Source organism: Ipomoea nil, unplaced genomic scaffold, assembly GCF_001879475.1.
Source record: "Ipomoea nil cultivar Tokyo-kokei standard unplaced genomic scaffold, Asagao_1.1 scaffold0191, whole genome shotgun sequence".
Lineage (NCBI taxonomy): Eukaryota > Viridiplantae > Streptophyta > Magnoliopsida > Solanales > Convolvulaceae > Ipomoea > Ipomoea nil.
The window spans coordinates 694,868-766,956 of NW_017616619.1; the positions used below are offsets into that span (position 1 = coordinate 694,868).

Here is a 72,089-nt window from a genome sequence, read left to right on the forward strand (position 1 = left end):
GAGGCTGGAAAAGGGGAATGTGATCGGGGCCATTAGCGAATCGTAATGCAGCCCGATCCATTTCCCTTGGTGCCGCTCGATGATATTTCCGAGTTGTCTGCTGGTGTCGAACTCGACCCGACCAGCAAGAGTTGCCGCAATTTTGTTTGCTTCTCCTTTTGTCAGCAAGCTCTTCTGACCTTCAACGCTCTCGCTGTTGAGGAACTCGAACCCGTCCTCGCCTGGCGGCGTCGGCCCGGTCGGGTCCTCTTCGTCCCCTTCGGCCTCGTTGGCCCGGTCTCTGCCCTCAGGCTCGGTTCGAGGGTAATCCCCTATTACCCTCATAGGCGTTTCCCTAACGCCTTCTTCCGGGAGGTTTCGTCCGCTCGTGGACGTTTCTTCGCTCCCCGACCCGCTGGAGCTCGACCCCGAGGTCCCTGACGAGCTTGATGACCCTGCTGGCTCGGGGGCTTGGTCGGGAGTGGGCTGTGGTCGTTGTTCGACCTCTGGGGAGTAGGACATGATGTCCACCTCCTCGCTGCTGTGCTCGATTGCGTCGTCGTAGTCTGCGATCGAGGCGTTCTGGCTATCCGTATCCGACATGTTTTCTACCTAAAGGTCGGTCGGGGTTAGTACAGGATCGGGAGGTTAGCTCAAAGTTAGTCCTATCCCATTCCTACGCAAAGCTAAAAACAAAGTAAAAAGCTGAGGGATTAAGAGCTTACCGATTGCTGGTACTTTGCACGGGGGAGAGAGCTTGAAGCTTGGCTTTGCTCGACTGGTTCGTTGAACTGATGCTCGGGACTCTCTGAGGGTGCCGGTTGCTTCAGAAGATTGAGGAAAGTTTAAATGAAGGCCTCAGGGGCCTATTTATAGGAGGGCGTTTGGGCGGGAAAATCATCCACTTGCGTGACACGACCAGCGCTGACTCCGAGGTGACGGTTGCAGTCGCAGAGGCCGGCAGTGGCCGACACGTGGCAAGGAGGGGAATGACAGCTGGCCGGTCGGTTTACTGGCCGACGGTTAGGCTTCTTCATCCCGGCCCATTTTTTCCCGGTCGATCAAAAAGGCCCGGGCTGGGGGGCTCTTGGTAGGGAATATCCCGACCGGCATAGTTTCACCACGACCGAGAAGCCTTTGTCCTTTTCTCTTTGTCTTTGCAGGTAACAGGTCGGGCTCCTTGTGAAGAACCCGGTCGGGGTCCGACCGGGAGTTGCCCGAACGATGATGTTAACCACCGAGCGGGAGCCCTTTGGCGAGAGAGCTGATGAAGGGCACGTGGCGGCTCTCTACATCGACAGGCAGGGCACCCGGAAGGATGACACGTGGTGGCTACGTGGAGGACATGCCGAACGGCTGGAATCCTGTCCCCGGCAAAGCGGCTATAAATACCCACAGTAGCTACAGTGTAGGGGACTTTTGGACGATCGATAGGTTGTTGTTAGAGAATCCCGACCGCAGTCAGTCGGCACTCAGAGCAACCAAGTAGATTGTACTTAGGGCATTTACTGTGATCAATAAAGACATTTACTTGCTTTAGTTGGTCTCGAGTTACTTCATATCGCTTACGTAATTAGCAGTATCATATATATATATATATATATATATATATATATATATATATATATATATATATATATATATATATATATATATATATATATATATATATAATTCGAACAATTGTTGCTTCACAGAGGAAACTTACATATATTATTACACCTTTATAATTTATAATAATATATAATATAATTATATAATTATATTAATATATACGGACCAGGACTATGTGGTCCAATGGTACCCGGGTTGGACTTCCATTTGGAAGGTTGTAAGTTCGAGCCTCAGTGGAGGCGTTATTAGCTCTTTGTGTTTCAGTAAGTTGAGAAAGTATATGAACAGATACTACAATGTAATAGAGCTAGTAGCATTTAAAAAAAAAAAAATATTAATATATACGGAGTAGTACATTTAGAAACCCAGCATGAAGTATGCCAGAAGTTTCTTCCTTCTCTTTGAGATGAGAAGACTTTCTTATTTCTCGACAACGATTCCATTTCTCTTGCTCAATTTCTTCCTTCTACAGATTTATTGCTCTCTTGCGTAAGTATTGTCCTCAAATTTTACTCAAGGATGGCGATTGTTCATTGTACTTTCCTAATTCCAAGCTTGGAGTTCTATGATCTTCAACCACAATGCATGCCTCTGTATCCTACCGTTTCACAGAGATCTTCAACCACACACGGCTTAAACTTATAAATTGAATCTGATTGGCTTATAAAAAAATCTTGGGCGTAAAATAAGTAGAAACAAAATATTTAGTTTAAATATTTTTGGTAACCGATGAGTTTACACGTTCTTTTAAGCAAAATGATATAAATATTTGATACTCCTCAAAACGACGTAGTATTGTTTGGGCGGGAATTTTTTGCTCCTATTATTTTGCTTTAATATATATAGAGAAGAGATATATAGAATATACAGTATAATATAATAAGACAAAAAATATAAAGTATGAAAATCTAGAAATTTTGAAACAATAACCAAAATATATAATTATAATTTTGTATATATGATAGTTTTGATACTTTTTTCTTTCATTTGTGATCAAAGTTTTATTTTTGAAAGTTTAGCCACTCACAAAGTACAAAATGACAAGTTTATAACTCCATTTCATATGTTTTTCAATTTAATTTATGCTTCAGAGCATTAATACATTACAAAATCAGTTTGTGATATTTCAAATGTGATCTCTATCACTATATTATATTTTCAATTTTATAATATATTATTTTCAAAATTACTTTCTCAAAGCCAATGAATAAATACATGAATTGATGGTCTTAGCAAATGCTCTTCTAGGTAAATCCATTGTTTACTTTGAATCGTATATAAAATACAGTAATTTAATTTTGATTAAGATTTAGCCATTCATACAACTAAAATAAATGAACAACTAAAATAAATGAAGAGATGAAGAAAATATGCATTATTAAGCTCTACAAAAAAAAAAAAAAAAAAAAATTAATAATTATTAAGATCATCATACAAATTAGAGAAATGAATATACAGTTTTCAGCCCATTTATATTTTATATTATGATCCAATCCAAAACATATAATTCTTATTAACCTTACATACTGTAAGCCCAACTTAAAGAGAGTAAAGCCTAGCCCACACTAATCCTAAGTATAATTTGGACAAAACGTTTCGCCTTCTTCATTTTGCAGTCCACGGCTTCAGCTCACCTCTCCGTCTCCCGTCTCTCGCTTCCTCCGTCGATACAGACTCGGCTTACTCATATCTTCACTTTCGTCATCACCGATGCCAGTCCTCAGGCCAAGCTCACATTCTCTCGTGCTCTCCTACTCAAGTTAGTTTCTTCGCTGTAGGTTAGGGTTTTCATCTATATCGTATTTCCAAATCCCATCTCCAAATCGCCGGTCAATTGATCCAAAATTCCATCTCCAAAACACTAACCTTCTCGTCACCGGACCAGAGACCAGTCCTCCATCTCCTGCATCCCTTGCTGCCGGCTGCCCTGCTCCGCCGCCTCCAAACGTACCAAATCGTCGTATTCCCTAACCCGCATTTTCCGGTAGCAGACCGAGACGCACATCTTCTCTGGTGCGATTCTTTCTGATATCTCACTTCATCTTTCGTTATGTTTCGATTCGTTCTGATATTCTCCCTTCATCTCCAATTCTTTTGGGTTCTCCGGTGTTTGCTTAGTAGGTATGACTGTACAGAATTAAGCATCTCCAAAGAAATGCAGATCTACAAAAAGATAAGTTTATTCTCTATTCTTAATTTTTGTATTGAATCAGTAATTTATATAAACATTGCAGAATGTGTGTTTATTCTTCGTTTTTATTTGACAGACGAAGTTCTGCAACAATTAGGGTTTTTCTGCTAGGCATTTTATGAATATATATAGCTGTGAACTTGGAATTTTATGAATATATATAGTTGTGAACTTGAAAGGAGTTGTAATTGATGTGGAGTTGTGAACTTGGAATTTTATGAATATATATAGCTAATAAAATCACACATATAAGAGTACAAATTAGTGTTTAAGCTAGAGTTCTATAACTTTGAGTAAATAGGCAACTTATCTTTACCAGATCATTCTTGCACCTTTGAAAGAAGCTTTCAGACTTCATAATCTCTCTACATGCGAACCTTGATTTTCTCCCTGTGTTTATGTTCAGATGTAGGTAGCTCTGTAAACAAATTAAATTAGGTTTCTAGCTAATGAGGTAAAACTATGTTTGTTAGTAGATTGTAAGTAAAACATACCTGATACTGTAGAATCTTTACCCAATTTTGTCTGTCCACATGCATAATCTAGAAAAAATATCAATACAGTTGTCAAAAAAATAAAAATAGAAGTGCAGGTGTATAGAGCTTTAGCAGATATGTAGGTGTATAGAGCAATTTTTTCCACTATGCTATAGGAAATCATAAATTCATATGCTTTTGTACTGTGTGTAATATTGTTATGCAATTCTTTGGGCTTATTTTAATAGCATTTTTAATGGATTCTATTATTTTTCAAGAAAAAGTGAAAAAGGATGCAAAGCTTTACCAAATCTGCAGCCCAGATTTTGCAGCAACAACTACTGCTTCCCCTGCACATCCCCGTTCGTGAAGCTTCCCCTGCACATCCTTGTTGATGCCATTCATTTCAGCCTCTCTCCTCTAAATACACGAACATCCTCGTCCAGACTTTGCTTCAACCCCTCCGAATCTATCTCCAATTGGCTGTGATATGAGACTTATTTATAATGTTGAAGTAGGTATAGATTTAATGTAACAGATTTTGAATTTCAAATTTATCTCTAAACAATTAATGTTATTCTAGTAGATTGTAATAGTCTTATTGGAATTTGTAAGCATGCTTTGTTTGTTGCAATAATCTGAACACAATAAATACATTAAAATAGAGCTGGTACATTAAAATAGAGCTAGAGATATATATTTATTACGGAGTATTTTGAACACAATAAATGTCTTGCAGTAATAATATTACAAAGGAAATTCTATTCACACCCCTCTTTTTACTATTTGCACCACCTACATAATAGGTCAAACTACTTTATAGGTGGTGCTAACTACAAAATGCTATTTACACCACATTATTTAATGTGGTCAAAAGACTAATATTTATTTTATATTTTTTTTACAATTAAATTATTAATATAAAAAAAAAAAAAAAGAAAAAAAAAAAACAAAAAAAAAAAAACAACTTAGCGTCACCTTCTCCGGTGAGAAGGCAACCCACAGTGGGTTGCCTTCTCACCGGAGAAGGCAACCCAGGTAGTTTCTACCTGGGTCACCTTGGTGAGAAGGCAACCCAGGTAGTTTCTACCTGGGTCACCTTCTCCGGTGAGAAGGCGACCCACTGGGCTGCCTTCTCACCGGAGAAGGTGACCGGGGAGGTTTTGTTTTTTTTTTTTTTTGTTTTTGTTTTTTTTTTTTTGTTTTTTTTAATGAATTAAATTTTGAATTAATTAATTATTATTTAAATCTAATAAATGTGGTTTGAATAAGGGGGTGCAAATAGCATTTTGACCACCCATTAGACTATTTGCACCACCTATGTATTTATTATAATTTTTCACTTTTTTAGATTTTCAATGTACTTTATACCCCATTTTAGTCAAAGGGGGGTGCAAATAGCAACACCCTATTACAAATCTCTATGTACCAAAATGCATTCACACACTTAGGCGGGAAAAATTTGTGGCTACTTCATTTTGCTTTAATATATATAGAGATGGGCTAGGCTAGGTAGAAAATACATCTCATTTTGGACATGGAATAAACTTATGGGTTCAAGACCAACTTTAGCCTATAAAATACTTATATACATATACTTTGAGCTTACAATAAATAAGTAGATTTTAGATAATTAAAATCTCTTTTGGGCTTAAGGCATTTGGGTACAAAATTAATAGTTCATATAATAAATATGCCCGAGCCCGTTTTAAATTAAATAGCTATATAAATATTTTTAATAAAAATATTTAATATCGGGACTATAGTTTATTTTAGGAAAATACGGGGTGTCACAGGAGAGAAGTGAAGCCATATACATTACCACTTTACCAGACACCATTCATCATTCAGGTGTCAAATGCTCAATGGCAGCAACATTTAAAATGTCACCAAGCCATTGAACACTTTCCATTTCCCAGCAAAGGAATGAGGGCCTGAGGGACATTGATATTTGATACACATACACTGTAACACTGATGCAGTCATACAAACATATCATATAATAATCATTGATCAAATATCAAAATAAATACAGAAATGCTTTATGGAATATAAGTTATAAGTATATAAACATACAGGTATTGTAGGCAATGATCCAACTCCAGTGGTGGATGTGCTGCACAACTCTGCAAAAAAAACAAAACAAAAAAAAAAAAAAAAAAACACAAGTATAAGTTAAAAGAAGTATTAATTTATACTACATAGTTATAACTTCTAAGTTAAAAAATGTAAATTTTAGAGATTTACCTTTCTCAATCCTTTCAACATCTTCAATATTTTCTTCAACAGAGAATGGTTGATTGGCTAACCTCAAACAATCCTATGCACACACAAGTGCCTCAACAATCTTAGGAGTTAGGGAACTCCTAAAGGCATCTAGTATCCTGCCACTGGTACTGAATGTTGATTCAGATGCAACAGTAGAGATTGGAACAGCAAGTACATCCCTTGCCATTTTAGATAACACAGGGAACCTATCAGAATTCAGCTTCCACCATCTTAGAAGGTCAAAAGAATCCTAATCATCCACAATGACCTCAGACAAATACACCTCCAACTCAGTTTTTTCATTGACAAATCACCACTACCCAATTTTTGTTTCTTAATCTGGGATTTCAATAATGCTTGAGATTTCCCAATAGAAACACAATCAGAAATTATAACTGAAGGGGCTGATTTGTCAGAATTTTCAGGAACAGACTGGACAGGAAAATAGGACACATAATCTTGAAATAACTCCTTAAGGCCAACAACAACCTTATCAAACATTGTTTTACCTTTGTCCTCACCATATAACTGGGTAAACTGAATGGGCATATATTCTATTTTGTCACTGGGGTCTAAGATATTTGCATAGAATATGAGAAAGTTCATTTTTTCATACTCACCCCAATACTTATCAAACTTTGCCCTCATATTTGTACCCATCAGTTTAACACTACCATCAGCTTCCACCATATTACTTAACAAGCAAGACAGATCAGAAATCTCAGAGAAAAAGGTATTAGAAGTCACATACAGTGAACCAGAAATTCTAACAGTCATTTCATAAAAAGATTTTAGAATCTTTACCAAACCAGAAATGGTTTCCCAATCCATGAAGTTAGGCATATTCTCACCCAAATCATATTTAAATCCACAGTCTAAGCTTGCATAATCTTCAAAGACTTTATCATGCAACAAAGCAGCACTCAGCATCATATAGGTGGAGTTCCACCTTGTAGGAACATCAAGACACAAAGAATTCTTGGCTTCCACCCCCATTACATCAGCTAGCTCCCTAAACCTTTGAAGCCTAGCAGGTGAGCTTCTCACATACCTAATAGCATCCCTCACTTTTTTAGCAGCACTATCAGATTCTTTCAACCCATCTTGTACCACCAAGTTAAGGATGTGAGCAATGCACCTCATGTGCAAGTACTTACTCCTAACAACAGTACAACCCCATGACACGAACTTCTTCTTTAAGAATCCTAAGGCAGTATCATTGCTAGAAGCATTATCAACTGTGCCCACTGAAAACTGATTTTAGACCCCAGTCCATAAGACAACTTTCTAAAGTACTTACTCCTAACAACAGTACAACCCCATGACACGAACTTCTTCTTTAAGAATCCTAAGGCAGTATCATTGCTAGAAACATTATCAACTGTGCCCACTGAAAACTGATTTTAGACCCCAGTCCATAAGACAACTTTCTAAAGCCTTTGCAATACTTTCACCCTTGTGGGAATAAATAGGAACAAATTAAATGATTTTCTTTTGGAGCTTCCACTCACTGTCAATGAAATGTGCAGTTATGCACATGTAGTTTATTCTCTGGACTGAGGTCCATGTATCAGTTGTGATACTAACCCTCTGACTACTAGTCCTAAAGAACTTCTTCAAGTTGAGCCTCTCATCAGAAAAAATCTTAAAAATGTCCCTACTGATAGTCCATCTTGAAGGGATTTTAAACCTAGGACAGCAAACAAACACAAACTTTCTAAACCCCTGTCCCTCAACTATCCTAAAAGGCAATTCATCCAGAATAATCATCTTAGCTAAGGCTTTCCTTATCAAGTCTTAATCAAATACCCAAGTACCTAACACCCCTTCAAATCCTTCACTACTTTCAGTTCCAGCAGAAGAATGTGCAGGTTGGAAAGTAAGCAAGGACTGCCTTGTATCCTTAGAGAGTGAGGATTTTTAAGGCAATTTACCACATGATGTCTGAGAGAAGAAGTCCCATGTTTCTTGGACTCACAACAAAACACCCTAGCATAGTATAAACATTTTCCCTTGATAACAATGCCCTCAGAGTTTTTGATCTTATCAAAGTGATCCCATACAGGAGATCTGGTCTCAACCACTTTTCTTTTCTTAGGAATAGGTGGAGGAAAAGGCTGCTGAGACAGGGATGTATTTGTCTCTACAGCTGTGGCTTCCACCTCAGGTTGACTTCCAGATAAACCACTAATACTTTCCATCTAAAAAAAGGAAAGTATCAGTGAATGGGAAATCACTCATGGAAAATCATCAACAACTATGGACAAAGGCATCAAGCATGCACATTACCACATATATTCATATAATTACTTAAAAAGGCAGAATTCAGTTAATTTCACATGTCACCATGTATGCAGAATTGCACATAAACGATTTAAGGGTCACATATCCATAAACTTAATACAATTTACAATTTACAAAAAAATCCATAATCAGGCATTCAAGCTAAGTAGATGTATGCCACTTTATAATGCTCATCATCTATATGGATTTCACACACAGGGACTAGGGCTTCCACCAGATTAGGGACAATTAATTAACCCTTTAAGCCTTTAACTCCTTTAAGGGACAACACAGATTTACAGTTATAAATTATAAATTTATAATGCTCATCAATCATCATTTATATGGAATATGGATTTCCAGGGGCAAAGGGACACAGGGGCTAGAGCTTCCACCAACAGATCACAAATTAGAGACAAGTGACATGCAATTGATGCAAATATGCAATCTGGAACTTCTCAAGTCTCAACAGATCACATTATCACAGTCCACAACCTTATCAAACATTATCACAGTCCACACATATTAGTTAATCACAATCACATAAACCCTAATCAAACTATCAAAGTATCACAAATTAGAGACAAGTGACATGTAATCTAGAACTTCTCAACAGATCACATTATCACAGTCCACACAAATCAGTGAATCACAATCATAGAAACCTTAATCAAACTATCAAAGATTCAAAGTATCACAAATTAGAGACAAGTGACATGCAATTTGGAACTTCTCAACAGATCACATTATCACAGTCCAAACAAATCACAATCTATAAGAGTATAAGACTATAATCTAAGCAGGGTTGTAAAACTCGGTCTAGGCGCCCGCCGAAGCGCTAGGCACCTCTAGACCGTGGCAATTTCCCCCCTAGGCGCCCGCCTAGGTTACCGGCTGCTTAGGCGTCCGCCTAGCGCCTAACTCGGCCGATTTGGCCGCCTAGCGTCTAAGTTAGTCGAGTTAACTCGTCCCTTTCGGTCGAGTTAACCTGATCGGCTCGACCTAATTTTTTATTATATATGTGTGTGTGTGCGCGCGCATACATACATATATATATATATATATATATATATATATATATATATATATATATATATATATATATATATATATATATATATATATATATATATATAATATGACATATATACACTCATAGACTAGTTTGATACTTTGAATCTTTGGATGATTGAAGTATTTGAGTATTTCATATTTGAGTATTTTTAATTTTTAATATTGTTTTAATGTTTTTTTTTGAAAATCATTGTTTTGATGTTATGACTTATGAATTATCATTAATTCATTTATTTTGGATGTGTTATTTGATTAAATGTTGAAAACAACCTCATTAAAATTGTCAAACTTCAAGTCCACCACTGTTTTTAATTTTTGGCGCCCGCCTAGATTCCGCCTAGGCGCTAGGCGCTGTCCGGGTGCCCGATTAGTGCCTAGCGCCTACTGCAACCATGAATCTAAGTATCTAACAATCTATAAGATTAGGGTTTAGAGAATAGAGATTACTTCGTTTCTCTAAATTAAACCCCCGAGAACAAAGGGCTTCGATTCCTAGCCAGTGAACTGCAATCCACCGGAGTATCGCACGTCCGCGCCGATCAAAGACTCAGACTCTCAGAGGTCAGGGGCTACCAGAAAGGAATGGGGCTTGAGGGCTTCCACCGGAGAATAATAGCTTCCACACAGTCACACTCTCAGAGAGTTAGAGTCTCAGAGATTGAGAGAAGCTGAGATTCTGAGAAGGGCTGAGAGAGAACGAGAGACTTTGAGAGAACTAGGGTAGAGAGAAGAGAGAAGTCAGAGAGTTCTCTGGAAGAAGGGAAGAGCAAGAGCTGCGCAAATGAGACTAGGTTTCCGAGTTCTCCGTTGATCTTCTATATATACTAGGCATGAACGACGTCGCATTACTTAGGGGCAAATTATATCCTACACCACGGCGCGCGTTGCACTGTGCGCCCAGATGCAAAACGACGTCGTTTTAATTTTTTTTTTTTTTTTTTTTGAAATTTCCCGCCCCAGTGAATGACAGTAATTTTTTCTTTTAAAAAAAACCCGTTGTTCAAAAATGTACATAATGTTATACTAGAATACACATAATTGTATACATGAATGTACATAATTATATAACAAAATATACATACTCTTTTTAAAAGATAATACACATAATCTAACATAATACATAATAAACATAAACTTTTAACATAATACACATCAACTCTTAACATAATACACACAAATTTTCTGATTCGGATGTACATAATTGTATAAAAAGAATGTACATAATTGTATAAAAAATGTACATAACTGTATGAACAAATACACATAATTGTATGAACAAATACACATAATCACAGCAACTTCCTACCGCGCCTCCCAAAACGACTCCAAAACGACTTCGTTTTGGGAGGCGCGCGGCGCACAGTGCTACGCGCGCCGTGGTGTAGGGTATAACGATTGTTACTTAGGGTATACAAACAAACCCTTACCTAAATCGGGTATTTGGGTGGAAAATATACCCCCCTACCCGAACTCATTAAATCGGCGTCGTTTTAGGCCGCGGTTCGAATTAGGCTAGTCGGGTTCGGTTTTCGCACCACTCTCTTGTGTCGGGTTCGGGTCTACCCAACACAAGATATTTATAGAAAATTAAATTCATTAGCATTCGTGACATTAAAAATTAAATTTAAATTTCAAATTGTAACTCTCAAAATTAACCAGAATAAATATAGTATTACAAACTTAATTCTAAGATAAATTAGAAAATCAATATTAATTACTAAACTAATTAGAATTTACTCACATTTTAATTACGTTATAATATATAGTAAATGAGATACAACAACGAATGATAAGAGCAGTAAGTAATACAATGAGCAACAATGCTTCACAACTTTTATTGCTTAGCAGTAAGGCTTCACGAAGCCTTCGCCCTACAGTAAGCTAAGGCTTCAACGTTTATATCCTTTTATTTCATTACACAATTATCGAAATAATATATTGAAAAAAATATCATTATGTGTGTTATTTAAAAAATTTCTTCGAAATTTTAGCAATTTATTTTTTATACTTTAATTTTATTTATACAAAAAAATATTTAAGTGATGATTGATTAATTTATATCATTTTAATGAACCTACAATATTATTATAATAAATTGAACATGCATTCATATTTGATCTGGCTGTATGTCATAGACCATTATCCACATCTCAATATGAACCAAATTAATTTTTATTTTTTAAAAAAAAAAAAACTTACACATACGCACATAGAGAGGTGGGTTCAAATGAGAACAACCCCTCATATAAAAAGTGCGGACTGGTAGAAGAAAAAAGAGTAATAATAACTGTTGACCACTATTTTTTCTAGATGAAAAATTATATATGGCCTATTCATGGAGGAATAGTCTCGTCAGACATCACATGTCATGATTTTATTGATAGAAGAAAGAGTAATAAAAATTATGGACCACTCTTTTTTCTAGATAAATCAGAACATACATGTAATGTAAGCATGAAGTAGAAATTGAGAGTATGTATAGTATCATCACTCCTATAATAAGTTTGCCGAATAACAACAACAATAGTTTTTTTTTTTTTTTTTTTTTTTTTTTTTTTTTTTTTTTGAAAACAACAACAATAGTAGTTGAAGGTCCATGAAGATACGAGACTTATTTATTTTTGATTTTTGATTATTTGTAGTGTATTGCATAATTCTAGAATGTTTAATAGTTTAAATGTACCTTTTTTTTTAGTTTAATAGTTTAATTACATTTTTCACATATAGTTCAATAGTAGCCTAATTGACACTTTAAAAAAAAAAAATTAAGTAAAATTAAAATTTAAAATTTTGTTCTATTGATGTGGCAAATGACTCACACTCATTTGCTCTCATATTTTATTTGAACTTTTTGATAGTGCAACCACATCGGGAGAAAAGGGAAAAACAAATGGAATCAAATCTTAAATATGTAATAGTTGAATAAATTATCTGAAATATGTAACATATTTTTTTAGCAAAAATGTAACTCTGAGTATTAAGTTGTAGTATTGTGAAACAATGATTGATGGTCATTTTCCTCAAAATTTTTGTTTTTTGAAAAGATAGATGTAGTTTTATTTGTTGCAAATTGATGAAGCCCATTATATTAGAAGTATTATATAGAGAAAATGAATTGTGAAGAAAGAAAAGAATGCAGGGCAAAGATAATGAGAGTTAATTAGAGCATAAATAAGTGTGTAAGTTGTGATGAGAAAGTATGTATCTGTCTAACAGAAGAGGGTGGAGTAAAATGATTGCCACCATGAACATGAACATAAACATAAATAAAGAGGTTACAGAAGAGAAGAGAAGAGATGAGATCATCTGTAGTTATTGCAGATGATGTTATTTAGCTAGCAAGAAAAGCCATCCAGAAAGCAGAAATGGATTGGATTAACCTGTGTTCTGCATTCCAGCAGCAATGCCCTTCATGGTCAAGATAAGGGTGTCCTCCAAGCCTGGTGCATACTCGCTTGTTGGGTTGAGATTCACGAGGTCGGTAGCTGATTTTGACTCAGTGATCCCGAACTCTCTGCTGATGTGAGGCCTCGGGGTGACATGGTAGTTGGGGTCACGTATACGCTTCAGAGTGTACGCTTGGCACACGTTTAAGGTTGTGATGTAGGAATCACGCAGCCTGAGTCGTTGCCTCAAGTAAGGGTCTCCCTCCAGCAGATCCTTGTGCCCAGCAATCTATTGAAAGATTGGAAATTTTCAATTTTCAATAATATAATATAATGCATTCATTTTCAGTTAGCTACCTGGAGCAAAAGGCTCTTTGTCTGCTCGTAGTTAGTCCTCAAACGCTCGCCAAATGGCCATAACTCTTCCAAAACGAGAAGCTTGTCGTACAGTGCAGCAATGCCAGGGTCTCCCTTGGCGAAAACCATCTCCACGAGATCGGCTGTCACTCTAAAGAAAGGCCATTGGTTGTACATCTCTTGGAACATTTTGAGGTTGTTTGCATCCTTTTCGACAGCCTTTGAAAACGCTGCGCCAAAACCAAGCCAAACTGGGAGATGGAACCTCGTCTGTGTCCACGCAAAGATCCACGGAATGGCTCTCAGGGTTTCGATTCCTCCACTTGGTTTGCGCTTTGATGGACGACTCCCGATGTTCATTCTCCCATACTCTAGCTCGGGTGTGGCCTGCAGTTAGGAATAATATATTATATTTGCTAATGCGCGCGTTTACTTTACTAGAAAAAATAAAAAAAAACACTACTTACTAGGCGGAAGTACTCAACGAAGCGAGGTTCTTTGAAAACTATTGAGCGATACTCTTCTGTAGCAATCACGGTTATTTCATCCATGAGTGCCCGCCATTCTGGTTTTGGAGAAATTGGTGGATGCATACCGTGCTCGAGAGTAGCAGCAGTGAAGCGCTGGAGTGTCCTAAAGCACAAGTGCTCCTCCCCGAACGATTGCTCAATCACTTCGCCCTGAACTGTGACACGGAGATTTCCAAGAATCGTGTCGGGTGGCTGTGACAATATAGCGAGATGCGTTGGGCCGCCTCCTCTCCCAACCGTACCACCTCTACCGTGGAACATAGTGAGCTTCACGCCATATTTTTTGGAGACTTTTACTAGCTCCTCCTGAGCCTTGTATAGCTGCCAGGCAGCTGAAAGGCGACCAGCATCCTTGCCAGAGTCGGAGTAGCCAATCATCACTTCTTGCTTACCATTAATTCGGTTTCTGTACCAATCAATGGAGAAAAGGCGTGAGAGTGCAGCAGGAGCAGCCTCGAGATCTGCTAATTTCTCGAAAAGTGGAACCACCCTTAGAGGATGGATGACGCGGCATTCGCGCTGCAGAAGTTCAACCGCAAGCACATCAGATGGTGCTGTGGCCATGGAGATGATGTACGCTCCAAAGCAGTCGTGTGGGAGTTCAGCTATAACGTGCAGCGTTTGCAAAACATCAGCAATTTCTTCTGTTGTTGGAAGATCCGGTCCAAATAAAGGTCGCTTGCCGCCAAGTTCAGAGAGAAGCCACTCCTGTCTGCGCTCTTCGGACCATTCTTTGTACGAACCAATTTCCAAGTGCTTAGTTACAGCATCCAGAACATCGGAGTGCCGATCCGACTCTTGCCTAATATCAAGTCTAACCAGTGAGAGACCAAATGTAGAAACCTGCCTCAGAAAATCCAGTAAACTTCCATCTGCAATGGAACGATCCCCACACGCACATAGAGATCTGTAGCAGAGCTCAAGGGGTAGCAAGAACTGCATTCGAATATATGTGTGTAAGTATGAATGCATTGCATGTGGAACTTCAATTCATAAACACTTGTCTTTTTCATGTCTTCCAAAATGCCTCTAATGGAGAACAACATAAATAAAAAATGGAAAACTATAATAACCTGCTCAACACTCGTGAAAGTTGCTTCTTCTGGGATGTCGGAGTATCCATGGGATAATAATTGGTGAGTACGCTCACGGGTATGGTATAACTTATCCCTCACATCACCAAGAACAACACGATATGGTTCACTTGGTGGAACTTGTTTCCAAAATTCTGCATCGCAAACAACGCTTATTATTTATGTATGCAAGAGATATAAAAATTACAGTGTTGATTCAAATATATATGCATCTACTTACCTATATAGTGTTTTGCATCCCGCCTTGTTGACTGATGAAGTTCATCTGCTCGATCACGAAGTTCATCATTGCAGCGCCACATGGACAACTGGCAAAGGCAGTGGACTAATAAGCGTTTCAAGTATTTCTTCAAATAATTAAGCCCACAGTAGAAATAGAATACCTCAAACATAAGATCCTCTATTTGGGAATAGTACAAGTTTGCGGCCATCATTCTGGCCAGTAAGCAAACGTCCCTTGTGACCTCAGGAGTCACCCTTGGATTACCTGCAATAATGCCATGGAAGAAGAAGTTTAGAAAAGTTTATTTTGGTGATTTTATTTCACCGAATATTCAGCTAGGGTCAGAAGGCAGTTCTATACGGGGAATGTTTCAAATCACACACATTTTTAGTTTGTTTCTTAAATTATATTTATAGGTAAGTGATTATAATCTTTATTTTTTTTATTACTATACAATGACATGCAGATAAAATACACAAGTTGAATATGGACTTAATTGTGAGCAGGAAGCTAAGGGGATTTTACCATCACGATCACCACCCATCCAAGAGGAAAATTGAATAAGAGGGGCATTATAGGGAACGCGTTCTTTAATCCCTATATTTTTAAGTGCTGTGTCAACACGGCGCAGAAATTTTGGAACACCCTTCCAAATGGTTTCGTGGAAGTAACTCATTCCAGCTCTCATTTCATCCTGGGGAGTTGGTGGAGTTCTCCGGATCTCATCAGTGCGAAAAGCAGCTTGAATCTGCAAGGTTTAAGACAGGAAACCGATATAAAAAGCCAAACCGTGCTAACCATGACGTTACTCTGATCTACGGAGCATATCAAATTTCATGATAGTTTTTCCAATTCACACATGAGAAGCACATATAATCCAAGTCCTTAATACAAAGTTCAACTTCATGTTTACTTCTTTGTGAGCAAGAATCAGCGTTTTTGGTTTTATTGGAGTAATAAGAAACATAGCACGCGTTTCATGTTCCAAGACCCACACTGTTCTTTCTAAGGCAAAAGTATAAACATAAGTTTCATGAGGACATTGAGAGGAGGAAATCTAGAAAAAGGTCCAGTTTCATTCACAAAAAAAAAAAAAAAAAAAAAAAAGATACAATTTTGTCAATAATTGATGATCTTAGATAGATAATTACAAGTACAGATTCATTTAACAGTGATACTTACCTCCCTTTGCAAAGCTTCATCTAGCTCCTGTTTGTCATCAGGTGTAATGTCTTTGGCATATAACTGAGCCAAGGAATTTCGGATCCTAGAAACAAGATTCGGTAAGAGAAAGAAAATAGGTGGAATGTTTGTGAATGATGAGTCAAACCTACCTTGCATGCTTTTGAAGCAACGATCTCCGGACAGATTGAGTAGGATGTGCAGTTAAAACGAGATCCACGGTCTGATTTTTAAGTGCATCAAATACTTGTTGAGGGGACTTCTTCATGTCCACCACGAGTTTCTTGATTGTTTCTTCAATGTCAGATTCAGTTGTGGCACTGTTCTCATCAGCAAAATCCCCCTTCTTTAGTTTCTGCCTCCGACGATGAGCAATCTGAACCTCCTCAGCCAAGTTTGCCAAGTTAAGCATGTGAGAGAAAGCTTTGGCAATCACAATTGAATCACCCGGATCCAAATTTGTCAATACACTTCCAAGCTCCTCCAGCTTCTTGGGATCAAGCTTGCCTTCATACTCAGCGGAGAGCTCATAACATTCTTGGACCTGAGATCAGAAAAGGAAACTATAACGCTTCAAACATTGACCGTTATCACACTTCACTCACACCTAACATACAATTATATGAAGCAACCCACTGAAATTTCACATCACCATGAATAACGACTCCAGAGTACATAATTGAATTCCTTCGTGATCCCAATACAAAAGCATTTAATGATCATTCTATGAGGAAATAAACCTAACACCCCACCTCGTCCCAACAGGACAGTGGATATGATGGAGGGGTAAATCAATAGTGGTCCATTAGGTGAGAGGACTAGTGTCTTGTGCCCACATTACATTAGGTGAAACTTCCACACTGCAGCTGTGGAGGCTTGATATTGTATCATTGGCCACAATCTACCGCCCAGGAAGGCAATCAAACCTAACACCTCCTACATCGGGTCACAATCTTATTGGCAGGCATATTACAATTCCAGATAAACAACCTAGTGTATTCAAAATGAAGGAAACTCATTGCTACAATATAATTGATTTTAATTGTAAGATCAGATCTTGATCAGCATATCTTAACCATCATGGAATCAAACATCATTATATTCTACTAAAACATACAAACATTTGAGAAATCACCGTACCGTTTCTCTGAGCTTCTCTCCATGCAAATCCTGAAGAATATCAAGAAACCGATCGAGAAGCAAAACATCATACTCGACAAGCTTGTCGTCCTCAGATACCTTACCGGGCACCAAAGACCGCAATTGCGCATCAATGGATGCCAACTTCTCCATATTACGACCCGCCATGGTTTTTTCCACTCTATCCACCCACTTTCACTGTCAATTTAAGGCTATCATAAAATCATTAATGAATAACAATAACAATAACTGGGCATACCAAAGATCACAACTTTATACCAATCACACGCATGGAGAACGATCAAGACACCGAAAAAATAGAGAACGCAGGTTCAATGGGATGATTCATCTCGAATACACATGAATAAATTGCATCGTTTATTACATGTTTTATATATGTGTATACATATTGTTTAAATGCATGGATCGAGAACTGGAAAGGGGTAAATCAAGAATGCTTACCTGAATCTGGGAACGCCAAAAATGAGAAGAAGAAGATCGAAGAAGACCAGAATTGTTATGGGGAATGGAAGAAGTGGCTGTTTGGCTATTAGCTATATATTTATATATATATATATATATATATATATATATATACAAAATGGACATAGAACTAGGAAGTAGCTTCATTATTAAAAATAAATAAATAATTTGTTTAATCATTAATCTTATGTCTTATGATATAATCTATCAATCAATCAATCAATACTATCAATAAAAGCAAAATAGTATAATACAGTTTCTAATAAAATATATTATTTTCTACTATTTTCCTATTGATACTACAATTCTACATTAATCCCTATTTAGTATTATAAAATATATACTGTAATACAATTCCTAATAGAATATGTCCTACTTCCATATTCGTATTCTACATTAAAATTCTTATTCGTAATACAATACAACAATATTAAAATTCCTATAACTATTCAACAATATTATTATTCAGTCACTACTAATAAAAATAAAATTACTTTTCGCAACTTCCCGCCCAAAGTACCTCTCAAGCTATTATTATATAAAAATCTAATAATTATTATGGTAATTAATTAATAATTGCACAATGTTAATATATTTACCTAATAATTATAATTATTATGATAATTAAGAAATTAATTACATAGATATTAGTATAATTTATTAATAATTATTATGGTAATTAAGCTAATAATTGTTGTAATCTTTACTATCTATAAAAACAAATTCCTCCATTTTAACTTCAATTTCCGCCTAAAAGTACACCTATACTATTAAGGTTTGCGTAATATTGTAAAGTATGGTAATATAATTCTTATTCATTCTACAATTGTCACTAGTATGATACCCGTGCGATGCACGGCCTATAAATTTGTAGTAGTTAATGATAATTTTTTTTAACATTGTTAAAGTATATTATGTATATTGTAAATAATGAAATTGACAGTTACATACGTTCATATGTAAATAATTATTATATAAATAAATATCCTGCCTTTTAATAGACTATTTTTATATATGGTAATTAATTTCATAATTATAAATAAAAATTCTTAATTACAGAGAGACTTTTGCAATATTCTTTAAAATAATTTATTACATCATTTCAACCCTTTTAATAGGTTACTTTTAAATTAATATATATAATTAAATTATTCTACCCAATTATATGTATCATTCCTAAATACGATCTATAATTTATTACATCATTTCAAACCTTTTAATAAGTTACTTTTAAATTAATATATATAATTAAATTATTCTATCCAATTATATGTATCATTCCTAAATACGATCCTAATAACTATATATGATGTACGATATATACATATAATAATATATAAATATAGTATTATCCTATTATACCTATATGCAATTATGAAATTGACAGTTACATACGTTCATATGAAAATCTACTATACTAATAAGTAGAGCCGTCAAAACGGGCTTAGCCCGCCGGCCCGGCCCGCCCCACCCCTACTTAGGTAGGGGGCGGGTTTTGAAAATAGAGGACCGTTTAGGAGCGGGCTTTTTTGGCCCGGCCCGCTTAGGCCCGCGGCCCGCCGGGCCCGCGGGTTGCCCGCCATTATTTTATTTTATTTTATATAAAATATTTTTATATAAAATATGCACTTTAAAATTATTGTTATGTGTAATATTTTTGGACTTTGTAGTTGACTAGTTTGATGTTTGATAAACTATGAACTTTGAAATTTATGTAATATTTAATGTGAGTTATGATTTATATATCAATTTATTTTAATTAGTTAGATGTTTGATGAACAATTTGTTTTTAAAAAAGGGTTTGGGCGGGGGCCCGCCTAGCCCGCGGGCCACTGGCGGGGCGGTCCGGGCCTGTCAAACTCAGGCCCGTTTAGGAGCGGGCTTTTTTAGCCCGCCCCGTTTAGGCCCGCGGCCCGCCCCGCCCCGCCGGCCCGTATTGACAGCACTACTAATAAGAGGTCAAGAGAGTTAGACCTATAATGGGTAGAAAAAATGGCAGTCAAATTTTTTAATCAAATGAATGGCTCAGATTGATCAAATTTTAATTTTTCCTTAAGATTTCCTAATTTATCCTTAATGAATATGATTTTCCGTTAACTTTTCCGTTAAATATTATCTTTTCTGTTAATTCTGTTAGTTCACGGTTAACTTACTCATTGAATTCAATAAGAAAGGTCTTAAGTTCGAACCCCATCCCAATCAAAGTTGACATAATTAGTACTCTATTTTACTCTTTACTATACTAATAAGAGGCCAAGAGAGTTAGATCTATAATGGGTAGAAAAAATGGCGGTCAAATTTTTTAATCAAATGGATGGCTCAGATTGATCAGATTTTAATTTTTCCTTAAAATTTCCTAATTTATCCTTAATGAATATGATTTTCCGTTAACTTTTCCGTTAAATATTATCTTTTCCGTTAATTCTGTTAGTTCACTGTTAATTTACTCATTGAATTCAATAAGAAAGGTCTTAAGTTCAAACCCCATCCAATCAAAGTTGGCATAATTAATACTCTATTTTACTATTATTAAATTATTATAAATAATAATTTAGTAGCTACAACAAAAAATAATACATATGCATTTCTTTAATTTAGAATTATGTGTCTACAATGTCTTTATTCAAAAAAATTATTCATTATCAATAAATTAAATAAGAAAAATAATTCCATTAGTTATATTGTATTTATTTTTCTCCAATATAAAAATTCTTTACGTTCAAATTCATCAATTGATTATATTCGCTACATTGTCCCTACAATGTCTTTATTAAAAAAAAAATTATTCATTATCAATAAATTAGTTAAGAGAAATAATTTTATTAGTTATATTGTCTTTATATTTCTCCAATGTACAAATTCATCAATTGATTATATTCACTACATTGTCTATTATCTTTTTTTGTGCACTATTTTTTAATACTATTGTGCACTAATTAAATATCAAAGTTATAATACAAAATAGTGCTATATATTTATTTACCAAGTATTTTATTAATACGATGAAAAAATTAAAAATATATAATAATAATAATAATAATAATTGTTTTTTAAAAATAAAGAAATAAAAAAATATAATTAAACCAATCATATTAACTACTTTGAAGATTTATTGACAAAATGAGTATTCAAATCACATAACAAATTGAAGTGGAAACTATCTCGCAATGTCCTTGTTTGGCAATCAGAAGTTAGCTCTTCAATATTAGTATATATTTAATATTTTATGCACTAATTTTTATTTTCTCTCATTATGTCCCTATTTGGTTTCAACCATACCTATAGAATTATTTCATTAACAATTATAATCAATCTTGACTATATTATCTTGCATTTGTAAACTTAGAATTGCCTATTTAAATACATAAATTTAACATTCAATTATCTATGCATGAACAATTCCAATATAATCTTGCCTTGATATACATTAAAGTACTTATTTAAAAAAAAAAAAAAACATTGGGCATTATCTCAATCGCGCAATGCGCGTAAAAAACTAGTAATATAAATAAATATCCTGCCTTTTAATAGACTATTTTTGTATATGGTAATTAATTTCATAATTACAAATACAAATTCCTAAATGTAGAGACTTTTGCGACATTCCAATCTGGTAAATAATTTAAAATAATTTATTATAGGAATAAGGGTCAAATAGGCCATCAAACTGCACACAATAATGCAATTAGGCCATTGAACTCAACAAAGCTACAATTGAGTCCTTAAACTAACTCATTTCAAGTAATTTGTCCAATTTGCAGGTTTTTCCCCTTAGTAACAGGTCATCCAAATTTAAAATATTTTTTAAAATTTTAAAATTAATTAATTAAAATAAACTAAACTAAAATAAATAAATAAATAAATAAAAGAAAAACATCATCTGGCGGGCAGTGATGGTCTCCGTCTCCGGCCTCCATCTTCCTCGGTGTATCCGTGAACCAGCGTGAGCTGTGGGTGGCGGCAGTTGGACAACAGCAACAAGTGGCGGCCTTCATTCCCTTCCTCCGGCGGTGAGCAGCGACGGACCTGAGTTCTCCCCCCTTGGTCGACGGCAGTAGCTCCATACCTTTCATCTCCATGGCAGACTGGCTTCTCGACCTTCCCGGCGGCAATGATGAAGGTTGGTTACTCCGACGATTTCGCCGACGATCACCACCCTTTCTTCGGCCATGAAGAAGATGACCTCAGCAGGCCAAGGCAAGATGGGGTTTAGAGAGCAATCCAAGCCGCACAGAAGCAGCTTCCTCAAAATAATGGTGTAAAGCCAGCATTAATTAGGTCATGCGAGTCTTGGAGCTCAATTTTGGTGTCTCAAAACACTATGGATTCTTTTAAGCTTCCTTCCCCTTATGTTCATCCTCTCGTGAAGAGAAGAACGGCTAGCTCTTTGAGCGAGAGAAGCCTCGAGATCTGCACTGAAAGCCTGGGCTCTGAGACTGGCTCCGACGACTTCTCCTCGACTCCTCCCACTCTCCGTCAAAATCCGGCGATGAAGAAGAGGATGACAAAGAAGACCAACAAATAACCAAACTACTCTCATCACTTTTTCTTTATTTTTTTAATTTAGTTTATTTTAATTAATTATTTAAAAAAAATTATTTTTAAAAAATACTTTAAATTGGGTGACCTGTTAGAAAGAGGAAAAATCCGTAAATTGGACAAATTGCTTGAAATGGGTTAGTTTAGGGACTCAATTGTAACTTTTTTGAGTTCAGTGGCCTAATTGCATTATCGTGTGCAATTGGATGACCTATTTGACCCTTATTCCTTTACTAATTTTTCTACGCGCTTTGCGCGAATAGGATAATGCCCAATACTTATTTTTAAATAAGTATTTCAAAGTATATCAATGCAATATTATATAGAAGATGTTCGTGCACAGGTAAATAAATGTTAAATTTGTTTATTTAAATCGGTAATTTAAAGTATATAAATGCAAGATAATATATGAGAGATTGATTATATATAACTGTCGCAAAAATAAATGTTTGCAATTTTGTAATAACGCTAATCTAAGAATCTAAGTACTAAGTCTAAAAGTGATAGTCTAAATAAATACTATTTTTTTGTTTAAATTTTTCTAATTCTCTTTTAGGTAGCATTGTTATTGTTTTCATCTTCAGTACATGTTTTTTTTTTGTTTTTTTTTTTATTTATTTTTTGTTATTGGTAGTGTGTCATGTGCAATTGGGTTATTGGTAGTATCATAAAGAGATTCATCATGCAATGAGATTATGGTGTATGAAGTTTTAGATTTATCTTGTTGTGTATATGACTGAGATCTTAGTTGTGCTATGAACTCTTTATCTTACAAGCACATGTTGATATTTGGTAGCGGTAATTTTTCACTACAAGTTTCATGTGTTGTGAGACATCTAATTCTAAATTAATTAAATGCATGTCTTTTTTTTTTTTTTTTTTTTTTTTTTTTTTTTTTTTTTTTTTTTTTGTAACTACTAATTTATTTTTTAATTTAAGTAATAAGAGCAATAAAATGGGAAAATTATGATGTGGAACCGTGTCCACCTTGCAAGGTGGATAAAGGTGGACACGGTTCCAAAGCTGTTCATAATTATGAATATATAGTTCAAAAATTATGAACATATAGTTCTATAATTATGAACATAGAGTTGTGAACATAATTATGAACATATAGTTTTGTAATTATGAATATAGAGATTCAATAATTGTGAATATGAAGTTAAAAAATTATGAATATATAGCTTTATAATTATGAACATATAGTTCAGTAATTATGAATATAGAGTTCTGTAATTGTGAATATAGAGTTCAATAATTATGAATATGAAGTTCAAAAATTATGAATATATAGCTTTATAATTATGAACATATAGTTCAGTAATTATGAACATAGAATTGTGTCCACATTGCAAGGTGGACACAATTCCACATCATAACGATTGAATAAAGTGGCGTACATACTTTTCATCCATAATAATGAAATCATTAATTTTTTTTTTTAATTTTCATTCATTGTTGAGACAAATTGTTTTGAGAGTTTGTCAATGACAATTGCTGTCAATAGATGATGAAAATAAATAATTCAAAATATAAGGTTACAATAGATATTATTATAATAATATAGTAAAAATTAACTTACAAATTTCTTTAGAAGTTTTCATTCATTGATAAAAGCATAATTGAAACATTAAGTTTGTTCTCAATAATCAAAAGAAAATTAATTAAACGAAAAAAAAAAAAAAACTGAACTCAAATTTAATTTTTTTTTTTAATGAAAGAAAATCAAATGATTATCAAAGTTCCGGATTTATAATCATTGAATGCTATGTATTTAGGAGGGCTAATTATTTGACCAAAGTTTATGTTAAATTTTATATTTTATTTTTTAATACATATTAAAATATTCATAGTATATGTTTAACAATTATGCTAACTCTAATTGGAATGCGGTTCGAACCTAAGACCTTTCTTATAGAAATTAATGAGTAAGTTAAGAATAATAAATAGTTAACGGAATATTCCATTAATAAAGTTTATACTAACGGAATTTAAGGTTATTTAAAGAAAGAAAATAATATAATAAAGGGAAAATAAGGAAAATCATTAAAAATACTAAAATCAAAATACTATGAACCATTCATTTTAAGAAACTAAGTAGTACCGACATTTTTTTTATTCCAGTTAAGGGCCTAACATTATTGGCTCTTATTAGAATTGTAGATGTAGATTATATCATTAAACCTTTTAATAGGTGACGGTAATAATGTCACCGGTAATAATAATACTATAATAACGCTATGTGAAAGAGAGAGTAACAATAGTTGTATTGCCTTTGTCTCAGTATAGAAAGTACAGTGTGTCCTCTGCTTCGGCATAGCGGCTAGCCGTCCTTATCAGATCTTCGTAAGAGCGGGGGTGGTGGGCGTTCAACTGCTTGTGGAAATACCCTGATCTTAAGGCATGAATAAATATCGGGATCACCGCCTTGGAGTCGAAGTCGTAGACATTATTGACTTCCTTTTTCCATTTTATCAGGAAGTCTTTGAGGCTCTCGCCTCTATCTTGCTTCACTACACAGAGGTGAGAGAAGGGTTTCTTACGCTGTATGCTACCGGAGAAGTATGTCAGGAAGCTCTTGGACAACTCCCCAAAGTTTTGGATCGACCCATCAGGGATGGTGTTGAACCAGTCTTGGGCCGCTCCATCCAGGGTGGACAAGAACGCTCGGCACATGATGGCGTCCCCTGCCCCGATCATTACCATAGCAGCCTTGTACCTCGTCATGTGGACGCGTGGGTCAGTGACCCCCGTGTACTCCTTGATGGCGGGCAACCTAAAGTCCCTCGGCAAAGGTATGTCCATGATGCTTGGGGAAAATGGTGCTGTCATCCGTACCTCGGGTTCCGGCGACTGCTCCCGTGCCTCCACTCTTCTTGCTAACTCCTCGATTCTTCTCTGCAGCCTCTCGACCAGGGCCGACTCATCAGGGTGCCGGCGCGGGGCTGGCTGCCGCTCCTTCAAGTGTCGGTGTGGAACCCGCTCATCAACGTGTCGCTTCCCCCGCGGAGTGCCGTCGCGGAGCCGGCTCTTCGACTCGTCGCTCCTCCAAGTCTCGACGTAAGGCCGACTCATCAACGTGTTGGCGTGGGGTCGGCTCCCGGGACTCGCCCACCTCCTTTGTGGGTGATCTCTCGGCTTCTCTGTTTTCGTGTTGGCGAGGGCCTCTGGTAGAGGATCCCTCGGCCCGTGATCCTAATCTTTGCCGCACGGGCGCCCTTTGTCCCAATCGTTCTGGTGCAGATTGGTAAGGGCCTGGTTGTCGTCTGGCCGGTCCACTTCTTTGGGTCTCCACCCTTATTTCCTGGGGCCGCGGCGGGGGCACTTGGCCTTGTAGTCCCACCGCCACTTGGTTTAGTGCCGCCGCCACCACTTGCTGGATGGTCGCCTGGAGGTTCACGACTTGGTTCGCACCTCCATTGTGGAGCTGGTCTCGGAAGTCCCCTCCATTGTTGGGTTGGTCTCGAAGGTTTCCTCCATTGTTGAGTTGGTGGTCTCGAAGGTCCCCAGGCCTCCCGTTGTTGAGCTGTTCTCGGAGGTCCCCTCCGCTATTGTTGGTGAGTTGGTCCCGGAGGTCACCTGAGGCATTGCCATTGTTCACATTGCGGGAACCGTGGGAGCTGCGGGACACCATTCTTTCAAGCTTGCTGTTGAAAGAGGAATGAGTTGTGTGTGTCGTAGCCTGCTTGAGTATTGGACTCAGGCTCTCAATGAAAGCACCAATGACGGTAATAATGTTATCGGTAATAATAATACTATAATAACGCTATGTGAAAGAGAGAGTAACAATAGTTGTATTGCCTTTGTCTCAGTATAGAAAGTACAGTGTGTCCTCTGCTTCGGCATATCGGCTAGCCGTCCTTATCAGATCTTCGTAAGAGCGGGGGTGGTGGGCGTTCAACTGCTTGTGGAAATACCCTGATCTTAAGGCATGGATAAATATCGGGATCGCCGCCTTGGAGTCGAAGTCGTAGACATTATTGACTTCCTTTTTCCATTTTATCAGGAAGTCTTTGAGGCTCTCGCCTCTATCTTGCTTCACTACACAGAAGTGAGAGAAGGGTTTCTTACGCTGTATGCTACCGGAGAAGTATGTCAGGAAGCTCTTGGACAACTCCCCAAAGTTTTGGATCGACCCATCAGGGATGGTGTTGAACCAGTCTTGGGCCGCTCCATCCAGGGTGGACAAGAACGCTCGGCACATGATGGCGTCCCCTGCCCCGATCATTACCATAACAGCCTTGTACCTCGTCATGTGGACGCGTGGGTCAGTGACCCCCGTGTACTCCTTGATGGCGGGCAACTTAAAGTCCCTCGGCAAAGGTATGTCCATGATGTTTGGGGAAAATGATGCTGCCATCCGTACCTCGGGTTCCGGCGACTGCTCCCGGCGAATAATGCGCCTGGGTTTACATTCCTTCTCCACAACGTCACTTCAGTCCATCGTTTGACTCTCGGTCTACTCTCGCGCATGAGCTTCCTGTTTCGCAACCCACTTCTCACTCATCCGTCGTAGTAGTCCGGTTCGTGGTCCGTAATCGTTGTTCTTGTAGTCGCCGGTTACGTCTTCCAAGGTTCCTTCGCGTGTCAGTCTGTCGCACTCGTCACTTGCCCTAGTCGTTGGCGTGGTAGGGTTATGGCTGGCGTTGTTTGTCGTAATGCTAAGCACCCTCGTCCGGCAACAAGAGCTTCCTGGGCAGGTTTGGGTTTTCGTTTGTTATTTTCTTTTGTTGTTTTCTGTTCATTATTTAGTTTTGTTAATGCATTAAATTGGTTTCCTTGTGTTGATCTGTGTACTGACTTCGGAGATTAAAAATTGAATGAAATATACTAGTCTCTTATAATTCTTTTTTGACGATATGAGAATCTTCAAGGGGTGTGAATATGTGATAGACTAATTTGGGGGTTATGAACTATGTGGGTAAATGGGGCACAATAGAGCAGAAGAGTATTGGGGATTGAAGGGGACTTTTATGTTCGTCTGTTTTTCAGTTTTTTTTTTTTTTTTTTTTTTTTTTTTTTTTTTTTTTTGTGGTTTAAATTAGAGGATTCCTTTGATTCGTAGGCTGGAAAAGATTGAATGTGTTTGCTAAATTTCCACAACTGCACAGGTGAACTAAAATGGTTAAATTCACTTTATAATTAATCATATGTGACTCATTTAGATGATATTGCCAAGTGAGGGAATGCGTGTAACTCATCTTGTCAATGTTAGTTTTGATGGATTTAATGGAGTTTTGATGCGTGTATCACAACAGTCTGGCCTCCTGTATTGTGGGACATTGTGGCTCATACCAAACTTCCAAAGTGCACATGCTATGTTCACCGTTGTTCACATACATTCTATTTTTGCCCGAATGTTTGATTATGTTGTTCATTTAATTCCCATTGTTTCTTAATGGTGTTCGCTCTTTTTCTAGAAGGATTTTTGTCTGCGTTCCTTGATGATGTGGTGGATGTTCAGTATGGGGTTGTTGTATAGAGGATTATTCCTAAAAGGATGAAGATGCGGTGGCGCGATGGACAGAACAAAGTGGGTTATGGGGTCTTTGCTATGCGGCACATGGAGACCTTCGTGGGGTAATCAGTGAATGTGTGAGATTGTGGTTTGGAAAAAGGGTGATACTACGAGACTATATTGGTTGAGCTATACATACACCACTCCAAGAACATATGTGCAGCTGTTGAATATCTTGATGCCGTTTAACAATGCTAGGGTCCTGTGGGCATTTAGATTTAGTTGATTGCACTTTAGTTTAGTTTTTTCTCTTATCTTCATTTATGTATTGTGATTATGCTATTTGATAGCTAATCCTTGGGTGGTTTATATTTTTTTAATGGCACTTCTCATGGATTCTTTTTATGGAACACTCAGTTTTTTACAAATACACGACCTCTTGTTTAATCTAGTACGTCCGGTCACACATTGTGTGATGTTTGGCACACACATTTTGTGTTATGTGCACACCGTCGTCTGAAATCCATGTAGTTTATGGTCATTCTTTCTTACAGTGTTCCTACACATAACAACACACACAGCGCTCTGAGTGCCCCTACTTATTGTACGCCTTTGCGTGCACAACTAATCAACCACAGTCTGGCACAAAGGGTGAAGCCCAATTGCACACCATATCTCAAATGCTCACCACCACGTTCTGCAGGGGTTGCTCTCGGATTTGTACCACTATTCACGTTGGCACACCCACTGTTACCCAAGGGCTCAACTACACATTTCACGTTGGCACACCCACTATCACCCAAGGTTACAACTACACGTTTGTCGTTTTGAACTACACTCCCTGTTGTGGGTAATTTCATTCGGACAGTACAACTTCTCAATCTGGCATACCAATTACAGGTTTGTCTATTTTCACACCCCGTTGTTTCAGTATATCAGTTTCCTAATCACATTTTGGCACACCCAATGCATTATGACACACTTAGTTTATTACATATGCACAACTGCACACAGCGAGAACACGATTCCAGTGCACAATAGTATTTCCCCAATCATTGCAAATAGGAATACTCAATATCTTCATGATGGCACTAGCATTCTAAGGCAAGTGCACACCGAGGTGTATTACATGTACCTCATCTCTGTGGATAAAATAGATCAGAATTTTAGCACAGAATGGCACACACGAATCAACCTAAGTGCACACTAGTTTAGTGTCACAAAAAACATGTCACATTATGGCACACATTGTGTAACACATATGCACACCAAATTCTTCAATGCATTTGCTTGCAGAAACTATTTATGTGCCTTTTGGCACACACTTGAAAGTTAAATGCACAGCAAAAGGTAGAACGTCCCCCTAGTTTTTAAAGATGTTATGAGCAAGAGTTTTTTCGCGTACATATTTACAAATGTGCACTCTTGTTCATGGCCACACTAATACTTCTCTTTATTTCACACACAGGTAAGCCGAGGTGCACACTGATTCAACACATAATGGCACAATTAGTTTAACCAGGGTGCACACTAACATGTACTGTGTTTTCTCTGGAAGTGCAGGCCGTGGTGCATAACATCATTCTGGTGTTTAGATGACTTAGTTTCATTTATATATAATGATTATGATTATTGTTGCCTAATTCTTAGGTGGTTTATATTCTTTCAATCGCACTTCTATTGGATTCCGTTCTTTCAGTATATCAGTTTCCTAGCTACATTTCGGCACACCCAAAGCGTTATGGCACACTCAGTTTATTACGTATGCACAATTGCACACAGCGTGAACACGATTCTAGTGCAGAATGCTATTTCCCGACTCATTGCAAATAAGAACACTGTCAATCTCTTTGTGATGGCACCAGCTTTCAAAGGCAGGTGCACACCTAGGTGTATTACATGTACCTAATCCATGTGGATAAATTTGAATAGAATTTTAGCACATAATGGCACACATCGATCAACATAAGTGCACGATAGTTCATGATCACAAAAACGTGTCACATTATGGCACACTTAACACATGTGCACACCTACTTCTTCAACACATTTGCCTACAGAACCAATTTATGTGCATAATGGCACACACTTGAACCCTAAGTGCACACCATGATGCAACACTTGGTCCTGGTTGGTGAGGCTTCACTCTGTCAGTAACACTGCACACATTGGCACACAAAGCAATAACTCAGGGGCTCACCAACTTTTGAGTCACATTTCGAGCCGCTAAGAGTTTGAATGTTATGGCACAACAATTACCCCAACAGTGCACACCAAAAGGAAGATCGACTGCCTGGTTTTGTAAGATGTTTTGAGCAAGAGTTTTTTTGCGCACATATTAACTAATGTGCACTCCTTTTCATGGCCATAGTAATACTTCACTATATTTCACTCACAGGTAAGCCGAAGTGCACACTGATTCAACACACAGTGGCATACTCAGTTTCACCAGGGTGCACACCGACTATACTATGTTTTTTCAAAAAACACAACATGCAACAATTAGATGCTCACAATTTAACCCATAAATATATTTATTAGCATGTATAATCAAGTTTCCCTACATTTATTCATTTACAAATAGTATAATAAAAAATGAATAAATAACTATAATGTTGAAATAATAGCTAGAACTAAGATTCAAGTTGGCTTCTGGCGGAGCAAATAGTTGCGGCTATCATGGTGTCCATATTTGAGGCAAGTCCAACACTTTCTTTCTCCCTTAGCAGCTTGTTCTACTGGAATCTCCTTCTCCTTCGATAATTTCAGGTGCTTTCCTAACCCCTTGTTCTTCGAAATGGCAGGAGGGTGAACTTCGACGTTGGAGGATGTGTAGATCCGCAGAAACTACGTATGATATCGCTCTTCCCTACTATTGTTTCCTCTTGAGGCATGTTGTCCACTGTACACCCGGATGAACTCCTTGATGAGCTGTCATGACCTAAGAAGCTTTACACACGTTATGTCAACACAGTATTTAGTTAAGGTAAATGGCACAACCGTATGGTCCTAGGTGCACGTGATAAGTGTTCCAAAGACTTGTTTGACACATTACTTACCCCGTAGGTGCACACACGATAAGCATGCGCATTAGAGATTGGGATATGTAGAAAGGCACATACATTCATCGTAGATGTGATTTTCGCGTGTGCCCATTCCTTAACTGATGTGTGCACATAACCCAGGTTGTTGTGACAGAGGGCGCTGTGCACTTGGGTGTCGCAGTGTGTGCCATACTAAGCAGAACTACTGTGTGTGTTTGCCAAGATGAAACACCCCAGTGTGTGCACTTAAGATGGCATGTGTGAGCCGTCAGGACTCCCCCAAAAACTGCTACCAAGGATTCGGCAGAATCAGACTATCGACTAACACAATGTATAAACCATTGTACTACCTTCCTCTCATAAAGGAACATATAGAACACTTGCAACATACCAGCACACCTCATGCAGTTGTTTGTGCATGCGTAGAGGTATTCAAACTCATCTCAGAATTGAATGATGCATATGAACGACGAACAATTATTACACTTACCTTCAGTGTCACCACTTGCCATCATTCTGCAGCGGATGCCGTTGACAATCCAGGGGCGGACCCAGTGTGGGGGCAGTGGGGGCAGCTGCCCCCACTCACCCCACCCCCACCTCATATATAACCCTTGTATGTATATATGTATGTATATATAGTACAAGATTTAGTATAAGTAAAATAAAATAGCTAATATTAACATAATTAAATTTAGCTTAGTTGGCAGAGCAGGTGTGTTTTTTTGTGGAAGGACGGGGGTTCGATTCTCTCTAATCACAACACACGTATGGTTATTTTATGTGGCGTCAAAAGTAACAGCGCTATTTGAATAACAGTGGGCATTCCAAAATATATGTGTATACTTTTATAAAGTGTTTTCTATTAATAATAAGATGTATAATTTATAATGTGTTCTCTATTAGAATTATTTTATTAAATTAATTATGTTTTATATTTTGTTATAAATATTTTTTTTTGGAGCTCATATTTAACAATATTTATGGCAAACTTCATATGTGTAATTTATAATGTATTTTCTAGTCATAATAAGATGTGTAATTTATAATGTGTTTTTATTAGAATTATTTACCAAATTAATTATATATTTCATATTTTGTTATAAATATTTTTTTTATTTTGTGCTCATATCGAATAATGTTTATGGCTAACTTCTTAACTATTTCATCTTTTTTAAGTTATTATTTTTGTTTTAATATTTCTCCCCCACTGAACAAATTTTCTTGATCCGCCACTGGTTGACATCTTCTCTTCGTCGATCTCCGAAACCTCTCGTACGGTGATCACAGATGAGATCGCAGTATCTAAGTCCAATTAGTTTCCTTACATTGAAGTCCTAAAATCTTGGAAGGAATTCAAATATAATATTAGTTTATAATTGGTTGATGGCTAAAATTACAGTGTTACCCTTTTTAATTAATTATGTTTAAGATCCAGATAAAAATGACTAATTATCTAGACCTTTGATTGTGCAAATTTTAACGGCTTGGATTAGTTCTTAAGTTTCTACCTAATAAAGGGTTCTTACTTGAAGGCCCCCCCCTATATATATATATATATATATATATATATATATATATATATATATATATATATATATATATATATATATATATATATATATATATATATATAATTAAATTATTCTACCCAATTATATATATCATTCCTAAATAAGATCCTAATAAGTATATATGATGTACGATATATATGTATATAAAAATATATAAATATAATATTATCCTATTATACCTATATGTAATTATGGAATTGACAGTTACATACGTTCATATGAAAACAATTATTATATAAATAAATATCCTGCCTTTTAATAGATTATTTTTATTTTTATATTTTTATATATGGTAATTAATTTCATAATTACAAATAAAAATTCCTAATTGCAGGGAGACTTTTGTGACATTCTGCCAAATAATTTTAAAATAATTTATTATATCATTCCAAACCTTTTCATAGGTTATTTTTAAATTAATATATATAATTAAATTATTCTACCCAATTATATATATCATTTTTAAATCTGATCCTAATAACTATATATGATGTACGATATATATGTATATTTTTTTGGAATAATATATATGTATATAATAATATATACATATAATATTATCATATTATACCTATATGTAATTCTGAAATTGACAGTTACATACGTTCATATGGAAATAATTATTATATAAATAAATATCCTGCTTTTTAATAGACTATTTTTATATATAGTAATTAATTTCATAATTACAAATAAAAATACAATATGAAAAGTAATTTCTCCACAAGAAATAACTTAGAAATAGAAACAAAAAAAAAAAGTAATTTTACTACTGCATAATTGTAACACCAACCGAATTGAATCGTTGCATGCCCTTTGCCCAATTGAAACAAATCTCTCGAGAGATGTTGTAGCAAAGAACGCACTCTAGTCCGACTTCATCGCAATGTTGCGCAGGATCCACCCCGCGAAGTCGCCACCTTCCCATTGCACGCGGTTATAGATAGGAATCAGACGCTCCCAGACCTCCCTAGCCTTCCAGCATTTCCTTACAATATGATCAGCATCTGCATCAACCTCGGGGCATAAGATACACGCGCCATCAACAGGGAGAACTCTCCTCCATCTCTCCACATTGCACAGGATGCGTTAGGCAGAAGGGCGGTGTATTCTGCCTTCAATGAGCTTGGGATAGGAAGGTAAAAAAACTTTGGATCCGTACGGATGCAAAAGAGGTTGTGGATTGGATCAATGGGGACGCTGAGTTACTTGGCCCCAGTAAAGGAATCGTATGTGCCTGCAAGGATTGTATCAACATGGATTGAGAGGTTAGGATTATGAATTTAAAGAAAGAAAGAAGAAGATTTTCACTTATGTTTATATTTTTTAATGATACATGTTTATAAAGATAAAATATATTTTATATAATAATAATAATAATAATAATAATAACAATAATAATTTTTATAGAGATATACACATATGTACGTAAATAAACACACACACACACACACACACACACACACACACACACACACACACACACACACACACACATATATATATATATATATATATATATATATATATATATATATATATATATAGGGGATGGGGGTGCATTCAAGTGAGAACCATCCCTTAGTTGAGAACTAGGAAATCTTAGTAGCCTTAGATTGTTGTTGATCTACGATTGATATTTATTCTTTTTTAGATGGAATTGGCGCTGATTTGGAATTATTTTATCAACTAAAAAGTGAGAAAGGGGCATTAGGGTCATTGTGTGTGCCCCTTATTGTGGTTAATTACGTTTTTTCTAGTTTTTGTTATCTTTTTAAACACGGAAACAATTTAGCTATTACATCATGTATATCCTTCACGAACTCGAACTCTCCATTTTCTCAGAAGTTTTCTGTTATTTTTATTTTGGCGGGCAGTCACCGTGCCGACTTGGAAATTTATTTTCTAATACTGTAAAATGAAAATCCCGAGTCAAACCCCACGCCACTAAGATATGGTTCTCATGTTTTACAGTTTAAAAAGTAAAAACTCTACTCTTTTATCAGGGAAGAAAATGTAAATTGTTCTCCAGCTCAAGCAAAAGCATCGGTTATTCATTGGTAATGTTCCTAGAAACTAGGGGAGGAAGAGATGAAGAAGGTGGTAAACATGGTTGGGCTTGGCGTTATTAAAGTATACTTGTTGAAGGTCTGTATGCTCTCTTATCTTGTTGTTTCCCTCTTCTATTTGAGGTAAACCAGTTTTCATCAAGTTACTTAAATTCTGTGTTGAATTCGCACTGCTGGAAATCTCGCGTTTTCCGTCCAACATTTCCGTCCAACATTAATGTTGGACGGTAATGTAATAAAAATCTCGACTTTACGCCAGTGAAGTTGTGTGGACGGAAAGTTGGACGGTAGTTCCTTCCTACCTGGATGTTGGACGGAAATTCCGTTCAATATATATTAATGGTCAGTAAATTTGAATTGACGGGTAGGTGAGAAGTAAATGTGGTAGGTATTTTTTCCGTCCAACAACAACGTTGGACGGAAATAACAGTATTCATATCTGCCCTGCGTATTTCAGCTCACTTTTTTTAAACTTTTTTCTTCATTACTCTCTTCTCTTGCTTCTTCATGGGTTATTAACAACATAAAGAGTGATTTCCAACGAAGTGTATTCCAAATTCAGGTATGATTTGGGTATAATAGCTTTTAATTTGTGTTTATATTTTTTTAAATGGATATATATACTCTTGCAATGCTATTATTATTATTTTTTATCATGATTGTATATATTTTAATTGAGTTATATAAATATATATATATATATATATATATATATATATATATATATATATATATATATATATATGTGGATTAATATTAATTAATTATTAGTTCTCTAATTTCCTAACCATTTTTAGATTAAATAATATTTAACTGTACGTTATCTAACAAACTAACATTATATAATCAAATTGTAATAACTATTAGATTACATTAATCTATTATATATGGAATTGAAGTTGTATTGCAATAATTATCCACAAGCATGTTAATTTAGAAGCTTCAATATATATATATATATATATATATATATATATATATATATATATATATATATATATATATTATAGCTTCAAAATTAATATGGTGGTGTAGTGTTATTAATATATAGATTAAACATTTTTATTATATATATTTGTGATTTTGAGATATTTGTACTTTAATTACTAGGTATATATGGAAAGTATACCAGAACATCGAAAATGGATGTATAATCGATTGTTACCTGGAAAGAGGGGAATCACTAATGAGTTTTTAGCTGGTGTTGAGCAATTTGTTAAGTATGCATGTACGCTTTTTGTATACGAGTTGACAAATACAATTAGGTGTCCATGTAGTAAATGCAAGAATAGAGTACACTTATCTGCTGATGATGTCCGTGTTCACTTGTATAAGAAAGGATTTGAACCGTATTATTGGGTATGGACTTGTCATGGTGAACCTATTCCTACAGTAAACGAGCAAGTTTTGGAGACACGTAACGAAAATAATCAATATGAAACAATGGTGTTTGATGTAGGTGGTTCATCATTTATTCCATTTCATGTGGAAAATAACCAAGAAGAAGAGCCACATACAAGTGCACAAAACTTTTATGATTTATTAAACACGGCTAGACAACCTTTGTCACCTGGTTGTGTTGATGAAACAGAGTTGTCATATGCATTGAAGATGATGAATATAAAGGCAACTTTTAACATTCCACAGCTAGCAATGGATCAAATATTTGAGTACAATAAGCATATAATGGGTCCAAATAATCGAGTGCCATTTAGTTATTATGATTCAGAGAAATTGATTTCAAAGCTGGGGCTTGATCATGAAAAGATTGATTGTTGTGTTAATAGTTGTATGTTGTACTATAAGTCTGATATCAATGAGCGACATTGTAAGTTTTGTGGCGAGGCTCGGTTTAAACCACGACCGCCTACTTGTGCTCGTGGGAAAGAAGTTCCTAAGAAAAGGATGCATTACTTGCCTCTCATCCCTAGATTGCAACGATTGTATGCATCACAAAGTTCTGCTGAGCACATGAGGTGGCATTATGAAAATCGCCGTCAACCAGGTATTATGTGTCATCCTTCAGATGGTGAAGCGTGGAAATACTTTGATACTCAGTATCCCGACTTTGCAGCAGATCCTCGGAATGTGAATGTGAAGTCACTTCTTTTTGTGACTCAATTGCAGAATTTACAAAACATTCATGACTTTGAATTTATTTTTATTGTCAATAGAAAAAGAATCGTTGGGATCCATTGGAGGAGGATACTGTTCGCCGCATCTTTCAAAAAAAAGGTGCAAAGTTGCTTTCAGACCATCTTCGAGAAGCTCGTGAGGGCTTGGCTAAAAATAGAACCAAACCAGACTGGATTTCAGATGACGTGATGGCTGGCTTAATACGCATTTGGGAGAGTGAGGATTTCAAAAAGCTCTTCGAAAAAAACAAGAAGAATAAAAATTCAGACTGCGGCGGACTAGGTGCATCACTTCACAGTTGTGGTTCTATTCCAATGACTGAGCATCGTAGAATATTGGTAAGTGTTAAGTGTAGGAATACCAGAACAGTATGTGTATTTCATATATTGCTGTACAAGTAGAAGGCTTATTTATACATTGGTTGAAAGACTACTAGCCATAGGATTCAAAATTCAGTAACAGTAAGTTTGAAAATAATTAATGTAACTCTAACAACCCTTATTCATCTAACATTAAGTTTGAAAATAATTAATATAGTTTATCCTATAATATTATACTGAGTATGTTGTGTATTTTGTATATTGTTCTTGAATAGAAAGAAAAGTTGGGAGAAGATCCAAGTCATGCAGCCTTGTATGAACACACTCATAAGCGCAAAAATGGAAATGGAGCATATGTTTGTAGAAAAGCACTGAAAGTTGTTGTAAGAAATATTCTTCTTATTACTTCTATTCTAATTATCACATGAAATTATTTTAGTAGATGAACATGTTTTGTCTTATTCTATAGGATACAGCGAATGACTTACAACACACTCAGTCTAATGTATCGAATGCACAGTTGTGGTTGGAGGCCACCGGCGGTGTAAAGAGAGGAGGCTATGTATATGGGTTTGGCTCAGTTACTCAACATTACTTCTCGGAGGCTTCAAGGGTATCAAATTCTCAATCAGGAGTGTCATCTTCCAATGCAGCTTTGATAGCAGAAATTCAACAAATGCGGGAAGAGAACATGATGTTTAGGGAAGAGAACAAGATGTTCCGGGAGTAGGTTGATAAGATGGGTGCTATATTTTCACAGTTCAGTCCAAATTCTGAATGGTTAGCCTCCTTGAATGTAAACAACTCTACTTCAACCAATGATGAAACACAAGCACCAAGTGATGAAGATTAAGCGGTATATATTTTCATAACTTTTTGTTGGTGTATGGTAATGTTCTTACTGCTATGTATTTTTTAGTGGTTAAGCACAATATAACTCCCTAACCTAGTAGTTAGTAAAGGTAGGTTTAGGTTTTTTTTAGACAGTGCTAGCCTCTCTTTTGTTATGAAGTCATTAAGTTAGCACATGCTTTTTTTGATGGGAGAAACTCGTACATGCTTGTTCGTGTTCCTAACATGTTTATGGTGTATGAAAATAGCATGTTGTTCGAAGTAATATGAATATGACTATATTTTTGTTGTAAATGTTTTTTTGATGTTTAAATATATTTTCAAAAGGTATTATGTGCTGCTGGAATGACAAGGATGATTAGAGGGGATATGGCCCCTGGAACAGTGGTAGTATAAGGCCACTCTAACCTAGATTTGTGACTGATCTGCACTATTGCTTAGTTGCAGAAATGAAGTCTTGTATGCTATTTACTTGGCTTGCAGGTAGCTTATGTTTCTGTGATTGAAGCTCAGCTGTGCAAAGGGAGACTTGGTTCCCCTATTACTGAGATTGAGCTGCATTAGATTGAGCTGCATGAACCTTTGTCTGCTGATGAGGTGGGACTGCCTATTTGACTGCATCCACTTGGTCTGGTGGGGTGGGTAAATAGGGGCTTGGCTTTGGTTGGAGGAAACAATTCTGAAATTTTGAAGAAAAAAAAATCAATGCATAAGCATGTTGAAAAAAGAAAAAATGAGAAGAATTGAAAAATGAAATGGTTTGATGATGTGTGTTAGGGGTAAGATGTGAACAGAAGGAGGTGTGTTGGTGTGAGGGTGGGTGAGGGAGGCCATTGCTCAGTTTGAGAGTCCTATCCTTCTTTGACCGCGATGCTCAATCTTTAGTAGGAGGGGGACTCCTTGGATGCCTTGCACGGCTGAGGTGCACCCACGAATGCATAAGGCACTTGGTGCCATTTTAGTAGCTTAGTTGTAAGATTTGGAGTTAGTTTGCAGAGTCACTTTTGAGCTCTTTGTATAGACTTTGAAAGTTTTATTAATAAATGTAAAATTTCCAATATATATATATATATATATATATATATATATATATATATATATATATATATATATATATATATATATATATATTCAATTTGAAATTTAGTGTGTTCGTTAATTTGTTGATGATATAATTTATAATAATAGGTATAAATAAAATTATGATAATATAAAAATAATAAAAATATTTAATATGATTTAAGATTTTCCTACCAACAGTTGGAAGGAAATTTATAACATTAAGTACTTGATATTTCCATCCAACAGTTCGTCTGAATTTCCGTCCAACAATTGGAAGGAAAATACAAAAATATGATATGCTCATTTTCCGTCCAACGTTGGTAAGAACTTTCGACCAACATAAAAAATTGGACGGAAATTCCCACGTTTTAAAATGGTGGGATTCTATCCGGAATTTCCGTCCATTTTTTGTTCGTTGGACGCTATTTCCGACGAAAACCCGTAGTTGGACGGAATTTCCCACAATGGTTTTTCCGAACGTTCGTTTCGGTCGGTATGTTGGACGGAAAGGTCGTTTCCGACCTATATATCGCGTTTTCCGTCCAACAAACGTTGGACGGAAAACGCGATATTTCCAGCAGTGTCGTAAGTGTGAATCTGCTATATTTATGCAGCTTCATTCATTTGATATGTTGAAGAAAATCTCGAGTTATACAGCTTCATTCATTTGTGTGATTTCTAAAGTAATCTTGTACTCTTATTCATTTGCCGTGTTAAAAAGTGGCCTTCTGGTTTGATCTGAACTAGACTTGTTATTTGCAAGTAGAAACACACTCATGCAGGGTCAAAGTGGGTGACAATGGATTTGCTATCCTACAGGTTAAAGCAATGTATGTAAAGAACTTGCCCAAAAATGTTACTCAGGATCAGCTGAAAGAGTTATTTGAACATCATGGAAAGATTACCAAAGTCGTTCTACCTCCTGCTAAAGCAGAACAGGAAAACAGCAAATATGGTTTTGTTCACTTTGTTGAAAGGTCAAGTGCAATGAAGGCTTTGAAGAATACAGAGAGATATGAGATAGATATTACTTTAGTTTTCATCTCAGCCTTTTGGATTTTAATATTTTGATACCATAATTCTCAAGTTCAATCATGCTTGGCCTGATGCCCAATTTTACGGATAGGTAAAGTTCTGGATTGCTCACGTGAAATTAATGTACATTGTATAATTCAATATATCTGAGAGCGACACATGGAAGCCTTTCTTTTCAGAAAAGGTAAGCAAAAAGCTAATAACATGTAATGGAAATAAACTATGAAAATACAAAGTGACTGTTTATTATCAAATTCAACAATAACGAAAATAAAATATGACCAACGAAAGTTCTACCCCAAAAGCTAATAACATGTAATGGAAATAAACTATGAGAATACAAAGTCACTGTTTATTATCAAATTCAACAATAACGGAAATAAACTATGACGAACAAAAAGATCCTACGCCTCGGGGCAATTACGACTATCATGGTGCGCTAACTGCTTGCAAGTCCTACACAACCGTTTAGCCTCAGTTGCTTTCTCGGCAATCTTCTCTCTTGTCGATTTCAATCGCTTCCCAGACCCCTTATTCTTAGCAATATTAGGTGGCCGAACAACCTGATCGGCTGACGTTGGCGAGCCACAGAACGAATGGATAACACTTACCTTAGCAGTACTTGGGGTAATAGCCGGGTTTCCATTTGTGGATGTCTCACTATGAGCTTTCAATAATGTTGCCAACTCCAACAGGCGGTCGGTATTTCCACATGCACGACCGATACAATTGTAAAACTCATTCCATACTTGCGTGAGTGCAGAATTTGCATCCGTAACAACACCTATGTTGTCCTCCCTACACACCTCGCTGTTGTAGGCTCGAGTCCATCTTGCAACAATATATTGCGGCGGAATGATGTCTACGCGGGAATCCTTTAACAACACAAACACATGCCTGCACAACAACCCAACCCTTTGAAAGATTCGACATGAGCAATCAAATGACAAGTCATCATTATTCGCGTACACATCGAATAATCCCCCATCACCATCTTCAACCACGAAGTGTATAGAATCGTCCTCACTCGTCTTAGATACGATTCGGGACGTGACACACCCTGCATGAATCTCCACTTGCACATCATAAAAAATAGCTATGGTGTAAATAGCTGCGGCATGCCGCTCGATCTTCAACGGGGTTTTCATCTCTGGAAACTTACTTTCACAATCCGCATTAAGCTTTGCTTGTTTATGCCGCTGGGTATCTATTGCCACCTCGAAGTGCAAGAAAAACTCCACTAAGCTTGCGTGTTGGCTCATGTAACTCCCGAATACACTATTCTATGCTTTTGACCGTGATGTAGTTCGTAATAACCCTCCCATGAAGACGTTGTGGAAATATGAAGGAATCCAAAGTTCACGTACCTCAAACATTTGCTTGAACCATCTGTGCTCACTAAGTCCGTACTTCTCCATAACATCATGCCACCTAACCTCGAACTCTTCAATTTTAAGTTTCTCATTCCACACAATAGCATTCAATGCCCCACGAAACTCTTCGTTCTTTGCCAATGTTGACCCTACCTTCTCGCTAACCTTGGTCATGATATGCCACATACAGAAACGATGGCGAGTTGATTCAAACACCTGTGCAACGGCACTCTTCATGGCGGGATCTTGATCGGTCACGGTCAACTGCGGCACATGCCCCATGCATTTCTTGAAATTCTCAAGCAGCCAGGCATACGATTTTACATCTTCCTTAGATATTAACCCTATAGCAAATGTAATGCATTTCTTGTGATGGTCCACTCCAGTGAAGGGAACAAAAACCAGGCTATACTTGCTCATATCACGTCAACGAACAAGGATTATGACTCATAACACATTATGGCAGACACAACATTTTATTAACTACAAAGTACTATTTAAACATGCTAATAGATAGTACAACATTTTATTAACTTTAAAAGCACATAGTAGTATAGTACCCCACCCAAATTAATTATCAACAAATTACACATGTCATGCATATTAATAATTTAATATGGCCTACTATGCACACATTGCACTCATGCATGCAAATAAGCATAATGCATCGTCCCCATAGTGCACAATCATAGCACCTGTGATGCACAAATCCCTGGACGCAAAAAAAGGTTAGAATGCCGCCCGCCTACCACTATTAAACACAATCACTGTGCACACAACTTCATAATACCGTACACAAGGAATAACAAAGAAAAAAAATTACCTGTTCGTACTATACGTGGCATCGAACGACATTGCATCCCCAAACCGTGCAAAGTTCCTTTTAGCCACTGGATCCGCCCAAAACACCCGACATAAATGGTCATACTCATCTACATCGTACTCGAAGTACATCTCCGGGCACACCTCTTTTTTCTGCCGATACTTGGCAAGTACTAGATGCGCATCTCCAGTCTCAATATAAGCCATCATATCACGTCTGAAATTACAGAATTCCACACTGGTTGCCCCTATTTTTGAATAATCACCTACCATTTCTTTATACAATTTAAAAGATTTAACGGGCCCAATATTTGCTTTGGCACATTTGACAATGAAAATCTGATGGCCAAGATCCAACTTCCGCTTCACTCTAAAAAATGTTTTTGACACCTCTGAACACATACAATGATTATGCCGCTCTTCTAACGAAAACACGACAAATCCTCCACTTCCTACCCGCTTAAACATAATCCGTGCATTACACCCCACCCTATTCGATGTCCTACGCCTAATAACCTCTGTCCCAGTTTCACCACGCGATCCATTCGCCCCAATACTTAAAATAGTTGGTTGTTTAAACCCCTCACGGGAACACAATACGTACTTCATCAAAATCTCTCCCTACCCGTCCTTCTTTTCTGAGCTTCGACGTATATCAAACCCAACTATTCCTGCATATTTTGCATAGAACTCAATAGCATCGTCAACATTTGGGAACCACTGGCTTAATTGACGGATCGCAGATCGGAGTCCAATATTTCTTATTTCCAGGGGAAATTTCCATGACACAACCTTCGGAACCACCAGTATGACTAGCATGCTCTGCGAAACAAAATAATAACAAATTTATCATATGCACTAAAAAAGACAACACATGCACACACCCTAGTCGGACTCCGCATAGGTACGCTGTATCAAAGGGATTAAAAAAAACTCACCAGCTACTGAACCTTCCATCGCCGTTCAAAGTCTTTGTCGCAACTTGTATTAATTACCCTCTGACAATGACGCTAACTCCCACCGATAGAACCAGTCTCTGAACGCAGAGTCTTCGTCACAACTTGTATTGCCCTCTGAACGGTGAGAAGATACAAAAGCGACCAAATCCTTATATAATTAGACTTCCTATAATCATGCACAGAATATCGCTAACTCCCACCGATAGAACCAGTCTCTGAATGCAGAGTCTTCGTCACAACTTGTATTGCCCTCTAAACGGTGAGAAGATACTACCAATTCCTTTTTTTTTTTTTGTTGGTGAAAGACCAATTCCTTATATGATTAGAATTTTCGAATCCTTATATGATTAGACTTCCTATAATCACGCACAGAATATTTTTAGAATAATAGCTAATATTTTGATTCAAATCATTCTGACAAAAACACCCTTACAATTACATGACTGATCACTTTATTTTCCATTCCTGGATCCATCTCGACCGTTGGAATCACATTAATTAATGGGTTGGATGAGTTCCTAGTTCTCAACTAGTTATTGGTTCTCACTTGAATATAAACATATATATATATATATATATATATATATATATATATATATATATATATATATATATTCTTTTTATTTTAAACAAATATACAGCTTATATATAGTTGTACACTTATTTCTATAAATTCATAATGAAATCAATTTACGACTTTTGTTGAAAAACAAAGTGGTTATGAAATTAAAATATTGAGAACTGATAGAGGTACAGAATATATTTCTTTTGATAATTTTCTGAAAGAGAAGGATATTCAGTACCAGATGACAGCTAGATACACTTTACAACAAAACAGAGTGACTGAGAGGAAGAATAGGTCTATCATGGATATGGTGAGGTGCATGTTGAAATCTAAGAATCTTCCTAAGCCTTTTTTGGGCAGAAGCTGCTGCTTGTGTTGGCTATGTTTTGAATAGGTGTCCAACTAAGAGTGCCCGTGATAAGACACCTGGAGAAGCTTGGAGTGTGAAAAACCATCTATAAGATATCTTAAGGTTTTTAGATTTTTGGCATATGCACATGTGCTAGATCAATTGAGAAAGAAGTTGGATGATAAAGGTGAGAAGTGCATATTCATTGGTTATAGTGACGCTTCAAAGGTTTATAAACTATACAATCTTGAAACTAAAAAGGTTGTTATAAGTCGTGATGTCACTTTTGATGAATATGGTGCTTGGGATTGGTCAGCTAAAAATGAAAGGTCAGTTGTTATTCCTGTTGTTAAAAATATTGTTGAAGAACAACCGATTCCAGATAATGTCCAGTCTCCTTCACAGCCAGAGCCATCAGTTCGACGATCTCAACGCGAGTGCCACTTACCAGCTCGCTTACAAGATTATGTTTTGGGTCATGATAATGACATGTTTGATGAAAAAATTGTTCAATTTTCTCTTTTTACAGATTGTGACCCTCTATCCTTTGAGGAGGCTGCTACAGAAACTTATTGGCTTAAGGCGATAGATGAGGAGATACGTGCCATTGAAAACAATGGTACTTGGGAGTTAACAGATTTATCTCCTGGAAAGAAGCCAATTGGAGTAAAGTGGGTTTACAGAACGAAATACAAGTCAAATGGAGAAATTGACTATTTTAAGGCACGGTTGGTAGCAAAGGGTTACAAGCAGAAACCAGGTATTGATTATTTTGAGGTTTTTGCTCCAGTAAGTAGACCTGATACAGTTCGAATGGTTATTTCTCTTGCTGCTCAAAATGATTGGAAATTGCATCAAATGGATGTTAAGTATGCTTTTTTGAATGATTTTCTTGAAGAATAGATATATGTTGAGCAACCTACAGGATTTGTGAAGAAAGGGGAGGAAAATAAAGTTTACAGGTTGAGAAAAGCTCTATATGGCTTGAAACAATAGCCTAGGGCATGGTATGGTTGCATGGACTCATATTTTTTTCGAAAGTGGTTTTATGAGATGTCCTCATGAGCACACTTTATGAGATACCAAATGCACAGATTCTGGTGATATTGTTATAATCTGTCTATATGTTGATGATTTGGTTTTTACTGGAAATAACTTGAAGCAAATCTCAGAATTCAGGGAGGCACTCATTAAGAGGTTTAAAATGACTGATATAGGCTTATGTCTTACTTTCTTGGCCTTAAGGTTGTTCAAATGGATGGTGGAATCTTTATTTCACAAAAGAAGTATGTTGCTGCAGCAAAGCGAATTCTGGGAGATATGTCAAAGGTACGAGTAATGATGGAATTTTTTACTCTACTAATGAAGTAGTGAAACTTGTTGGATATATAGACAGTGATTGGGTTGGAGATGTGGAGACCAGAAAAAACACGTCAGAATATGCCTTCTATCTTGGTTCAGTTATATTTTCTTGGTCTTCAAAGAAGCAGCAAATTATAGCACTTTCAACCGCAGAAGCAGAATATATTACAGCAGCAAACTATGCTACTCAAGCAGTTTGGCTGAGGAGAACTTTGGAGTTTTTACAACACAAGCAGGAAGCATCTACAACTATTTTCTGTGACAACAAGTCAGCAATTTCGTTGTCTAAAAGTCCTGCCTTTCATGGTCCCAGCAAACACATTAATATCAAGTATCACAAAATCATAGAGTTGGTTGCTAAAAAACAAATCAACACTAGGTATTGTTCTAGTGAATGTCAAGTTGCAGATACTTTTACGAAGCCGTTGAAAACGGAGACATTTTTTCAAATTGAAGAAAGAAATTGGGATGACCAATATATCCAACTTGGTTTAAAGGAGGCAATATTATAATAATAATAATAATAATAATAATAATAATAATAATAATAATAATAATAATAATAATAATAATAATAATAATAATAATAATAATAATAATAATAATAATAATAATAATAATATAATTATTAAACCAAGTAGCAATTAGTTTCTTAGAAATTAAAATAGTACGTGGGTCATGCTTAGCATTAGTAGTACATGGGATTGCAACATGGTAATACATGGAGCATGTGAATCATTAGTTTAGCATCAATACGTGGAGTTCGCAGCAATACGTGGAGCATTATTAGCATCAATTTAGGATTATTGTTATTCATGTTTTACTATAAATATGTTCAATTACAAAGCATCTTATTATCATGAAGGAATGCAATAAACATTTATTTGATTTCTCTCTTCCTCTCTCAAGTATATATATAGATATATTATATATTATATTATATTAAATATATCATACAAATTCACATATTATGAACTTTAATTAGAACATTTTTAGAATTACTTAACATGATACACTTACAGTTAATTAACGCATATGTACTTACATGTTTAAATTTATATATCTATAGTTAAGAGATTATGTACCTACTACAAATGTGACCAAAGTAAAAGGAAAAAAAAAAAACAAAAAAAAAAAAAAAAAAAAAAAAAAAACCCAAAGCTACTTTAACAAAATAGCATTATTTTGAACCAGATTTCACAAGGCAAGGTGAACTGTAACACCCCGTGTTACGGCCGCTAACCCAAATTAATTATTTAATTACTTAACCCTAAAAGAGAATTAAATCCCCTTAATTAATTAGGAAGGGTCCACCATAGACCATGGACCCTTATCCCTAAACCAAACCCTTAGTCCTATAAGAAATAGAATTAGTAAACCCATACCATTTAGACCCTAACTAGGACTCTTAGATATATATATATATAAGGACATAGGAGGCACCTAGAACTCACACCACAATAGATTTCACCACACAAGAATTCTCAAGAATTCCCCTATCACCAAACGTAGAAGAAATCAAGAAGAGGAGATCTTAGAGAAAGAACCTTTATAGCCAAGGATTCTAATTAAGGCTAAGAGGTAACCCATGTCTCAACAAAACCTATTTTCCTTGTTATACTCTTCTTCTTTGGCTCCTTATTCTATGCTTGCATCTTGATAAATCTTTTATGATGATTATGATATAATCTTGATGTTGATGAGATGATCTTATGTGTAAATCTTGATAATCTTGATGATTATAAGGGGATCTTGATAATTATGTGTCGTTCTTGATAAATCTTGATTTTAAAGATAAAGTATGAATTTTGTGATTTAAATATGATTTGAGCCCTAGATTGAATCGTGAATTTCGTATTGTGATATTCTTGGTTTATTTGGGTGGGATTTCGCATGTTCGGGTGTTGATTACGTTTAGAAGTCATGTTAGGATGTGTTCAATATGATTCTTGGTTTTGATCAATAATTTGACTACGTGGTGTCATTATTTGTGTTTAAAAGTGCCTAGACATGGTTTCGGGTTCAACGAAAGATTCCGGGACCGAAATATTGCAAAAGAGTTAGTGGGGGGTAGGTGGGGTAGGGGAACCCGCCACCTACCCACTGCCCCTATGGGCGTCGCCAGTAGCGGGCAGCCGGCGGGCAGGCCGGGCACCCGTTGCCCAGCAGTCTCGCCGCCGGCCTTCACCCGCCGGTCACCCGCTGGAAATTCCCAAGTAGGTTGGTGGTTTTCCCCGTTTGATGTTTCCCTGACCCCCGAGGTGTCCCAACGAACCGCGTTTGTCGTGCCTGAGTCTAGCTTGATGTTTTGGGTACCATTCATAGGATAAAAGAGTCTTGTGTATTGCACGCAAGTTGAATTGGTATCTCGTTGGCCTAGGTGGAAGATGTATGAACCCCTTAGGAATATTCCTAGTATGTGGATGACCACGCATAAGTTTATTTATACGTTTTCTCCCCCATCCCAATGTGTTAATGTGGTTGCATGTGCTTGCTATGTGTTATGTGTGCATGATACCCCAATTTGGTTGCGATCAAATTGTCTATACGGGCAGTTGGATGGGTTGAGAACCATCGGCTGTTAACGAGGCCGGTTGCGATCGGTCAGGTATATAAATATTATATAAGGTTGCGGTCCACCGTTTGGTTGCGTTCAAACGTTATACATGAGCTGCGGTTCATAATCTGGTTGCGATCAGAAATACACTTCTTGGGCTGCGGTCCACCGTTTGGTTGCGATCAAACGTTATGATGAGCTGCGGTTCATCGGTTGGTTGCGATCAACCCCTTTGTGTTGCGATACGAGGCAGGGTGCTGCGGGGCCGTGTTAGCGCTATATGCGCTGGCCCTCATGTATGGGCATGCGGTTGGTCCTGTGGCGCCACCAAAGTGTGCTTATGTGTTGAGATAATGATTGAATAATGATATGAATGATGTGAAGTAATCTTGTGACCTGAGGATATATGCTAGTATCTTTATATGCATGATTATATCTGTTCAATGTGTTTGTCCCTACTTATTGAGTCTATTCTCGGTTTTAAAACTAGAGTCTCCTAAGTATATATCTTCTGGCTTCAAAATGGTTTTCATATTGACGGTAATAACGTTACTGGTAATAATATTAGAATAACAAATGATGTGACAAAGTAACAATAGATGTAACAATAGTTGTATTGCTTCTTCTCTCAGTATAGAAAGTACAGTGTGTCCTGCTCAGCTGAGGGAAGTTCTATTTATGCTAGGTCCTAACGGTAACAACATGAAGAGACATCCTTGGGGAGCTGAGCTAACGGCAGGAATATGAAGAGTCATGAATGAGGCGTTCAGGCTTTAATTCTCTCTCATCAATGGTGGCATCAATGGTGGCTTCAATGACATTAGATGTGACACCTATTGGAATTCTAACCGTTGGAGCATCCATGCGGTGTCGGGTCAACTATGGTGCCGGGTCAGATGCACACTTATGATCCGGGTCGGGTGCTAGCCCTATTATCCTGTCACCAGTCCCCCCTACTCCTGAGTCTACGAATGTGTTTGAGTTGACTTGGGAGTAAGGCTGAATCAATCGTGATACTGTGCCATCCTGATTGAGTTAGGATATGCGATTTTGTTTTCCAGATCCCTTCCTGCCTAAGCAATTTGAGCACCTTTCTATCAGTTCTTGTCACCATCCGTCGATTTCTGCGGTTTAACATTACTTTTTTTTTTTTTTTCGGCGTGGGCCGGCTTCGGGTTGAGGCGCCGCCTCAGCCTGGCTGAGGCGGGTGCCTCGCCTTGTGGCCGAGGCACTGCGCTTCGGCCACGGCCGAGAGGCGCACTTGGCCGAGCCGTGCGCCCCGGCCATGTGGATGAGGCGTCGCCTCGGCCACTTGGCCGAGCCGTGCACCTCGACCCCTTTTTTTTTTTTTTTTGAGTGGCCGAGGCGTGAGCCCCAGCCATGTGGCTGAGGCGTCGCCTCGGCCACTTGGCCGAAGCGTGCGCCTCGACCCTCTTTTTTTTTTTTTTTTTTTTTTTTTTTTTTTTTGAGTGGCCGAGGAGTCGCCACGACCAGGAGGCCGAGGCGTGCGCCTCGGCCTTGGGCTGAGGCGCGGCCTCAGCCATCTAGCAGAGGCGTGTGCCCCGGCCATGTGGCCGAGGCGTGCGCCCCGGCCACTTGACCGAGGCGTGCGCCCCGGCCACTTGGCCGAGGCGTGCGCCCCGGCCACTTGGCCGAGGCGTGCGACTCGAACCTTTTTTTTTTTCGAGTGGCCGAGACGTCGCCTAGACCAGGAGGCCGAGGCGTGCACCTCAGCCTTGGGCTAAGGCGCGGCCTCAGCCATCTGGCCGTGGCGTGAGCCCCGGCCATGTGGCTGAGGCGTTGCCTCGGCCACTTGGCCTCGGCGTGCGCCTCGACCCCTTTTTTTTTTTTTTTTTTTTTTTTCGAGTGGCCGAGGCGTGCGCCTCGGCCTTGGGCTGAGGCGCGGCCTTAGCCGAGGCATTACCTCGGCCATCTAGCCGAGGCGTCGCCTCGACCAGGAGGCCGAGGCGTGCACCTCGTCCTTGGGCTGAGGCGCGGCCTCAGCCATCTGGCCGAGGCGTGTGCCCCGGCCATGTGGCTGAGGCGTCGCCTCGACCCTCTTTTTTGTTTTTTTTTTTTTCGAGTTGCCGAGGCGTGCGCCTCGACCCTTTTTTTTTTTTTTTTTTTTTCGTGTGGTCGAGGCTTCGCCTCGACCCTTTTTTTTTTTTATTTTTTATTTTTTTATTTTTAGAGTGTAGTGACGGCCGTGGTTGATTGAATGTGGTTTTGAAAACCTTTTTATTTGAGAGCGAAGTAACCTGGTTGGACCATGATTACTAAATATTGTTTACAGGTCTGGGCGGGCCACGACTGCATCGTATTACTGATAATATCTAATTATATTTTCTGAGTTCCGTACCCGATCGATCATCTTTGCAAATGGTGTGGGCTTGTGGATTCTTTCCGCCAATCTTTTTGCATGCTTTTACGTAACAACTGCGGGCTGCTCGCTGGTTTCCTTTGACGACCCCTATCCCATTCGGAGTAGGGAACTTCATACACAAGTGTTCCACCGACACTATGGCCTTGAGGTCCTCCAGTGCCGGCCTCCCTAAAATGATGTTGTGCGCACAAGTGAGTCTTACCACGATGAATTCCATGTCAAGTTTGCGAATGTTAGGGCTCGTGCCTATCTCCACTGGTAAGGCCACCGACCCCTCCGTCTCCACTGAATCACCCGTAAATCCAGAGAGTGGGGTACGTACTTCTTTGAGCTGGTTCCTAGGTATCCCCAACTTGGTGAAGGCATCGTAATACATCACATTGACTGAGCTTCCCGTGTCGACTAAGATGCGGCGGATAATGACATCGTTGACGTCCATCTCAATCACCAGGGCGTCACGATGGGGTAGCGGGCCCTCTGGGAGGTCATCATTAGAGAAGGTGATGACCTCCTGTCTCTGTTTATTTTCTCTAGGAAGACTCGCCACTTCTCCCACGTATATCTGTCGGCTCCACTTCTTTCTTTCTGCGGGCGTGTCGCCCCCTGCGGGTCCACCATAGATAAAGTGTATGGTGTGCTTCTTTTGTCGTCTGGGCGCCACCTTGGTTTCTTTCTCGCTATCACTCTGCTCAGATATTTGGTCGTGGTCTCTTTTTTTGGCGTTTAAGGTGGACGGCTCGGTGTCATCCTCATTCATCCAGACATTTTTTGGTGGATTGTGTTGCGGCTGTTGCTGCTGCTTGGATCGCTTGACGAAATGTCGGAAGTAGCCCTGCTGGATGAGGTCTTCTATTTGTCTCTTCAAAACGTGACACTCATCCGTATCGTGTCCGGCATGCCTATGAAACCTGCAGTACTTTGTTTGGTCTGCCTTTGGGGAGACCTTCATGCACTCCTCGGGGAATTCTACCATTCCCATCTCCTCAGCTTGCTTTAGAATGACACTGACGGGATGGGTAAGAGGAGTTAAATTACGCAAGGGGACCAGGCGAGGTCGTTCGTAGTCTCGGCCCTTCCCTGCGGTCGGGTGGTTCGAGAGTGGTGCCTGGCTGGGCGGACCAGCTTTCCCAGGTTTCCCGTTTTTCCTGTCGTCCTCCTCATCTTTCTTTTTCCTGTCGACGTCCTCTGCCTCGGCATAGCGGCTAGCCGTCCTCATCAAATCTTCGTAAGAACGGGGGTGGTGGGCGTTCAGCTGCTTGTGGAAATACCCTGATCTTAAGGTATGGATAAATATTGGGATCGCCGCCTTGGAGTCGCAGTCGTAGACATTATTGACTTCCTTTTTCCATTTGATTAGGAAGTTTTTTAGGCTCTCACCTCTATCTTGCTTCACTACACAGAGGTGAGAGAAGGGTTTCTTACGCTGTATGCTACCGGAGAAGTATGTTAGGAAGCTCTTGGACAACTCCCCAAAGTTTTGGATCGACCCATCTGGGATGGTGTTGAACCAGTCTTGGGCCGCTCCATCCAGGGTGGACAAGAACGCTCGGCACATGATGGCGTCCCCTGCCCCGATCATTACCATAGCAGCCTTGTACCTCGTCATGTGGACACGTGGGTCAATGGCCCCCGTGTACTCCTTGATAGCGGGCAACCTAAAGTCCCTCGGCAAAGGTACCTCCATGATGCTTGGGGAGAATGGTGCTGTCATCCGTACCTCGGGTTCCGGCAACTGCTCCCGTGCCTCCACCCTTCTTGCTAACTCCTCGATTCTTCTCTGCAGCCTCTCGACCAGGGCCGACTCGTCAGGGTGCCGGCGCGGGGCCGGCTGCCGCTCCTCCATGTGTCGTCGTGGAGCTAGTTCATCAACGCGTCGCTTTCCCGCCGTCGCGGAGCCGGCTCTTCGACGCGTCGCTCCTCCAAGTGTCGACGTAAGGCCGACTCATCAACGTGTTGGCGTGGGGTCGGCTCCCGAGACTCGCCCACCTCCTCTGTGGGTGATCTCTCGGCTTCTCTGTTTTCGTGTTGGCGAGGACCTCTGGTAGAGGATCCCTCGGCCCGTGATCCTAATCTTTGCTGCACGGGCGCCCTTTGTCCCAGTCGTTCTGGTGCAGATTGAGAAGGGCCTGGTTGTCGTCTAGCCGGTGCACTTCTTTGGGTCTCCACCCTTATTTCCTGGGGCCGCGGCGGGGGCACTTGACCTTGCAGTCCCACCGCCACCTGATTTAGCGCCGCCGTCACTGCTTGCTGAATGACATCGGCAGTCGCCTGGAGGTTCATGACTTGGTTCGCCCCTCCATTGTGGGGTTGGTCTCGGAGGTCTCCTCCATTGTTGAGTTGGTCTCGAAGGTCTCCTCCATTGTTGAGTTGATCTCGAAGGTCCCCTGGCCTCCCGTTGTTGAGATGTTCTCGGAGGTCCCCTCCGCGATTGTTGGTGAGTAGGTCACGGAGGTCACCTGAGGCGTTGCCATTATTCACATTGCCATTGTTCACGTTGGGAGAACCGTGGGAGCTGCGGGACGCCATTCTTTCAAGCTTGCTTTTGAAAGAGGAATGAGTTTTTGTCGTAGCCTGCTTGAGTATTGGACTCAGGCTCTCAATGAAAGCACCAATGACGGTAATAACGTTACCGGTAATAATATTAGAATAACAAATGATGTGACAAAGTAACAATAGATGTAACAATAGTTGTATTGCTTCTTCTCTCAGTATAGAAAGTACAGTGTGTGCTGCTCAGCTGAGGGAAGTTCTATTTATGCTAGGTCCTAACAGTAACAACATGAAGAGACATCCTTGGGGAGCTGAGCTAACGGCAGGAATATGAAGAGTCATGAATGAGGCGTTGAGGCTTTAATTCTCTCTCATCAATGGTGGCTTCAATGACATTAGATGTGACACCTGTTGGAATTCTAACCGTTGGAGCATCGATGCGGTGTCGGGTCAACTATGGTGCCGGGTCAGATGCACACTTATGATCCGGGTCGGGTGCTAGCCCTATTATCCTGTCACACACACACACACATATATATATATATATATATATATATATATATATATATATATATATATATATATATATATATATATATTGTATTTCAACGCGTTGGAGTGGGTTACCAGCATTATTCGCTGAACAGATATATTTGGCTTTCAGGCACAGATGATTAGCTCCGGAGCGCGCTAGAGGACCCGAGGCTTAGATAGTTAGTTTTCTATTCGGTCTGCGTGCCATAATGATGTAATGACGTTGTTGAGAATAATTAGATAGTTTAGCCTGTGCATCTGAGTTCTCCAGCTCAGATGTGACATAACACCCCATACACTTATGACTAGTATGCTCTGTTTTGGGATTTAATGATAATATTACCTTTATTTCATAAGCTTACAAGTTTAATATGGGAGGGGTTCACAAAATAGGGAGAAAGGGGAAAACGATTGAAAAGAAAATAAGAGAAGAAATTGAGTGACGATGGGATAGTGTTAGGATCACAAAATGAGAATAAAAGGGCAAAAGAGATGAGAATGCCCTAACAATCATTACAATATATATTAAAAAAATATTATTTATAATAAAAAAAATTAATGTTTAACAAATTTAGTCTACAATAACCTTTCCATCAATATCATGCATAAAACCAAAAAAAAAAAAAAAAAAAAAAAAAAAAAAAAAAAAAAAAAAAACGACTCATATTAAAAGTACTTGAGTTATTTAAACATGAGGATGAATGTGCAGTGTATCAATAATGTTTGGATGATTATATTGGTCCCCCATTCAAGGACCAGTCCTTCAAAGATGTCTTTAATACAAACAAACAATACAAAATGAACTCGAGAACAACCTGGACAATACAGTTAAAATAAAATATGTTTTAGAAAAACAAAAAGTTGAAAACTTCTTTAAATAGCTTAAAGCTTTCACCCCAATGGAAGTTTTCTTCCAGGTCCGTATTTTAAATTTTGGTGGCCCTGTTCTAGTAAATAAATGTGGCCCTACCAAAATCACAATTTTTAAAATTAATACATGTAAGTTTCGAACCTTTGACCTCCAAATTAAAATACAAAAAATACACATTCTTACCATCTCTTCATGGAACTTTTTAAGTTTAATTAAAAACTTTTAATTTTTATTTATAAACTAGCTAGGTAAAAATTAAATATTGGACCTTTAAAATTTGGGGCCCTTCTAAAGTTGGGGGCCTGTGCGGTAGCCCAGCTTGCACAGCCTAAAATCCTGCCCTGTTTTCTTCTATATCAGAATAAAAAGTGTAGGTCTTCAAATTTCCATCAATTTCCAAACGAAGATAAGTCAAAGAGGTGTTGAATTTCAATCGTTATACCCTGCACCACGGTGCACATTACACTATGCGTCCCGCGCCTCCCAAAACGACGTCGTTTTGAGAGGCGCGGTAGGGAGCTGACGTGATTATGTGTATTTCTTTATACAATTATATGTATTTTTTTATACAATTATGTGTGTTTGTTTATATAATTATGTGTATTTATTTATACACTTATGTGTATTTTTTATACAATTATGTGAAATGACGCCGTTTTGCATCAGGGCGCACAATACAATGCGCGCCCTGGTGCACGATATAAATTGCCGTTGAATTTGGGGTGGGACAAAACATGGGCTCCCAACTTTGAAGATTTAGCGACCTTGTAGTCCAATTTCAATGGCTCCTCTAAACTACTCTTACGAGCAGAGAACCACGGCAAATTATGTTGTGCATCTGTATACAGTGGCGGATCCAGAAAATTATATCAGTGGAGGCATACTTAAAATGACGTTAGAATTGTTAATGTCAAAATATCAAACACCTATAATATGGTCCAAATATATTATAAATTATAATAAAATGTTTTATGATAGACTACTTAGAGGCGGAGCCAAAACTATACTTGGGTAGGGTGAAATTTTAAAACACCTTTAAATGTTTAAAAATATTTATAGCAAAATATAAAACATTGTTATAAATAATATTAAGTGTGGACATTATGATTAGAATATGTAACGGTTGTAACGGTCAACATTATTGTTGTCATTATTATTAGTCTATTATATATGTTGTACCCCCATTTTGTAAGGTTGAGGATGAATGAGTATTGTCTATCTCTACATATTTTCTTCTCTCTTTCTCCTTTTCCAATATCATCTATTCTGCAATGTTCATCGATTATGTTCATCGGTTAGGAGCTAAAGGCCATCGGGCATAATCTCCTACAACACGTTATCAGCCGCTCAATCCCGGTGAACGGTATGTTCATATTTGAATAACTATATTCTGGAAATTTCATGCATAATTCTATCATGGAAATTCAGTCTATCTATTTGATGGTTATATGCTTTCGGATATTGTTTGATATGTGATGTGTTTATATCCTATGATACATATCCTATGTATATTTGTTTATGCACTGTGTTTGCTCAATTTCTATATAAACATTGAAATATATGAACATAAATTGGTAGTTTCTGCTTTGAACCGTCGAAAAAAAAAACGAAAAACAAGACAATTTTTTTTCAAAGCAAAATTTTCGTTTTTTTATTCAAAAACACCTTCGAACAAGTTTTTTCTCAGCATGTATGTTTTTCGAAAAATTATAAATCAAATCCACATCATGCCATATGATGATACACTTATGTTTTTCGAAGTTTTTGTATACACATTCTGGGTATATATTTTCGCACGAATATATACATTTTTTCCGAAGATTAAATCCGATTTTTTTTCTCGAAAAACAAATTTTTCGAATATTTTTTTCGGAAAAATGAAAAAACAAAAACCTGTTTTGGCCGATCTAAATACGTCGCAGTTTGCGTTCAATCTGCGTCCGGTGGTAAGCGGCAGCAGCATCGCGATGGTGGCGCTCAGAGATAGCAGCGACGGCAAGTGTGGTTGTCGCTGCTTGGCTGGCCGCGTTCCGATGGACGGATGCGGCGGCGATGGCTGTGGCATCTTCGCTCCGCCGGTGGTATGTGGCGCTGGGCTTTGTCGATGCGGCTGTTTTCTCTCCGGCAGAGAGAGGACCGACGATGATGGTCGTTGTTGCTGTCATCTGTTTCACCGCGTCAATTGGCCCCCGTGAAGCAGTGCCGCTGCTGTCTGTGACCGGCGACGTTGCTGCGTCCCGGTGGGTGCCCGACGACCCGACGGAGGGCGGCGGCGGCAGCGCTGGTCGTCGATCGCTATGGGGCTAGCCACGTTGATGGTTCCCTGTCTTCCTTTTTTTTCGATCGACCTCCGCCCTTTTTCTATACGCCGCTGGCTACGGAAGTAAATCCCTAATATTGAGGGTTTGAGGTTATGTTTTTTTTGCCATATTCTATTTTGTCGAACCTAGAAATATTCAGAATATATGTCATAAGGCCTTTTTGGTGTTGCTGTTAAATTGTGCTACGTTTTGGGCTCCCTTTTAGGCCTAATAAGCAACCGAACATAATATATACGATTTCATTGGCACAATTTTTTGATATATTTATCAGCGTTTTTCTTTTTGAAAAATTTCCTTGGGCTCCTTTTTGTGCTCATAATTAATTGAACAAGATTTGTTTTTTTTTTTTTTGGGCGTGATTTATTCTGATTGATATATATAAATTGTTTTGGGCCGGCAATTTAATTTCTTTTAAAGCATTGAGAACTATATTGTTTGCAAATTGCCAATCAATTTATTATTGAATATATGCTCATAAAATAAAATTGCTACTTTGTGCAATTTTGGATCATATGATTTTATGAATTTCTATGCATATTCTGTTATATTAGCATAATATTTTTTATTATGCATTATGCTTTAAAGTGGACCTTCGAATTTAGCCAGACTTAGTATGCATAGATTTAAAAGTTATACATCCTGGCTACTATTACCACACTTGTTCTGGACGGGAGTGATTATTTCATCCGGGCTCTTGATATTCAAATTTATCTCGATCCTACGTCACTTTGAAGACATGATCATTGAGAAATTCATGAACGACGCAGCAGCCCAGAAAGCCAACGCTTTATTTTTCTTACGCCACCTGAATACCTTCCTGCAAAGGACCATTATGCCTTATAGAAATCCCCGAAGGATAAATTTGACTAGCACATATTCATTGGTCCTTTCTAAAATCGCAATTAGACTGCCTTACCTTGACCTTTCAAAACTTTAAATCAAATTCCTGATTCTAAATCAACTATACGCAAATTGTGTCCCAACTAAAGTTGCGTAAGCAGAATGTTTCTGGCACGAATTTGATTGGCGAGCCCTTGTCTTCTTTTCCACACCACCCTCCTTCCATGAGTGTAGAAGCACAACCACATGTTGACGCAAATCTATAGTGCATGCCTAGCTGGCTCTGCACCGGTGCCCGAAGCACACGATGTCACCTAATTGTGCAACACCAAGAGGGGCTGAGTAAGAAGACAGGGAAGAGGTAAGGCCAAGGTGGCAAGAACAATAACTCTCGAAACCAGAATAAACAGTGAAATGATCCATCTCGACAACCACATTCATATGATCATAATTCTGGCCCAGCAGCAAATATGCTTCAATTGTTGGTTAAAAAGGCACCGATCATGTGCGTGCCACATCCCGAAGCATTTTGTTGAAACCTAAATGAACATCACAATGTTGAATCCAATCAAGTTGCCTTGCCTGAAGCAAACGCTCTTGTTGGTTATATTGATGACCTACTTTTTCATTCAACATCATTTCAGTGATGTTTTATTTTGGAAGATCTTTATACAAACATCTAACTTCTTACTGCAATTATTGATAAGGTTTCCTTTGTGGGTTCCGGTAGAGCTTCACTTTTACTCCATCAATTTTTTTAAAATTGAAATGCCTTCATCCGATCAAATATCCTACTTTGATCAAATATCCTTCATCTGGTGAGTAGACATATGTTACTCGTTTTTCATAATCTAAAAAGAAGGATATGATCTAGTATCTTATGGATAATGCCTAATTTTCGGATTATCCTATGAACTTCGTCCATTTTCGACGATTATTATATGACATTAAGCATTAAGACGGAGTATCAAGTACCTTATGCTCTTACCCAAATGGTTTAGCTAATTAATAAAGTTATGACTTATTACTAAACCATTATTTTTCAAAATTTCAATGTGCCGGATACTTGATGGGGAAATGCAATATTTATGCTAAAAATTTCGGCACACTGCATATCCTTATTCCCCCTTACATATAATACGTGGTTTTTCAAACAAACATTTCCCTAATCTGCGTTTCTATTCTTAATGAATACAGTCCAATCTATTACATAACCACTATAGCGTATCCATCTAAACTTCCATCTATTGTTTCCAATATTTAAAGCCCCTGAGAGAGACGCGATGGATACGCTGACTGCATGAAAATCGGTTCACGGCATTAGGGGAAGATATGATCAAAATTGAAATGGAATGCCGAGAAATTTCATGAAATGATCTTCAAAAAATTAAATCCACGTACCAATTAGACTGAACTGGAAGTTCAGAAAGAAATCAAACATATCTGCCAAATAATCTATTTCATAAAAAGAGTGACTAGGTCCCACACATATTCCCCAAAATTGGACCATATATCTCCTTGATGCCAGAAGTACGGGAGATTCATTGGGATAGGAAAAATAAAGAATCGACAAACAACTAGATCTAGTAAAGTTTTTTGTCACTCTTGAAAATCTTAGAGCTCTTGAAAAATCTTAAAAAGTTATATCTTTAAGATGATCGTCCAGATGACGAGAAAACCCCAGTAAAATTATAGGTGCACCAAATATTCATAATACTGGGTTGCGGAACAACCAGATATAAATATCCGGGAAATGGCTATAATCTGGTTAACTTTGAAAATTATTTTTTATATATATGGGAGAAATTCTTGAAAAATGTTATAAGTTGTCGACAACACAATTGCCTTCAAAATTGCTCATATTATATGACAATCTGGATCCAGAATTAGGTGCCAGAAGCACCTAGATTGATTAACATATAAAGAGAGCAATTAAAGGCATATATAGCTCAACTCGCTAACATATTTCTTTTATACACCATTGGAGTATTAACCCTGCAGGTTACAAATGGTGTTTGTATAAAGGAAAAACAAGAATGATAAGGTGGTGAGATATAAAGCGAGTTTGTAGCCTAAGGGTTAACGCAGAAACCCATAATCAAGTATACTCTCCCATGATGAATATTATTAAAAGTTCCGCTACATGATTGGCAGAATAATTCTAGATATGCAGCCTTTTAAAGTCATGACCTAGAAACTATGGGTCATTAGACACTAATGTTTATATGAAAATCCTTGATGGATTTATAATTCTCAAAAATGAAAGAAAGTAAATATCACAACATGTTTGTTGTTGAAGTACAAATGCTTTACTTTACTTAAAATAGTGAAGCAATTGATTGAGTAATTTCCTCTTAAAATAAGGAAATTATAAAAATGAATATGTACCATTAGGTACTTATTAAGGGGCTTATTTATAAAATAAAGGAGATGGAAAATCGAGTATTATATCGACCTGTAGATCGAGCATTTCCTTAAAAGGAATTTCACATACTATTTAGTCTATGTCCAAATAATCTCCCGCAGTAGATAAGGACCATTTTTACCTAAAAGGATGATTCAGGACCAGAAGTCCGATACTTCAAAACGTCATTTTGAATACCCTTTTCTTTGAGACCGAAAATTCCCAAATTCGCATTTTCATTTTGTAATTTGTAAAGAGTGATTTGGTGATTCTCCTAGAAAGAAAAGGAAATGATGTTAATTAATATCCTTAAGGTATAAAATACATCTTTCGAGAAGTCATTTGAATATTGGCATTATGTTAAACGCCATGACTTGGATTGATATATTATAAATCAATTCAAGGTTTAAGCATCTTAAAGCCTAAGGGATAATACTTGTTCTTATAGATGTATTTTGTATATTATCATCTCGTTATTACTTTCTCGCTTTGTCATAGCGACTTTTAAGTTACGAGATGATCAAGGTACATATATTCATATTGATGCTTTTGACATGAAGTCATCATACTTGGGACAAATAAAAACGTATATAGTTTTTCATGGTATAAAATACCTTGATCCACATGAACTCCAGAAGAGTGATGAAATATTTGTCCAGAAGATTTGCTCCAATGACAAGTTAGCAAATGTATACCTACAAAATATCTATGAGATTGATATGCAAGGGTAAAGAAAATTATTTAGGGGGAGCGACAAAATATAAATAATTTTATTGGTCCAGATGATCATGAGAAAATATGATAAATTCTAACGACAATCTTGAAGATTGTACCATATCCTTTGATAAATTCTAAAGACAATCCTGAAGATTGTACCATATCCCTTCTCTACACCCTTTTGAAACGATGATTTTACTTTAAACAATGTAGAATTTGAAGATTGTTATCTTCAGGGGGAGACGAGAAGTATATTCACTCGAGTCAATCCTATAGATTGGTCAATCCTGTAGATTGGGTCTTAAAAAGACTAATAGTTATACTTTCTGCATCATATACATACCATGTACTATTTTCCTCACTAGGTTTTTTCCACTGGGTTTTTCTAGTGTGGTTTTTAACGAGGTATGAGTATGATATATTAATGGGGGGGGTTATATATAACTAAATAGACAAACTCTAAAATCCTGAAGATTATGCCTTGAAGGCAAATACTTAAATAGACAAACCCCAAAATCCTGAAGATTATGCCTTGAAGGCTTATGATTGTACTCTTTTTCCCTTAACTAAGTTTTTCCCACGAGGTTTTCATAAGTTAAGGTTTTTAATGAGGCAATCAATACAATATATGAATTTACAAATATCATGTACTCTTTTCTTCAACTAGGTTTTTCCCACGTGGTTTTCCTAGTGAAGTTTTTAACGAGGCATGAATGTATTCAAATATACTATCCATATACCTTGTACTCTTTTCTCGACTAGTTTTTTTCCCACAGGGTTTTTCTAGCGAGTTTTTAACGAGGCATGGTTATAGTAAGATAATGTCCAAGGGGGAGTGTTATAAATAATATTAAGTGTGGACATTATGATTAGAATATGTAACGGTTGTAACGGTCAACATTATTGTTGTCATTATTATTAGTCTATTATATATGTTGTACCCCCATTTTGTAAGGTTGAGGATGAATGAGTATTGTCTATCTCTACATATTTTCTTCTCTCTTTCTCCTTTTCCAATATCATCTATTCTGCAATGTTCATCGATTATGTTCATCGGTTAGGAGCTAAAGGCCATCGGGCATAATCTCCTACAACAAACATAACCAATTAAATAAATCTTTAGAATAGAAAAGAAATTATATTCATAAATATTAAATATAAAATATAATCAATTAGATAAAATAGTTTGAGTAGAAAAGAAATTATTGAGTAGAAAAGAAATTATTATATTAATAAATACTTTAATTTAAAAAAGAAACATTTATTAATAGGTGGGAAGAAAGAAAAGTGGTGCAGGTGGGGTTCGGACATTTATTAAAAGGTGGGAAGAAAGAAAAGTGTGGGGTTCGAACATTTATTAAAAGGTGGGAAGAGAGAAAAGTGGTGCAGGTGGGTTTCGAAGCCCATGCCATTTTATATTATAACCAAGGTTCAACCAATTGAGCTGCTAAAATCTTTAATGATTATTACATATAAATGTATATATATTAAGAAATTGCAGAGGGGTGAGTGATTGTGGCTCCGCCACTATCCGTATACACCATGCATGGTGCATACGGATACAAAAACAACTTCGTTTTGCATCAAAACGCGTGTCCTATTTAAAAAAAAAAAAATCAGTTTCGATTCCCAACAACATTATGTTATTCATTTTTTAGTTCATTTATTCTGGATTTTTAGTTATGAAATTCTAGATGTATAGTTATGCAATTCTGGATGTGTAGTTATGAAGTTATGGATGTGTAGTTATGCAATTCTGGATGTATAGTTATGAAGTTATGGATGTGTAGTTTTGCAATTCTAGATTCATAGTTATGAAATTATGGATGTGTAGTTATGTAATTCTGGATGTATAGTTATGAAATTATGGATGTGATGAAATTATGAATGTGTAATTATGCAATTCTGAATTATTATTTTTTTAAGTTAGACGTCAAAATGACGTCTTTTTGCATCCGTATGCACCATGCATAACGCTCCAGAACCCCTTTGAAGAGTCATGATACAAAATGGGCCTGGCAGAGTTCTTGGTTTGGTTATAAAAGCCCAACCTTGTGGGCTCAAGAATCATCGTATATGGGCCATTGGCATTTTGGGTCTCTGAGGCCCGGCTCACCAATTTCGGATCGTTATGCCATGAAACCGTGTTCACCATGACGGTAACAGTGCACCGTTATCTTTTTTTTTTTTCTTAATTAATCGCGCGTCTTTTCTTCTTCATTTTCACATTTTGCGGTTTCACTTCCTCTTCGCGCAAGCTTCTTCAACATAATCTCATAAAAAGAAAATTCATAATTTCATAACTGCACATTCATAATTGCATGGATTTATGAATGTGCAGTTATGAAATTATGAATTTTCTTTTATGAGATTATGAATTTTCTATTATGCGATTATGAATTTTCTGTTATGAGATTATGACTTTTCTGTTATGAGATTATGAATTTACAGTAAATTCATAATCTCATAACAGAAAATTCATAATTTAATAAATGTTTTTCTTTTATGCGATTATGGATTTTCTGTTATGAGATTATGAATTTACAGTACATTCATAATCTCATAACAGAAAATTCATAATCTGACCTAACGCGCGCCGTTAACACCACATTAGCGAATTTTTTTTTTCCCCGTAAAAACGGCACCGTTTGGATCCATGTTCACCATTCATGGCGAACACGTTTCCAGGGCATAATTTGCCACCAATTTCCTTGGACCAGATAGACGGAGAGACTGGCCCACCAAGAGAGTATCGGCAAATTATATCGTGCACCGCGGTGCATAATCGATTATGCACCGTGCATCAAAACGACATCGTTTTGTTTAATGAAAAGAAACGGCATCTGTTTTCCACCGTTCCGCACCCTTCCGCAAAAAGTAACTCTGTTATTCAGTTTCATTTTGTATACACTACAGTTTCGCTTCAACACAACTACAACTTCATTTCGATATAACTACAGTTTCATTCGATATTTATAGATTCAAATATGTGAAAATGTTATTTAATTTTATTTTATATACACTATAGTTTTATTAAAACACAACTAAAGGATCATTTTGATATAATTACAGCTTCATTTACAATATACACTCAAATATGTGAAATGTTATTCAGTTTCATTTTATATACACTGCAGTTTCATTTCACCACAACTACTTTATCATTTTGATATAACTACAGTGATAAAGTATATACGGATGCCTCTACGGTTCCGTGCGTGTGTCTAGGCTTGAGTTCGGGATGATCAACAGTGGGTCGAGCAGTTCCCCGTCAAGCCAAGAGTCCAAAAGTCCTTCTCAGCGTCACAAATTTGGGTACTTATAGGGGTTGAGGGTGGAAGTCCGGGGTCTCGACATGTCGGTCGCGTGGCCGCCATGCACCCGCGGGTCCTCTGCTAAGGAACACTACCACGTGCCGCAGGCCTTCTGTCGTTTTCCATGGGACTCCGCCCCGACCGCAGCGGTCGGGGGTCCTGCGTTGGCCCGCTCGGTGTGGCCGGTCGGTTTCGGTCAGGTATCGCGTTCCCAATATGCACCGACCGACAAACCGTACGTATGGCGGGTAATAGTCTACCATGCAGTTTCATTTAATAATATAAAAATAATACGTGAGGCAGTGTCGGTTTAGATATACTGTAGTGTCGATTGGTAATTAACATATACAAAATGCGCGCTCCGTTAAAACTAACGGCGCGCTGTTTCTTTACTTAAAGAAATGACGTCGTTTTGACCGCGATGAACGTGCACCACAGTCCACGATATAATGACCCGAGAGTATCTGTGGGGTGATCAAAACTTTGGCAGACAAAATTGCCCTTGGTGTCATGAAGCACCATGATACCATTTGGTAGTAGCTTGAACCCAATCGCACCCTTTTTTGGCGTGCCCAACTGCCATGCCACTCGGCCATCAACGTCGGCGAGGACGAGGTTACCATCTTGTCGGAGCTCAAAGGTGGCGCGGTCACGAACCGGCTTCACACACCCATCGCATGCATAGTGCTAGGGTGTATGCATTCGGAGTGGTGTTGTAAAAGCAAAGCTGAAAAGGATTGCTAAACACATCAAGAAAACGATAATCGGCTCGGTATTCAACAATGTAAGGGCCTAATTCCCCTTCATTCACAAACTTGAATGTGTTCTCGACCGGAACTTGGGCAAAACAAGAAAGGATTTGGATGGAGACAAGGAGAAAGATGAGAGTCGAAGAGCAGGGCCGGTTATTAGATTTTTGTGACCTTGTTCGGATAAATAAATGAGGCCTTACCAAGGAAAAACATATTCGGGGAGACCGTTTCTGCATTGGTAGGTATTCACACGTATTTTAATGAATATTTAACAAATTTTGAAAGGATTAAAGAAGTAGTAACAATTTTATTATCTAAATATATAATAAAAAATTTTATCCGTGCATTGCATGCACACTGCATGGATAATTGGCAATTATTTGCTCGAATTCAAGCAAGGATAACATCAAAAAACATAATCGATACAACTCATTTAATCAATTGCACTATATAATATTCGTTGTTATAATTTATATTTGTATATTGATCAAAATATTCTTAAAGATTATAACAACTCTATTCCGTGCAACGCACGGGTAAAAATACTAGTAATAATAATGTGGTAAAATGTTACTGTGCGCAAAGAAAAAGCCAAAAGACATATTATGGAATAAATTACAATTATATCAATAATAAAAATAATAATAGTGTGCACAAGTTTTGAACTTTAAACCTCCAAGTTGAAATATAATAAACACATGCTCCTATCATTTCTTTATAGAGCCTTTTAAATTTAATTGAAAACTTTTATTTTTATTTCTAAACTAACTAGGTAAATATAAAATATTGGGCTTTTAAAATTTGGAGCCTCTATAAAATTTGAGGCCCTGTGCAATAGCCTAGTTATGCTGTGCATCCGTATGCACCATGCATGGTGCATTCAGATGCCAAAACGACGTCGTTTTATTAAAAAACGTGCGTCTCCCCTTTAAAAAAAATTCAGGTTCGATTCCCAGCAACAACATTATATTGTTCATTCATTTTGGAATTTTAGTTCATAGATTATGGAATTATAGTTCATTGATTATGGAATTATAGTTCATCAATTCTGGAATTGTAGTTCATCGATTCTGAAATTTTAGTTCATAGATTATGGAATTTTAGTTCATTCATTCTGAAATTTTTAGTTCATAGATTAGATTATGGAATTATAGTTCATCGATTATGGAATTATAGTTCATCGATTATGGAATTATAGTTCATATGTTGTTGTTGGGAATCGAACCTGATTTTTTTTAAAAGAGGAGACGCACGTTTTATTAAAACGACGTCGTTTTTGCATTCGTATGCACCATGCATGGTGTGGATGCACAGCATAATTTGCCCAACTTGCACTGCCCAGAATTTGGGCCCGTCGAAGAGTACGAGGGAGCGAGACATGTTTTTGTAGGATTTTAAAAATCGCTATGAGTTTGTATGATCCAAAGGTGGTGAATGAGATGCTACTATATACACAATGAAGATTGGGTTCGGAACATAGGTATATGATAAAGAGTTCTACTATATAGGCTTTCAAAATTCTACTCTCTCATTTATAATCTTTGATGTGACAAATTAGAATTGGTTATTTTCATCATATAGGTTCACAGAAAAATATCTACATTAAGTGCATGTGAGAGGGAGTATAAATTGAGAGTTTAAAATGGGAGTACACCAGTATTTTCTATATGATAATGCATCTTATTTATTTGTGATTGTCCATTTATGACCAATCTAGAATTTGCATGGGGTCAAATGGTGAGTTGTCTTGTAGATAAGACTGCTGGGAGAGGTCAAAGAAAGCAACTTTCAGCCATTGCAGGGTGTACGGTTCTATAATTAAGACAAATAGTGGATGTAAACTATTATATGGATAATGGTGCACATAGTGCTATGTGAATTATAATAAAAATATATTTTTAATATATTAAAATTAAATTATTTGTGCATTAAATATACATTATATAAAACAATATATTTTTACTACTCAAATAATGTCTTGGTTCATAGAAAATATTTTTTAAAAAGGAAAATGTTTTTCATTGAATTTGAGGAAACTTGGATTTTTCTTTGTTTGGTTCATGGAAAATATTTTACTCAAAAATGAGGAAAACATTTTCCATGGCCCCAACTTGGTATTTTGTTTTTTGGAAAATACTTGGTATACTCCAATTTTAAACTCCCAACTTGTACACCCTCTCACATGCTCTTGATGTAGACATTTTTCTGTGGATTCACATGATGAAAATAACCAACTGATTTGCCACCTCAGGGAGTATAAATGAGGGAGTAGAATTTTGGGAGTCTATGTAGTAGAACTCCTATTGAAAACAAGTAGGACAATTATGTCCTCACCAACTTTTCTGAATTACCATTATTATTGTTATTATTATGTAGGGGTATAATTGTCTTTATACTCACTATTCTTTACAATTTCAAACTCAACCAAACAATGGAATTGATATTCTCAGTAATTTATTTTCCACCAACCAAACAATGTAATTAATCTTCTCGATAATTTTGTTTCCATAGAATTTCAATTCCATTTCCCTTCAAATATTTTCCGTGAACCAAACGGGACTTATAAATACATTATTTATGTATTGAATGTACATTATTTGAGAGTATAATCCACATAGTTGTGTGGACCATAATAATTGAATAATTGATATGTGAGAATTGAATTGAAACAAGGTAAGCCCACCATGCCACATTCCAATTGTTATGCTGTGGAACCATGTTCACCTTGTGTGTTCATAATTACTGAACTCTATGTTCATAATTTTTGAACTTCATATTCACATTTACTGATTCTATATTGACAATTACAGAACTCTATGTTCATAATTACTGAACTCTATGTTTATAATTATAAAATTTTATGTTCATAATTTTTGAACTTCATATTCACAATTATTGAACTCTATATTCACAATTATAGAACTCTATGTTCATAACTCTATATTCATAATTATAAAACTATATGTTCATAATTTTAAACTCTATATTCACAATTATAATAATTTTGGAATTGTATCCACCTTGCAAGGTGGACACGGTTCGCATCATTTGCCGCTACATTCATCTGTACGTTTAATTTGTGCAAAATTGACTATGTAAGAGACACTTTATGGTTGTAGGCCGTGTCGCGAGCATATATTTTCAGAACATAATTGAACAATTAATTTTTATTATCTTCTTTAATTTACGGGTAAGGTCACAATTATTATTCAAATGTATACGTTAGGCGAAATCTATCTCGTGACCTTAATTAGTAAAAGTGTAAAACGCTATAAGAAAGTAATTGGCTTAGGTTACCTACTGTTGATTGACTCAAATTAAAAAGATTAATAAACAACTCTAATCACATAGAGAAAAAATTTAAAACCTTGTAATTATCGAACTAATTGTCTAACCAACGCTTTATTTTATTATTATTTTTTCTATTGTGTTCGATCAAGCATTGTTGTAGGTTAATGGTGATTTGAAGGGCAGCCACCCTTCTTTCATTAGAGAATCCTTCCAGAATGAACGGATTTTCGTTAGCGTGTATTTCTAAATTTTTAGAAATTATTAAAATGTTTACAATGTAATAGAGTCGGCAGCATTAAAAAAAATTATTAAAATATTGGATTTTAATAAATTTAAATTACTTTTACAAACTTTGTTAAGAATTTTTTACACTTTGTAGAAGTTTAGAAAATCTTTTTATGAGAAATAATTATAGACTTTTATAACTTTTTTATTTAAAAAAACGTTGCCTCTACTGAGGCTCAAGTCTATCACCTCCCATATAAAAGAGTAACGTGATACTATTGGACTACAAGGTACACTTAATATTGATTGGCATAAAAACATATTAGATTATTAATTTAAAGACTATCAATTTTAGGATATGAATTCAAACATTTATTTTGTTAATATAATTATTTTGATAGGAATTTTTCTCAATGAATAATTCACAACATTCTACCTATGATTGATATTTATTAAATCTTTATGACAATATATAATATAAAAGTTTAAAGATTGTTTCAACTGTTAATTTACTATTTAAAAAAAAAATCATTTTTACCTGTAGAATATGTCAAACCGATCTTATTATTTTGACATAATTAGTATTTACACCCGTGCGATGCACGGTCATAAATAATAATAATATTTTTTCGAAGGTAAATAATAATAATATATATAATTAAACAATATAACATAATAATAAAAAAAATGAAAAAAATGTGTATAGAGTAAATTATTTAATAACAATTAACATTGAAAGTGTATTGCACATTATTAAAAAAAATTTGTATACATTTTTTTGTGGTAGTTATAGATTGCCCATTATTCATACCAATCAAAATTTGTAATCTCCTTAGATTACTTACTCTTCAAAGTGCTACGTACATTTAACTATAATTAAGGACAGACTTTCTCAAAACAAACTCACGTGCGATATAGAAAAATAATAAATATAGTATAAAAATTATATGAATTTAACTCGATAAAGTTTATACAGTAATGCTAAATACATTATAAAAATATATGAATATAATTCATACTATTTTTCAATTTAGAAAAAACTTAACCAATAAATAGATGATGGCACATGATGAAAATCATGTTCTGATGCCTTATAATAATTCATTAGCTAAGAAAGCCCACATTGTTTAATATCAATAGTTATGCCGTGCAACCGAATGTACCATGCGCATGGTGCATACGACGCAAAACGACATCGTTTTGACTAAAAACGCGCGTCTCACTTAAAAAAAAAAAAATCAGGTTCGATTCTCGGCAATAGCATTATTGTGGAGATATAGTTATGAATTTCTGGATATATAGTTATAAATTTGTGGATATATAGTTATGAATTTATGGATATTTAGTTCATTCATTGTGGATATTTAGTTCATTCATGGTAGATATTTACTTCATTCATTCACTGTGGATATATAGTTATGAATTTATGGATATATAGTTATGAATTTTTGGATATATAGTTATGAATTTATGGATATTTAGTTCAATCATTGTGGATATTTAGTTCATTCATTGTGGATTTTTACTTCATTCATTCATTCATTGTGGATTTTTACTTCATTCATTCACTGTGGATATATAGTTATAAATTTGTGGATATATAATTATGAATTTCTGGATATATAGTTATGAATTTCTGGATATATAAAAATGCTATTGCCGGGAATCGAACCTGATTTCATCTTTAAGTGGAACGCGCGTTTTTTAAACCAAAACGGCGCCGTTTTACAACCGTATGCACCTTGCAAGGTGCATTCGGTTGCACAACATAATTTGCGGTTTAATATATACTATCCTATCATATTAATTATTTATTAATCAGCTATTTTTGGTTGTAATCAATTAAGCATATGATGATATATTAGTATGATGCTATTCTCAATCCTAATAAAAAGTAAACTAACATTTTCTTATTAATAAGAAAACCATCTCAAATAAATACTACATTTTTACACTATTAATTATAGTTGAATGTGTATACCTTAACCGAACATAATAGACGTCATTCAAAACTAATTTGTTATTAAAAAAAATATATGTATAACAGCTACACTAATTTCTTCGATCTCTAATCTACTAATTCCTAATATATCATTTATACTCTAATTTCTTACACTCAAATTTCGATTTTGGATTTCTGATAGGTGAAATCACGATTTTGTACCATTAATCGTGATCATAATCACGCTACAAACCCTAAATCGTAAATAGCAGCTACAGATTTCTAACGGGTGAAGCATGGATTCAAATTTACAATTCAAGTTCATGATATCATGCAAATAGCATGAGATAAGTATACCTACTACTTTACTACTGTCAATGTTTGTATTCGAAGCACTGATCTCGTAGTTTCTAAATTACTTTGCAAGGTTTTATTTTTTTTCTCATTAGATTCTAATTTAGTGTTGATCTGTGCGTGGGTTTCAACTATTCGTTTCATAATTTAGTCTAACAATTTCGTAAATAATGTATTAATTATAGTTGAATGTGTACTATTCACGATAAAATGTTTGGCATATGATGAAATTCTAATTCTGATGCCATAGTTTAAAGTTTTATTTACATAAGTCTTTACCTATTGGCAATTGATGCAAACTCTATTCTGATGTCACGATTTACATTTATGTTTTTATACTTCAGGTTTGGCAAATAAAGAGACTAAGACTATGTTGTATTAACTTTATTTTTTTTTATGTATTGAAGAATATTGTTCCAATGTATTTTTTTGTTATGTAATTTCATAAACTTGTTTTCTCAATTCAAAATAAAGTTTTGTGTAGAAATATGATTTTCAATTCAGTATTTTAATCCCAGTGTTGAGTTTGTGAATTGATGTGTATTATATGAATAAAGAGATGTATTTTTTTGTTCACTTATAGTGGTTATTACAACACTGTTAGAATTTATCACAAATATGTTTTTTCATAAGAATTTTAAAAGTGTAATTCTTGATCATGTTATTTATGAACTTTAATTTAATTGTAAGTATGGCCAGTGATAGTTGTATTTTTTCTCAACTTCAATGCTTGAGCGGATCAGTTGTATTTTTTTTAGTGATGGATCAGTTGTATTTTTTTAGTGAATTTGTTTACACAAGAATTTACTTTTTGTCTTAAGAAGGAGGGTAGACTGTTTTTTTCATAAAAAACCATGTACAAACTTACATTAGGTGAAATAGAAAACATTTACAATAGGTGAAACGTTGAAAAAATAGATCTAAGTCTTGAATTCCCATATCATTAGCCTTTAGCTCTTGATTCCTTCCTTAGGTTTTAATGTCTTGGCAAATCTCATTTTTCAGCATGATGTATAACTCTTCAATCTTCTCTGTAACAAATACAACTTGAAAACAGAAAACTCTCATAACAGCAACATGATAGTAAGTTAGAGAAAAAAAAACAAAGTGATCACCAAAGAGTTAATATCCCAAATGCAAAAAGGAAACATAGTTAATCACCATAGAGTTAATATCCCGTCTAAACAAAAATAGTCTGAAAAAGCATAGTACTTGCAATTGATAGCACTGGATAAGTGTACCTATTCTAATAGATCCATCACAGGCAAAAAACAATAACATGATATGTGTTTGCA

At 36.7% G+C, this 72,089-nt stretch overlaps 2 protein-coding genes and 2 long non-coding RNA genes across 4 annotated transcripts; 1 reads left to right on the forward strand and 3 right to left on the reverse strand.

The window, feature by feature from the left end:
* Positions 1 to 3,381: 3,381 nt before the first annotated feature.
* LOC109187497 lies at positions 3,382 to 4,894 on the forward strand. The gene is made up of 3 exons (XR_002055274.1): positions 3,382 to 3,606; positions 3,715 to 3,794; positions 4,509 to 4,894. It is a non-coding gene; the product is annotated as an uncharacterized LOC109187497 (long non-coding RNA).
* On the reverse strand, positions 4,526 to 21,213 carry LOC109187490. The gene is made up of 4 exons (XR_002055273.1): positions 21,204 to 21,213; positions 11,059 to 11,067; positions 7,157 to 7,164; positions 4,526 to 4,601 (listed from the first exon to the last, which is right to left on the reverse strand). It is a non-coding gene; the product is annotated as an uncharacterized LOC109187490 (long non-coding RNA).
* On the reverse strand, positions 13,071 to 18,308 carry LOC109187459 (phosphoenolpyruvate carboxylase-like). Its single transcript, XM_019337650.1, has 11 exons — positions 18,260 to 18,308; positions 17,798 to 17,978; positions 16,810 to 17,201; positions 16,658 to 16,742; positions 16,001 to 16,223; positions 15,636 to 15,739; positions 15,473 to 15,560; positions 15,232 to 15,386; positions 14,096 to 15,094; positions 13,629 to 14,015; positions 13,071 to 13,560 (listed from the first exon to the last, which is right to left on the reverse strand). The coding sequence occupies exons 2-11, from the start codon at positions 17,963 to 17,965 to the stop codon at positions 13,261 to 13,263; spliced, it is 2,901 nt and encodes a 966-aa protein (XP_019193195.1). The 5' UTR covers positions 17,966 to 17,978; positions 18,260 to 18,308; the 3' UTR covers positions 13,071 to 13,260.
* Positions 21,214 to 40,773: 19,560 nt separating the features above from the next.
* LOC109187905 (protein FAR1-RELATED SEQUENCE 2-like) lies at positions 40,774 to 41,631 on the reverse strand. Its single transcript, XM_019338310.1, has one exon. The coding sequence runs from the start codon at positions 41,629 to 41,631 to the stop codon at positions 40,774 to 40,776; it is 858 nt and encodes a 285-aa protein (XP_019193855.1).
* Between the last annotated feature and the right edge of the window lie 30,458 nt (positions 41,632 to 72,089).

Coding starts and splice junctions, on each gene's coding strand:
- LOC109187905 (XM_019338310.1), bottom strand. CDS start 41,631: ATGAGCCAACACGCAAGCTTAGTGGAGTTTTTCTTGCACTTCGAGGTG.
- LOC109187459 (XM_019337650.1), bottom strand. CDS start 17,965: ATGGCGGGTCGTAATATGGAGAAGTTGGCATCCATTGATGCGCAATTG. Junction 15,740..16,000: donor GATGGGTGGTGATCGTGATG/GTAAAATCCCCT, acceptor GCATTATTGCAG/GTAATCCAAGGGTGACTCCT. Junction 15,561..15,635: donor TAGAGGATCTTATGTTTGAG/GTATTCTATTTC, acceptor TGCCTTTGCCAG/TTGTCCATGTGGCGCTGCAA.